Below are 71,395 nucleotides of genomic sequence, written 5' to 3'. Positions count from 1 at the left end.
CATCTTTCTCACCATACTGCTTTAGGTCTTAACCTGGCATTGACCTCCCCTCCCCCACTCCCACTGCTTTATTGAGTAATGATTGACATACAATAATGTGTATGTTTAAGGCATGCAGTGTGATAATTTGATATATGTGTGTGTTGTGCAGTGATTATTACAATAAAGTTGGTTAACATCTCCATCACCTCACATAATTTTAAAAATTAAAAAAAATTAAGTTTAAAATTTTAAATAAAAAATTTAAAAATTTTTAGTATTTAAAAAAATTTAAAAAGCTGTTATTTATTTATTTGAGAAAGAGATCATAAGGGGGACAAGAGCAGAGGGAGAGGGAGAAACAGATTCCCCACTGAGCAGGGAGTCCAATACAGGGCTCCATCCCAGGATCCCAATATCATGATCTGAACTGAAGGCAGAATCTTAACTGACTGAGCCACTCAGGAGCCCCTCACCTCACATAATTAGATTTTCTCTCATCAATTTCCAAATATATAATAGAGTATTGCTAACTATAATCACAATGCTGTACATTGGACCCCTATAACTTATTTATTGTATAATTGAAAGTTTGTACCCCTTGACCAACATCACCTCATGCTCTCTGAATCCTCCAGCCCTGGGCGACCTCCATTAAACCATTCATGTGAATGTTGGTTTGCAAGCTTGAGAGCTTCCTGGGTGTCATCTGCAACCTCCCATACAGGGAGAGACAGAAGAAAGAGGCAGAAGACAGCCACAAGATGTCTGTGCTCAACTTGCAGAATCTTAAAGCTTGTACAGAGGCCTTAACTAGGTTCAGTCATGTATACTGTCCAGATGGTTTCAGTAAGACTTTACTGTCTCAAAGCTACATCCTTGAAACAGTTTCCACTGTGGGAACAGTGCACAGTCTGTACATTCCAAGAATAGGGAGGGGGGGAAGGGGTGAGGAGCCACCGATCACGTGGGTCCAGCTTGAGGGTCAACTGGTGGCCATATCCTTTTGATTTCACCCTCCAACAAGGAGTTTGACTTTTCTAGATTCCATATATAAGTGAGATCATACTGTATTTGTCTTTCTCTGTCTGCCTTATTTCACTTTCCCAACCCTCAGGTCCATCCATGCTGTTGCAAATAGCAGGATTTCCTCCTTTTTATGACTAAATAGTAGTCCATTGTATACCATTTCTTTATCCACCCATTGATCTATGAACACTCAGGTTGTTTCCCTATCTTGGCTGTTGTGAGTAACTGGCATAATAGATTTTATACTTATAAATAAGAAAAAAAAACAGAGTTATGAAGTTTAAGATCTCTATTAAAGTGGAGTAGATTTGCTAGACAACCCCCCCTCCACACACATCTACAGAGGAAATCGTAAAGGAGTATAGTCATTTCACTTCCCTGTTTGTCTCCTTCTTGCTACCTCCTTTTTTCTCTTTTGTCTCTTTCACTTCTCCTTGTCCATCTTGCCACATTTCTATTAAATGTTTTGTCTTCTAGAAGTCTATAATGAAAACACACATAGTGAAATTGGTGTAATTATTTAAATTTTAAAAGTAGATGAAGTACTTATATAGTACTTAGGTAATTTTAACAAGAGGAGGTTATTTTAATAAGATGGGCGATCACTGTGTATTTCTGTAGTTCCTGTTTCTTTTTTTGTTTTTTAATATGGAGAAAAAAATGTTCCACTCCTCACCAGTGACAAAATATGTCAAATCACCAAGTACTCATTAATTTATTTGCTCTGTTGCATATTTCCACCGCTCCATCTCCAATCAGATTTCTGGTTCTCCATTTTTGCTCTGCTGTGTCCCATCATTTCTCCTCTTGTACTTCTTGGAGAGCAAATTGCTTTAATGTGCCCTGCCATAATGTGCTTTAAACACATTTAAAGGGAAGTATGGCATCAAATTATTATAAGAATTTTCCTCTTCTTTGGTGTTCAAATCCATTCAAATTGATAGCAAATGTTCTCCTGTAGCTCCTTGTGGAACTTTAAAACATCCTTGAGAAAATATAGCAGATATTTTAAATGCTTTTTATGTATAAGCCTTAGTGAGAACTGAAAAAACGATGAGGAATCAAGGATATCATTTCCAGATTCTCTAATTTGCATAGTTAATCTCAAGAGAACTGTGACTTTTTTTTTTTAACCAGCTTTCTTTTTCTTTGGTATCAGACATTCCTCTCCTGCTAGATGCCAAACACCCTCAAATAAATGAATCTTTTGCAACACTGTTTTCCCCTTTAACATGGACAGTTTCCAACTTTGGGTCACATAAAAAAAATCTCCCTTTCTTTTGTTGTAATGATGTTTCATAATAATCTAAAGAAGATGCCTGTAGGGGTACTTCTATGTGGGTTGTTTTTTTGGTTAACTGTTTGGATAGTGCATGATTTCTCTTGCCTTGTTTGGGAAATTCCTGACTTTGTGAACCTTAGCAGGATTCAGATCTTGCCTCTCATCATGGAATCTGGGAAGTACCTCTATTCAGTTTCCCAGCAGCCTTTGCCATAGGATATATGCGAGACCTAGCCTAGCAGGCAGCCCCACTTTGAACTAAGGGATGGAGCAGGGGGAGTGGAGAACACACTCAGTGTGAGCAGTGGTAATAGAAATGTCAGTTACCTGAGGCAGCGGTGGGCAGCAATTCCAGCAGCGGAGTCCTGTCTCTGGTGGTGTGTTGTGGTCAGTAGCTCAGCTAGCTTGCTGAGTGGTCCAGGGGAGTTGTAGTCTAGAACCACATGGCATGAATTTGGTTGTGGTTGGTAGCCTCCTATTATTCCTGACTGTTTTCCATAGCCCTTCTCTAGGCTTCTCAGTGTTGATGTGAGAATAGTCAACATTGACTCAGTTAATTTTACTTCTGCTTAAAGCAGCCAGTCTCAGTTTTGTTATTTGTATTTATTTGCAACTAAGAATGCTGATTGGTATGACATTTTACATCAGGAATGATTGTAGGAAATGGAGCCACAGAGAAATAAGGGAAGGGGACTGGATTGGTTGTCTAGCTTGGCTAGAACCAAGGGTAGTAAGAAATACAGCCATATAAGGGATGAGATTCTTGCATAACATAACATTCAGGGGCAAATCAGTGAATAAGTCACCTGTGAACTTCAAGAATATAGTGCCCATTAAAGGAAAGAGGCTTTTGGGAACCAAGTGGGAGTTTCCATCAATTAATGTGAAGGAATGAGGATTTGAAGGACTGGCATGGTGTGGTAGCTGCCTCTAACAGTGTTAGGCAGCTTAAAGGAAGAGAATGGGAGGTCAGATTCCTAAATTTTTTTCTCTAAGCATTAATGGGTTAAAAACTAGGGACTTTTCTGTGACTGCCCTAAAAAAAAACTCTTTGGTCATTCAGAGTTGAAAAGGTCAAAAGCCAAATGTGGGTTGCCAAAATTAGAGGGTCAGTTGAATTCACAACCACATCCCTTTATTGAAGTTTGGGCATTTAGAGAGAAAGGGTAGGACCCCAAGAACTAGAACAGCAGTATGGTAGGGTTTGGCAAACTTAGGGCACCCTGGATCTAGGGTCATCATCAATCCACGCTTGCCAGCTGAAGCAGTATCTCTACCCTCTCTGATGAGGCTTTTCCTGTCTTGATTGAATTTTCTATCTCTTGAAGGATTTGCATGACAGTGTCAGTCTTCCTTATGCTCTGATGCCCCCTTCCCAGATCTATAACTGAACTTGGATCCCAGCACACCTCAAAATGCTAATGACAAAGTCAGAGCTGGGATGAGGCTTATGGTGTTAAAAAAAAATCACAGGATTATGCTAATTAACACTGAAAAAAAATCGAGAAACATATCTGAGAATAGATTTCGAAGATACTATGTCCAAGCAAGAAAATTACAATTTCAGATGGGTTGAATTTATTCCTTTTTTTTGGGGGGGGGGTTTGAATTTATTCTTTTAGGAGCACTTAATCAGAGGTTGTGGATTCAGTGTACTAGCATGACTAAGTGACACCGATTCTACTTGTTTCCATGACTGGTTGACCAAAACTTGGACTTGAGCCCCACTGAGATGCTAGAAATTCCTTTACAGATTGTAGGAACAAGGAAACCAAACATTTGGGGAGATTAAATTGGAAGGGATATATCTTGGGTATTGAATCCTATATTTTAACTATGTCCCTTGAGAGGATCTTGATGAAACTCTCTTCAACAAAAGCTTGAGAGATACAGTGTTAAGGGGCCTACTAACATCTTTGGGGGAAAATGGCCACTGGTGCTAATGAAAGATGCTTGGGTTAAAGTGGGGCTCTCTGATATTACTAGGGATATTAGGATTCTGGATTGTTGGAGCTTATGTACCAGCACTTTACCAACAGAAGGCAAGTAGGCAGTGTGGCTACCATATTTGGCAGAAGGGATCTTTAGAAATAGCTATTGATAATGGGATCCCTTTAACTGAGTTAGATAGGCACTTAGTTATGCTACTTGATTTTAGAACCAGAAAGTCTATAGCAGGTACCCCTGATGTCCTGGTTTGTTTATTTGTTTATTTATTTATTTATTATGTTCAATTAGCCAGCATATAGTACCTCATTAGATGTCCTAGTTTAAAATACACCTGTGCTAGCAGGAAGTAGGCAGTCTAGATGGTCTCCTGGTATCCATGCATCAGTGAAGCTCCATTCTCTGTCCACCCCCCAACTCCTCCCTTCCACACAGTAATGTTCATCATGTTGTAGATATTTTATTTTGTCATGAGAAATAGTCCCGAAGGGTCGTATGCTAATGTGGTAATGAAAATGAATAAAGGGAAAAAGTAGCTTAAGAAGATCATGGTTCCTGGGTAAAGAGTGGAATTGTTGGGTAAATTAAAGTAGAAGGCTTGACATGGGGCTGGTTGATGAAATCTATAATATGCTCCATGCAGGGGTTGCCAAGTGAAATTCCTTCAGAGACCAGGAAGAGCACATAAGATGTATGAAATGCATGAGGGTAAGACAATAGAGAGAAGACTTGTTCTGGGTGATTGGAGAATGTACATATTTTTCTTAAAGGCATTTAAAAGGAATTTTAAAACATTAGACTGTCCAAAAGAAACATACTGGTTGGTGAAACCATTACGACACAAAAGCAAGAAAAAGTGATCCCATATGGTGCAAATCTTACTCATCAAGTGGGAGATAACACTGCACTAGAGAATAAAGAAGGATGCTTAAACCATGGCGTGAGAGACTCTCTGTGCAGTGTATACCTCCTCAGGAAAAGGTATTTCATTCATAAACCAAGTATTTGTCAAGTTCCTGCTATGTCAAAATGCTTTTCTAGGTTCTAGAGTAGTGAAATGATCCGTCACAATGTCTGCCCCATGGAGCTTGTGTCCTAGCAGGAGGAAATAAGCAACAAACAAATGAATGAGTTAGGGAGTATGTAAAAGGGGGCAGGCAAGTGCTGTCTGTGTAGGGAGAGAAATAAAGCAGGGAAGGGGCATTAGTCCCTCGTCCGGAGTGCTTGTCCAGATGGACGCTGCTGTACTTTCACAGAAGGTGGTTAAGGAAGGGCTCAGTGAGATGATGTTTGAACCAATGCTGGAAAGAGACGAGGGAAGGTGTCATAAAGACATCTGAGTGAGAGTGTTTCAGAAGATGGATGGTGAGGGCAAAGGCCCTAAGACAGGAGTATGCCTATCATCTTCAAGGGACAGCAAGGCAGTGGGAGTCGTGGGAGGGAGTGAATGACAAGGGAAGCAGGTGATAAGGACTGAAAGGTGGTAGGAGAACCAAACTCCTAAAGCAGCTTGGCTTTTACTCTGAAGGAGCTGGGGACCACCGGAGGGTTTAAAGCAGAAAAGCAGCCAATGATTTAACTTTCATTTTTAATAAGATCACCCTGAGTTGAGAAAACCCAGGAGGGCAGCAGAGGGAGGCAGAAAGAAGAGTTTGGAGGCCATGCAGCAAGATGGTGAACAATGAGAATGAATCAGGGCGGTAGCATGGCGGAAGTGGGAATGAATTCGATTCCGGATGTACTTTGAGGTAGAACAAAAAAGATTTCCAGATTTAGTGTATATATGGTATGAGAGAAAGAAAGGGACCAGGGATGACTCCAAGGTTTCTTACCTGAACAACTGGAAAGTTGGAGTTGTTATTAACTGAAATGAAGACTGTGGGAGGAGCAGGTTTAGGGTAAGGTTAATGTTTTGATTTTGGACATGTTAAATTTCAGGTGCATATTGCTTATGGAAGTGGACATTTTTTTTCAAAAGATTTTATTTATTTTATTTATTTGAGAGAGAGAGTGAGCACTATTGGGAGCTAGAGGCAGAGGGGGAGAGAGAAGCAGACTCCTTGCTCAGCAGGAAGCCTGATTTGGGGCTCCATCCCAGGACCCTGGGCTCATGACCTGAGCCAAAGGCAGAAGCTTAACCCACTGAACCACCCAGGTGCCCCCTAAGTGGGGCACCACTTAAATAGGAAGTGGGATATGAGTTTAAAGTTCAAGGAGTGATCCAAGCTGGAACCACACATTTGGGAGTCAGTACTCTATAGATGTGTGAAATCACCAGGGTAGCTTGAGTAAGTAGAAGACGAAATGGATTCAAGGACTGAGCTTTGGGGCATTCCACGAGGTCGAGAGGTTGGGGAAATGAGGAAAAACTGGCTGAGGCGACGGAGGAGGAACAGCCAGTGAGGAAGGCAGAAAATCAGGAGGCAGCAGCGATGTGGGAGCCCAGTGAGGAGTCATTGGCTATGTCTATGATAGGGCGCGGGGTGGGGTGGAGTGGGGTGGGGGCTGCGGGATGGGGACTGGAAACCAACCGCTGCTTCAGATCTGGTGAGGGCATTGGTTCTCTGGACAAGAGCAATTTCATTGTAGCTCAGTGACTAAGTCCTGTCTGGAGTGGGTTTAAGAGACAATAAGAGGGGACAGATCTGATAACAGAAAGACTATTTCAAGAAATTTTATTGGAAAGAAAATGAGAAAAATGGAGTGGTGGCTGGAGAGGGCGTGTGTGGCAATAAACTTGAGGGTTTCAGCCAATACGAAGGTAACATACATGGCCTCTGTCATTTTCATACCTAGCACTTAAATATGAAATGTATGGTGAGATAAATTAGAAGAAAAATATTCTATGGTTTCAGTTTCAAAACAATGTTAAAATCACTAATGAATCTTCCGTTTCATATATTTATTAGAGTTATTAACTGACTACATTTAAAGATTTTTATATATACTGGAATCCCAGTTATAAATTATTTGTTTTAATATGGTGAGTTAGCTATAACACAGTAATTATGCTATGGAATGACAGACTCATAGTAATTTATAAATGCACAATTAATTTTAACAAGTCAGTGATGAAAAAGTTCATTGGCTTGATTAACTAGTGAATTCAGTTAAATAATACATTTTAGTAATTATAAAAACCTCAATTGATTAAGTGTAATCAATTGTTTTTGCATTTTATGAGGAGAGCCTGTGTGGGGAAGATTTTGGATGTTAAAAAATGGTAATTATTGTAAGGGAATTTACATTCAGCAAATGGAAGTCCTTATCTGACCCCATTTCTCTCTGTGTTTCTATCTTTATGCATTTAGTATTTTTCAGCCTGTCAGCCTTACATTGTTATTAAGTGATTTAGGGAAAATTGTGTTTGTGTGTTCATTATTTTGTTTGATTCCAGAGACAGTCTTATATATATTATAAAATCAGAAAGTACAAAGATTTAAAGTTGTTACTGCTTTTTTCTCCCTAATTCTTCAGCCAAGCTGTTTTAGCATATTTAATTAGATCATGTTTCCAATGCCATTACACCAAACATGGATTGTACTTGTCAGTCTTGATAGCATCCACATTCCATTCTAAATAAGTGACTCAGCACCCCACCTGGTGCACAGGCCAGAGCTGCTCCTAGTCCATCACTGGAAATCAAAAGAGAGAATGTTAATGTGACATGGTCATGATTTCTGTGCCATAAAAGGTAGACACCTTATTTTGGCTTGCTTATTTGAAGTATTAGTAAATATACTAATAACATTTTGGGGTGCCTGGGTGGCTCAGTTGGTTAAGGGTCTGACTCTGTTTCAGCTCAGGTCATGATCTCAGGGTCGTGAGATTGAGCCCTGTGTCAGGCTCTGTGCTGGGCGTGGAGTCTGCTTAAGATTCTCTGTCTTCCTCTCCTTCTGCCCTACCTCCCACCCGACTTTCTCTAAAAAAAAATAAAAAAAAATCTATTTAAAGAACCTTTTGAGAAGACTCTTTCCCTATAAATACTTATGAAAAGAAATGTTTTTCTGCATGTTTGTGAAGCTTTCTATATAAGTGCATGAGTAGATTTCCATAATTAAACTAACCACAATCAAAGACTGATTATTATTTGTTCTATTTTCATAGCAGACCAAATTAGACCTCTATGTCAGACTTACAGTGAATATCACAGTGATAGGCCCAGATTATAGGCTTTTTATTGCACTTGGGGATTTTTGTGAATCTGAAGCATTTTTCCTTGGTCAATGGGTATGAAGTTGGTAGGGGTTGGAGGGGGCCAGTCTTTGTTAGCATCCTCTTTGCCCACAGGTCTGGGGAGTTGTTGCCTATAGGCAATATGGAGAGTACCAGAATTATCCCTTCCCTTCAACCAGTCTTTCAGGCTATCCTTGCTGGGATCTGAAATGTTAAAGAACTCTCAGGAGTTAAAATATTGTTATCTGGTCTGCCCAAATCATAAGTGAAGGTTCATTGATTGATTAAATGACTACCTTCCAAAGCTGTGGGGAGGGCAGGGCCCAGAGGGAACAGGACACATGGGAGAGAAGAGGGACTGGCCCATATTTTGGGACCACTGACTAATAAGAGGACAGATTAAGGGCACTGAGTTGATTTTATAGGAGCACGTTGCCACAGCAGAAGGTGAGGAGTGCCTAAAGAATGTTCCATGTAGCCAACAAAGATATGCTCATGCCCATCTTGTGCCATAGGCATGGGGACACAGAGGAAAGGAGGACCTGGTCCTAGCCTTGAGAAACTTTATAATCGCCAGGGAAGGCAGACACAGAGGATGATGTGCTGATGTAACTTGGCAGTCCAGGTTTGGGGGAGCACAGGGCAGCTCTGGAAAGGACCTCTTATTCTCACTTCTGCCTCATGGTTATGAGGTGAAAGTGGGTCAGTTGGGCTGCTCTTCTGGATGGCATATTTGGGGTGTAAAGTAAGGTGTGAGAGGGCATGTCACAGTACCTACAGTTCCGTGCTGTTCCCGGGGGGCTCCTCTGGAAGGTGGGACCTTGGTAGGCTCTTCTAGGTACCTGTGGGAAGACAGCAGTATGAAAAGCCATGGCTTTATATTCTGGTTTCATTTTTTATTGGTTCTGGGCCTTGGGTCAAGACATTTAAAAATTCTCTGAACCTTATTTTCTATATCTGTTAAATATAGAGAAGGATTTCCCAGTTCTTCCAATTGGGTAATTGGGAGAATGAAATGGAATAACATATGTCAGCATTCCTGGTATATGGTGGCTAGTCAAGGACTATAAACCCTGTCTACTCCATGGCCCAGCCCAGTGCAGCTGACCAACGACCAAAGCTGGTCTGGACACCTGCCTAATAGAGGGGCCGATAGCCCGCGGAGGAGTTGGAAAGTGTTATCCTTCCACTAGAGGGATATCCCTCTTGCTCTGTGGAAGGCAAAATGAAAGCCATCACTTAAGAGAGAATATGCATCAAACAATTTAGATCTTTCTGAGTTTGGCTTCTCTGTTGGATTTTTATAGAATTTAACTCGCACAGTTGGGGTCACAGCAAAACTTGGAAGTTACTGTTGACAGTCTCCGATCCTTATTCCCAGTGGTGGCATGACTTCACTTTCAGATCGGCAAATGTAAAAGGACAGTTCACTGAGCAGCAATATTAAGAGAGAGCTTCGTGTTTATGTAATGACGTTGGGCTTTGTGTGCTGTACAGAATGTACAGCGGTAATTAGATGCTTTGGATACATGTCTAGACAGGGTAAAGCTTCAGGAGCCCTTGCTCAGCCCTGGGAAAAGCTACAGGTCGCCTGCTTGTGACCAGAAAAAGCTCTCCTTGATTAACAAGTTAAATGCGGAGTTAACTCTCTGGTGCTAGGTTCACACCCAAGAGGAAAACGAGATCTGATGAGATCTGACAGGACCAATCATTTGTAGAACTCGACTGTGACCTGACGGGAGGCAGCTGAAAATGGCGTCTCCCAAACCCCTTTCCACCCTCCTGCAAGGGGCCGGATTCCCATTCTTAGAATCACCACTTCGATTGAGTCCTTCTCATTTGAAGAGGCTCCTGTAAATGCAAGCTTGTCCTTTGGGAGGGTTACGCAAAGGTTGGCATTGTATAGTCTTGGGGAGAAGAATGGGGAGGCACATCTTAGGGGCAGCTAAGTTTCTGTGTGATGGCAATAGGACACTTGAAAAGGTTTGCAACTGAGGATAAGGTTTGGGGAGGGTGGGCTCAGGTAGAGAGGGCTGAGGAGGCAGTATGAGGTCTTAGGATATTTTTGGAAAGGGAGCAGAAAAAAGTGGGGGTTGGAAGGGAAATGTTCTGTGTGTGCCTGTGTGTGTGTGTGTGTGTGTGTGTGCACGCACGCTCATGCAAAGCAAGGGATAAACCCAGTTTGCCTATGTCCCTGTGTTTAATAACTCACCTTGAGCCCTGACAATATTTTAAGCAAAGATAAATGTATCTGGAAACCAGCACCTTTCTGGGTACTTTCTGGTACAGAACTTTATGGTACTGAAGACTAAATAGTGACTGTCCTGAAGTGTCAACCTTCCTGCTTGGGATGACTGAGATTCACGTTCCATCTTGCCTTCCTGGATGCCCTCTCACGGCATGGGCTGGCCACTGTAGCCCCCACTAGTCCTCAGAGTACACGTGATGGTTTACCTATTGCACATCGTCAGCTGCCCCATCATTTGCGAAGCTCTGTTCCGATGTCCCAGAGAGACCCTCAAAGGTAGGGGCCAAAGGAACTTGGAATGCGCAGATTTCAGTCGCGAAATTCCGAGAGGCGCGTCTAGCTCCTCCCCGGAGCAGCTTCTCAAATCAAAGCGAGCATTACTACTAACGTGCTGGTGCGCGGGGCGGGGGTAGAGGGGTAGGGTGAGGGGGGGGGTGTGGATTTGGCTTCCCCTGCATTAGGCAGGGTGCAGGTGGCTTCCCCCATGTCTCTCAAGCTCACTGCAAGCTGTGAGCTGTTAGTATTCCTCTTCCCCACTAGTTAGGAGCCAACCAATTGTTCGAGTTTCTATTTTGCAGTTTAGAAATCTGAGGCGTTGAGAGGCGGAGTGATGTGTCTGATACAGAACAGTTGAGGCGGGGAGAGACCTGGGGTTTCAACTTAGAAACAGCAGCCTCCCTCCACTACCCCATGCTGTGGTTAGGGCTATTTCCTCTCCATCTGGAGGTTTCTACCCCCACCCCCCCCACCCCCAAGATAGCATGCAGCCTAGGGAATACTTAACTTGGGGAACTTTATTTACTGGAGCACTGTGGAAAAGCAACATGGAGAAAGGGCGCTGGAGGCGCGTCTAAGCGGTAGGGGCCTAGCCCTGCCTTTGGATCCCTCAGGGGCTGCTGACATGGTGGGGCCTACTCCTGCCTACCGCCCTTAGACCCCAGGCCTGGTAGGTACTCTGCCCACGTGGAAGGAAGGCAGGCCTCCCTTTTCTTTGTAGCAAATGTGCCTTAGTACTAAACACCGAACTGTCGCATCTTTTATACCCCGTGTTTGTCTTTGTTTTGTTTTTCTGTTTATTTTGACACTTGAACCTAAGCTGTGAACGTGGCTTTCTCTTCTTGGCTCCAATTTGTATTCTCCCTCCAGCTGTGCCGCCTCTGGCTGCCCCAGGTAAATGGCCTCTCAGGATTCAGAGGGATTTTCTCCATTGACCCTTAGGTGGTGCTTGGCCACTCTTGTCCCACAGTGCCAGGATGAGCCGGCTGTGCGGCCGTGAGCCCCAAGGCTCCGGAGGCCACTTTGCCTCCTGTGACCTTGACAGTGCTGGTCCTAGTTCCGTAGTCCCTGTCCTTGGTCTGTGCTGCCCCGTGAGTCTTTGACCAGTTTGCAGAGGCTGGGGTGGAGCTCTTGGCCCTGTGCTCCTGGGCCCACCCTGGACAGGACTGTGCAAGCTGCCATGTCCAGAGCCCTGCTGGGACTTGGGAGCTGCTGCTTCTGGTGGCCATCTCCGTCTGGAACAGAAAATTGGAGGCAAAAGCTTCTATGCTATCACTTAGCTCATGAAAGGAGCACCAGCGAAGAAGTGGGGAAAAGGAGTGAGATAGAGAAGGAGGAACAATAAATCTGAAAGGTGACTTATGGATCTGGCACTGTTTGCTAGCAAGTATAGTTGCTTGTCTCGTCTGATGGGATGTCTTCCGAGCAAATCCATGATGGTGACTACATTTTATAGCCATTCTTCCATAGGGAGGTGGAGACAGGGTTTTATGTGCCGGCTCTTCTCCCCTCTTGCTCAAAGTCTGCTCCAAGAGTCCATGTAGTTTGCGTAAGCCTAAGAGTGGTCAACAAAGTGTATCCCACCTTGCTGGCAAGTCGCACCTCAGCAGCAATAAAGTCTGGATGACAGGCCAGTGGGGCGTGATGTGCTCTTCGGGGACACGAGGGGCTGTGACACTGGCGTCATTAGTGCTGTCCAGATCCGCAGCTGTGGGGACAGCATAGGCTGTGTTAGGTCCATTCAGCCCAGCAGGTGCACCAGCAGGTGAAAGAATCTGAATCTGGTCATATTGGGCCATTTTACTGTCAGTGCAGTTTGGTTCCTGGGATTCTTTCTGCTGCTAGGAAACTTCTCATCTGTGCAAGGAAATATTCAGTTTCCCTTTCCAGGTCCTGGGGTTGAGCATGTCTCAGAGGGGATGGTGTATCTCTTCCGTGGGTGGGGTTTCGCTGACTGGGCAGGATGGGAGGCAGGAGCTAGATAACGTTAGAGAGAGGCTTCTTACAGCGAGGAAGAAGAGTTGTCCCAGAGCAGCTGATGAATGTGGCATTGATTATGTACTGAATGCCCATGCCTCTGGAAAGAAGTACTCATGGTCAGAGTCTGGAGATCTCATCTAATCCATTGATAGGTATTGTGAGGCCAGTTACTAACATACAGGCTGTGCCATATCTCCTCCTCGTTTCAGTTCCTGTAGATGGCTTCATCCTTGCCCTTCTGCTCTGGGTGATCATTAGTCTTCTGTAGCCCCTGTGGGATATGCTCCTCTGACCTGGCCTTAGTGAGCCCCTGTCGGGGCCCATAGTGACCCTAGCTAGCCCAGAACATACCAGCGACAGCGTTCTAAGGTCACCTTCTAGTCAATTGGACACTATGATGATGTCAATGGAAGTGCTTAAATTTCTAGTGAGGCAGCCTTGTGGCCATAGAGAAGTTCTTTAGGTTTTGATTATACTGGATTTCTCTAGCTTGACTCATCTTTCAGGTGACCTCCTACAAAATCAAGGTGAAGCTTGATCCAGACTCTGGCCCAGGTTAAAGCATTTGAGTAGCTAATGGCCTTCTTGACTTTGGATCCCATCATAGTCTCCCTTGACCCAGGTTATTGGTATGTGGTAAAAGCAGACTTTCAAACTGAGAGTAGGGAAGGCCATGCACATGATTTTCATAATGGTTACTCTACAATAAACCAGCAGACTTGCATCACAGGGGGAATTAGTTGCTCTGCAAGGGACATACAGGATATACTTCCCTGGAGAGTTAGGGGTGGGCAGGTGGTCCAGCCCACCAGAAAAAGTGCTCTGTATGCAAACTTGCTGTTTTCATTTTCAGCAGCCTCCTGGCAATGCTTAAGTTTTGATGGGGGTGTGTGGGGCAGGGGTGCCTGGCTTCTTCCCTCCAGCTGGACCCTGCGCCTTGTTTCTGGGAAGGATGTGGTAGATATGTGATCAAAGGGCCATTCCAGCAACTTGCTCAGATCAAGGGGAAGCTGATCCAAGCGGACTTGCTGTCTCTACTGCTGGAAAGCGGCAACTGCTGGCAGCCCTCAGATGAAAAATTCCCACAGAACAGAAACATTAGAGCCCCTTCTCAAGTCATCCTGTTAGAAATGAGAGGAGTGAAATTGGTCTGGCTTTCCTTTGAGCACATCTGCACCCTTCCCACTAGGTCACCAACGGAAGCTGAGCTCCTGGCCCTTTTTCAAGTTGCAGGAATTGAGAATCCTCTTTCCTGCTTCCAGCTCTTCCCATCCATGCTCACCCTTCCCGTTTATACTGGGATCTCACTGGTATCCCACCCCTCATCCTTGTAGGTAGAAACAGGAAGTCTGGATTTCTGATGCCCAGGGACACCTGCTCTGGCATCTGGGCTAAGAAGGACCATTACAGAATGTCTGGGGCACAAAGCCTTTCACCAGGCAAACCCAATGGGCAAAACCTTTCAGGCCCTGCCTCATCCAGCTCTTTGGGAGAAGATCACTGGCCTGAGCAATAGTGATGTCCTATTCTGCATGGTTTCTTTGATATGCCAGGCTTCACATAAAAGCAGCCTTCCAACACCACCACATCATTCACAAACTCATCTTAGAGCCACTTGCCTTGACCTATTTCACACTCAGCAGAGTCCTCTCAGCTTCTGACCTGGGGGCTGACTCACTTTCCTGTTTACAGCCTGGCCTCAACCCTCAATCCTGATGTTTTACATAGTTTCTATGGCAGCGACCTTTGCTTCCCTTTTGACCAGAGTTCAGATTTTCCTCTGGCCAGACAACCTCTGACTATTCTGGGTAAAAGAATGCCAGATCTTACCTGACCTCCAGCATCCTTGGTCCTGGCTACGGCCTCCTCAGAGCATTGTACTTGCCAGACTGGCCTTTATATAGTTGGGGTAGCCTCAGTGTGAGAGAGAAAGGCAGAAGAATAGCATAGGGAGGGAAGGACAAATAAGCCCCTCCCTTCTGAAAATGTAGCGCTATTGATGCAGACATTGAAAGAAGCACTGATCATTTTGCCCCCATGATTCTTAGGCTTGCTCCATCTCAAAGAGCAACAGCAAGTGATATGAACATTTTGAGCCTCTGTGAGCTTATGGGGAGCGTATAGATAGTGCTTGGTAGTGTTGTTCTGTATTCCAACGGGAAGTCCAACTTACCATTCTATTCACAAACTGGATATTTTCTACCAAGTAATTCTGCTTTTATTTCTCAATGAGCTATTCAGTGAGTGCTCAGATTAAATGAGATCGGTAAAGTGGGGAAACACCGTGATTGCTAATCAATGAAGCTGGCTATATAAAACATCATTGTCAGGTCCCTCTCTGATGCTATAGTTAGGGAAGGTTTATTTCGAGGCTCCTGCTCTGCTTTTCTGCCTTCTTCTTTGAGAAATCTCCCTTACCCGTAGCCCTACCAAAAATATCCCATCAGCTACGTTCATACCACATGACTCTCACCACCAGTGATTCGATTAGTGATGAACACTCAAAACTGATACTGTCAGTCCTTCATTGAGTCAGTGACCAACCAGCTCATCTTGCTTGAAAATGTGAGCTAATGTACATAGAGGTCATTGCTAGTCATTGGTGGGGGTTAGACCCTGAAAGTTATGTTGGATAGAACCAGAATCAGTTCATGCTCCATAGGCAGTCTGGGGTTGTGAGAGTGCAGAAAGCATTAGTAAGCAGAGAGAGTTTGTTTGCAGAGGGGAGATGTATTAGACAAGCAGGGAGTTAAGACATCACAGGGACTCATGAAGAGAAAGGAGAAACACATGACCTAGGTTCCTGTAGCTTCCCAGCTCCAGACCCCCAAACCTTTGTCCATCCTTTATTTCTGCTTGTTAGTATCCATGAGATGAGTTCTTAGACCCAAGATCAAATTGTCTCTATGGCCTGAGAGAGTTTTCCAGACAAGAGAAAGCTAAAGGATTAGATCATCGTCTGATTTTTTTTTTTTTTTTTTTTAGATAAGGACTTCTCTTCCTTATGGCTAAAAAACCTTGGCTAAAAAAACTACTACTCAGGTGTTGCCAGCAATGGCTGCAACAGAGTTGTAAACTTATCTTGGCAGTTAAGGAAGGGTAGACTGTTTTCTACTTATTTTGAAGTAGAACTTGATGTCATTGAAAGCTGTTGACATCTATATTCTTGTTGGTTGATCATTTAGGACATTCTGGCTTTTCACTCTTTTCTCACTTGTGATCATCATAGTAGCTTTATAGGGTGTGTCCTCAGGGATTCTGCATTTGTAGGGGGGAAAAACACAAAAAGCCCTGCATTAGACATAAGCTTACATCAAAGGGCAAGATTGCTTCTGCTTGTTTATAATAGTGGGCTATTGGATGATCTGCACCGGATACCTAATTTTGATTGCCTTGTCAACAAATTCAGTGCCCAAATAACTGGAGATTTTTATGACTGGAGAAACTCCAGGTACATAGCATCAGAGGAGAGGCAGGGAAGAAAGTGAGGTAATTCAGTCTGTGATCTATCTCCAGCAATTACGAGCTGCTCTCCTCATCAGATTCAGCTCCTATTCCAAATTAGTATTTACCTGGGTGGAGAAGTGTAAATAGTGGGCACCCTGGGAATGGAGTTGGGGTTGTCCTTTTTTTTTTGTTTCCCTGAAATGAGCTGAGAGAGCACTGTGTAAATGTGCACAAGATACTAAGCTAGTCTGGGTAATAAAATTCAAAGTTAGAATCATAAAATACTCTATAGGAAGACGTTTCATACCTGAGGGAAGGGACAGAAAAATGAATGTGAGTTGTGAAAAGGATACTTAGAGAATGGTAGAGGGAGAACTCATTTATAGTGAGAGCCTTTGTAGTCTAGTAGTGGGGCACATGGGCTCTGGACCTGGAGCACATGGGTTCAAATCCCAGGTTTCCCATGTAGTGCCTGTGTGACCATGGACAGGTTATTTAATATCTTGGTGCTTCACTTTCTTCATCTGTAAAACAGGAATAACAGAAGTATCTACCTCATAGTTTTGTTGTGAAGATGAAAGACATTGATTCATGTCATATGCATAGAGCAGTGTCTGGCCCAAGTAAGCACCAAATAAGTGCTAGCTGTTATTATTCCAAAAGACTTCATCAGGTTGTGTCAACAGGACCATCAAGATGCATGAAATCTAGCGCCACAAGTATTCTATCTCCTGGTTCTGTCGAGAAAATCCAATCTATTTACTCTTTGACTACGGAATGTGTGTGCTTTGGCTAACACAAGAAAGAAGGTGCATGAAAGAGCTCCTAAAATGAGGCTGGGAAGAGAGGGGCCTTCATAGAAGGAGATATAAATGGACTGGGTCCTGGTCTGGAAAAATGAAGACTGAGAGGCACTATGATGAATTTTGTGAAGACAGGAATAGCATGAATAATAACTTGTTTATGAAATACTGGAAAATTAGAACTGGCGTGAAAGATGAATCCTTTGAGGTGAATACTTGAACAGATGGTTACTTGACTGTGCTTGCTGGGAGTCGTTCAGTGATGAAGCTGGTTAGCTCAGGAGTTTCAAAGCAATCTGGATGAAGGGTATGGATTAGGGTCCTTTAACTCCCAAGGGTCATTAGAGGTGTTTGGGATAGAGCCCTAGGTTAGCCCGGCACAGCATGGGTAAATAACTTCTATTAGGGTAGTGGAGAGCTGTTGCAAACCACTCAGCAACCTTCATTCACTTGATTCCCACAACCACGAGTTCCTGAGTTTCTACCGTGGGCAAGTCTGTGCAGGGAATCAAAAGATGAGAAAGACTGCTCATGTGGAAGGTTCCGGATCTGCGTTGCCACCCAGAAAATAAAAAAAGGTTTTATTTTATTTTATTTTCAAATTAACTTAATTTGAAGATTTAATATAGTTGGTTCACTTTTACTTATATTGGCCTGAGACGAGGGAATTTTGGGTTATTTTTTTGATTTCAGGATTAGTATTGTGAGGAAGTTAAGGAAATAAAAGTTCTCTTTTAGTTCTTGTTTTGCTTTCCTAAATTCTATCAAGGTGATACTCTGATGTCAATAGAAAGTTTATTCTTCCTTGTATTTTTATTATTAGAGTGGTTATTCATAAAAATCAGTTTTAGGGCCAGAGGTCAATTTAGAGACATCTTCAGTTCCTTCTTTCACCACTGAAGAAGACGGGTCCCTGGGTGACATGCATAAGGTGGCCAAGCCTGGACCAAAACCCAAGTTCTAGTTTTCTGTGTTTTCTCTCCCATCAGTCTGCTTCCCATAGAGGATCAGGGTGATTAGAGTTGAGCTTATTCTGTGTACACACAGACTCAAATGTGTTATGTTTTATCTTGGAGCACCCAGAAACAGATTTACTGGGAATCCAGTGAAGCTTAAGCTTCAGGGCCCCTCACTTTTATGAGCCTTGAGTGGGGAGAGGAAGCTAGGTTGTAATCAGGAAACATTTCCCTATACACGTTGCTGGTAAATGACCTAAATAGATATTATAAGAGATGGGCCTGATTTTCCAAGGCTCCAGTAATTTATTGTAATCTTTCTCACATTCTAGGAAAAAGAAACTCACTTTTGTACCTATTTCCTACTTGCAGTTTTATATTCTTTTTCTTAAAGAAGTATCCTCTTCCTGCTGCAAGATTATAAATTGCAGGTTCCATGAAACCTCAGTTTGCTTCTGATGCCCAAAGATATAATTGGTTAGAAATTTCATTTTAATATTTCAGGTTTTGATTTTTGAATTAATTTTTATTTAAAAACTTGAATACACTTGTTATTTTTATTTTTTTAGTAAAGGAAAAATTTGTTTAAAAGGTTTTATTTTTTTCACTCTTTTTAAACATTTTTTTAATTTTATTTTTTCAGTGTTCCAAGATTCATTGTTTATGCACCTCACCCAGTGCTCCATGTAATACGTGCCCTCCTTAATACCCACCACCAGGCTCACCGATCCCCCCCACCCCCCTACCCTCCAAAACCCTCAGTTTGTTTCTCAAAGTCTATAGTCTCTCATGCTTCATCTCCCCCTCCAGTTTACCCCAATTCACTTTTCCTTTCCTTCTCCTAATGTCCTCCATGTTATTCCTTATGCTCCACAAGTAAGTGAAACTATATGATAATTGACTTATGTTAACAGGTTTTAAGGAAAAATGATAACTCCTTTCCCCATCTTTCCCCACCCCTTAGTTTTGCTCTCTAGAGTCAAGCACTTTTAATTTCTTTAGATATTTCCCCTACTGCTTATATTGTTTAATAACTTGCTATCTTAATTGATCAGTTTTATGTCAATTTACAATAATATAAAATTTTATATAATTTATAATAATATAAAATTTTATATCAATAATAGAATAGTATTTTATTATTATTCAGTTGTATGTTGGCTTCCTGTAATGGATTTAACTTTAATTCTAAACATCCCTTTTCTCTCTTAATTTCCCCAAATAGTCAAATTACAATGTTTGGTTACCTCCATCATCATTATTTGTATTATGATGACCATATAAATATTATTTACAAAAAAAAAATAAATATTATTTACAGCAAAAGCAAGTAGAATCCTATGGTGTCATTTTTTTTTTTTTTTTTTCCGAGAGGGGTAGAGATGCAGGGCTCAATCCTACAATCCTAATATCATAACCTGAGCCAAAATAAAGAGGCAGACGCTTAATTGACTGAGCCACCCAGACACCCTCTATGGTATCCTTTCTTGTACAACTTTTTATTTGTCCTAAAGTTAATAATTATCTTATTTTCTTTTGATTAATTTTCTATGTTGCCTATTTAAAACACTACTCGCCTTTCTTTTCATGTACCTTTTTGTTTTCCCCAGAGTTCATAATTGCTTAGTTTTTCCTTTTACTTAATTTTCTGTGCATCTAGACAAATAGATCATCAGAACTACCAAGCATCTATTTTACCAATATTATTTGTGGAAGTGGTCAAATATACTAGATAACTTGCCAATCTTCTACCTCCTCTTTTTCTCCACCCCTCCCTGCAGACCTTTTTGAATAATCCTTCATCCTCCTCCTCCAGTATGAAGTGATTTTTTTTTTCTAGTGTCTGGAAATTTCATATGATAAGTCTTTGGTGAGAATGTTTTATGAAGAGAACACGCAATGGACCCTTTCTAATTCTCAGGGAATTGTCTACTCACTATAAGCAATTTTATATTAACAGTTTTATATAAGCAGATTTTGAAAGTGTGCTTTAAATATCTACTACAATACAAAGATTGCCTTCATCTTCTGGCTGAGTAGGTTTTCGAAGGGAATTCTCCTAGATAAAGTACCACATCTGGATGTCTGAAATGTCTGTGATTAAAAGTAGGATTTGTTTGGGATGCCTAGGTGGCTCAGTTGGTTGGACGACTGCCTTCCGCTCAGGTCATGATCCCAGAGTCCCAAGATCGAGTCCCGCATCGGGCTCCCAGCTCTACGGGGAGTCTGCTTCTGTCTCTGCCTTTCTCCTCACTCATGCTCTCTCTCCCTGTCTCTCTCTCAAATAAATAAATAAAATCTTTAAAAAAAAAAAAGAAAAGAAAAGTAGGATTTGGTTATATGAAATTCCACTCCTATTTCTTTGACATGTATATTAACCTTAGGGTGAACTACTAAATTTTGAATCTTAGATAGTTATTAAGAATATATTCCTAATTTCTTGTTACTCTCAAACTCATAATGGCACTTGCCACTATGAAAACTAGTTTTTAATATGTGGAAGTTAAATACAATTTGAAAACAAAAGATATTTTAAAAATTTGTTTTACATACTATTTTTTTTAATTGCATTAGAAACATTACACAGTAATAAGGATTAACTATACTAGTTCCAATAACACCTTCCCTCACTGATACTTTATACATGCAGAATATTTGCTGAATTCGAACTGGGTCCTACTAAGTAGGGCGATAGCCTTGTTTTCCTTTACTGAAGTAGAAATTAAGGCCACTGCAATTCATGACTAGGTTTTCTTATGGGGACTTTTTGTTCCTAGATGATGCATTCCCCTGTAAAGGAGAATTAGTGTTTTCCTAAATAATCCACTATATAAATCAGGAATGATGCTGATTCTTTAGAGAAGGAGGAATTATTTTCAGTGTGTTTCAACATATTTTAATTCCATTCTTTTGAGATTGATGCAATTCAAGTGGCATGCTATTCATTTGAATTCTTGTGGAACATAGCTCTATACTTTCATTTGATTTATTTTATTTCCTGAGAACATCACTGGAAGAAACAACGCTTTTGAATCCTTAAGATCTTGGTTGAGATGCTCAGCCCCAAGCCTTTTACAAGCAGAGATTATATGTCTGGATCAAATCCTCCTCCCAGAATGCACTGTTACTGGAATGGCCTCTGTCTAGACCTATAGTTTTGAAGCAACTACACGCCACCCCTTCGCCCTTCTTTTTCTGTCTTCAGTGGTATTGCCCGCGTATTGACACACATAGGAGTGGTAATTGCCAGGGGCAGGTTTAGGTTGTCTCGTTTGCCTGAGGGTTCCCCCCCCCCCTATATTTTTAAGAATTTGGTGGTGGGGGGCGGTTCACATTGAGGAGTGGTGGAAAACAGAGAAACACCTACTGGAGATTATGGTAGGATTTCTAGCAGTTTATCAATGGGTTGTTCCCAACTTCCCTGTTTGGTGTCCCAAAACTTAGAAAATTGAAGATGCTTTTCTAATATCTCCATTTCAAGCGATGTCCATGTGTAGAAAGAGTGTTAGTGGCTAATTTGGTGCAGTAATTTATTTCCAGGGTAGTGAGGGAATTTCCCCTGGATTTTAGTAGGCACGATAGATTCTAAAGCCATCTCTAGGGCTGCTGTACATTTCTCCTGAAATTCTGGATCCTTGAAAATGAACAATTTTGCTATCTGGGTATCTTGTGTAAGGTATTTCCTGGCACTTGCATTTATATTGCATTACTGGAAGCTTATCAAAAATAAAATAAAATAAAATAAAATAAAATAAAATAAAATAAAATAAATGTGTGTACTCAATCAATTGACTATGAAAACATTTGGTTTGTTTCATCAGTTAGATTCAGCATCACTTCTCTCTGAGGAACAGTTAAGGTGTCTTCTGGATGAATGCTCCCTCAAACAAAAGTCCATGATTAGACTACCTTCAGAAAGAGAAAAGGAAGACATGGAGGATATAACACCAGAGGTCCCCCATCTTTCCAGATCTATCCTCTCTGAGCTCCTAAAGGGATTAAAAACAACGGTCACAAGCTCTGAGGTGAAAGACACAGATATGCCTGAGAATACGGAATGTGAAACACTTACAGGCTACTATCTCACCAAAGCCTTGACTGGGCGTTACACATCCCAGGCCCTTGTCATCGAAGCAGAGAATTTGAAATGCCTCCAGTTTTCCAAGGACGAGGTTATTAGTGACACAAAAGACTACTTTATGTCGAAGACTCTTGGCATTGGAAGACTGAAGAGGCCCTCCTTCTTGGATGATCCACTGTATGGCATGAATGCGAGCCTTTCTTCCGAAGACCAACATCTGAAAGTCCACGCTGCAGAGAAACCAGAAACGGGTAAGGCTTGGAGAATGTGTCTATCAGTGCATTATTACTTGGCATCTCAGCATAAAGATGTTATAGTTTCAGGTAGAGCAAGATAGGAATTACGTTTGTAAATCACAGATGGTGGCAATAGCATGAAATAGAACATTTATCAATGTTTGTGTGAAACCAAGGTTGAGATTCCTACTCTTATGACATACATTTTTTTCTAATGGTATTGAATACATATTCTTGGTGGTTATACAGGAAACAGTGATGATTTCAGAATAGAAGACAAATTGGTTAGAACAGATGCAAATAATTGAATAGATTTGCTTAGTCATTTAACTTCCAAATTTCAGTGATGGCAATTTATTCCAGGGAATGAATTTGTAAAATGTGAAATACATTTTATTAGTGGTTTTATTAGTTTCTGTACAAACTTCCTGTCCCAGCTATTTGTATATACTCAGGTGTTTTGTCTTGTTACAATGCTGCATTTTACAGTGGTACAATGGTACAGGTTGTAAATACTATGGACAGTTTTTGACAGACACAAATATTCAATTTTTTATCTATTTTAGAAGTCTTTAAATAGACTCAACTTTTCTTCTAATGTAGATGTCTCTATTGGTCAATCTATTGATTACAGTATATATTTTCTATTAAGTCTATATCAATCTCTATTATCTCCATACTACCTATTAAAAAAATTTTTTTTAATGATTTTATTTATTTACTTGAGAGAGAGAGAATGAGAGGAGAGAGGTCAGCGGGAGAAGCAGACTCCCTGCTAAGCAGGGAGTCTGATGTGGGACTCCATCCCAGGACTCCAGGATCATGACCTGAGCCGAAGGCAGTCGCTTAACCAACTGAGCCAGGCGTCCCCTCCATACTACCTATTAAATTTAGACTCTACTAATTCTGAACTAACTCCCCAGTGCTGTATTTCTCACTGCCTGCCAGAAAGCTCCATGTGGTTATGGCCTCAATCTGATTTCCTCATCTTTCCTTTTAACTCAGATTTTCCTCTTTCCTTTCTGTTTCCTCCATCACCCGGGCTCAAAATTTGAATCATCATCGAATCTCCTCACCCTTTTGCTCCCCACCTTCGACCTTCAGTATTGTTTGTTCTGCTTCTGCAGCGTCTCCCATGCCCATCCCTTCCTCGCTCTTCGTGCTGCCTCAGCCGGACCGCTGTGATGATCCCTGGAGCAGTCCTCCCCACCTCTGGTTTTTCCCCTCCTCCAGCCGTCGTTGACTGCCACCAAACGAATCCCTCCAAAGTCCAGCTTTGATAACCACATTCCGCAGCTTGGAAAAGTTCTGTAGCTCTCCACTGCCTACTGAATATAACCCAAATTCTTTCCCTTGCTTGTCCAGGCCTCCACAATCTGACTTCCATCTATTTCTAGTCAGTCTCTAACTAGTCTTCTACGTGTTATTCAGGTTATAGCTAATCTGGTCTTGGGATTTCCAGGACTTTCCTCTGCTCCTGGATAACCCCTATACCTTTTTTCCCCCTGAAGAATGTTCAGGTACCTCTTCATTGGTAGTGGGATCCCAATCCCATCCTCTCTGAAGGTAACCTTCCCTTCTGCCCTTTTTAAAAAGTTTGATTTCCCCTCTGAATGTCCAAGACCCTTGGTCCCCTATCAGGTCCTTTCATACACATTGTCTTGAAGTTCTTAGGCACACACACATCTTCTCTTCCTTAAAATGGTGTAATTTTTTTGAGGACAAACATCCTATCTTTGATTTATTGTTACATCTCCTTTGATGTCCAAAGTGCTGCCTTAAACTAAGTGCCTGTTTAAGAAATGAAACTTTAAATTGCTCAGTTTTAGAATAATATGCTGAAAATGTGGTTCACATTTACTCTTCACATTATGAATGGAAGCAGGTGGTATTGCTTAAGAATTATGCAAGCCTCCCATGCTATATAAAGATTTGCAACTTTTTTCTTTTTTTAATGAGATTTTACAAGCTATGAAGTCTGTATCCAGCTGAGAGTTCTTTTTTACAACATGCAATTCCATCAGATGGGTGCGTTCTGCCTTTCCCCACTAAGGATCTTCATTTAATAAACTGTGAAAACTTTGTTCTGCCCTAAGATCGTGGTGTCTTTTCTTTCTATTTGGATAAAGGGTTTTTATTAGGGAAAGCATCTGCATCTCCTCTTTGTCTGTTGTTGGCATACTTACCAAGTTAGAAGTGATGATTTGTTGCATATGCGATCTCATCCCCATGGAGTCTGTGTGGAAGGGTTTAGAACAGTACTTTACTAAAATATGACTTGACTTCTGTGTGAACTTGGGTCACACTGATGTATATCTGTCTCTGAGTAGAACTGATAAGACAGAATGAACTAGAACTTAATGTGACTTGATGGAAGGAAGCTGCGGTGGCTTACCTCTAACTTCACAGAACGTGCCTCGGAAGGCACCAGATAATCCTAATGTCTGATTATAACAACTCCTGAGAGTATGGAGGATGAAGATGGATGGCATCATGGTGAATCTGTGAACCATATTTAATTTTCCGCTTATTATATAACAGACTTTAAGGAATAGGTCCTGCATTATCATCTTGAATGCCTGTTAGCATATCTGAGGTTGGAGGTTTTAATTTTACTAACCTCAGTGTTTATGATTAAAATACTTTGCTAATCAATTTTTTTGCTAATCAATTTTATTCTAAATACTAAGTTGTAATTATGTGCTTTCTATGAAAGCGAACGCCAAAACTGAATGCCATGCCTGCTTTCTTGGCACAAAGCCTTTTACAGGTGTAACTTGAATGAGGAGTCTCAGTGTTTTCAGCTGATACGTTATATTCAGGTCTTTCTTAGGAAACAGTGACATGTGAATGTGATTCCAGATGGGTTTCTACGGACTGGACTGCACTAAGAAAAACCAGTTATCATTTTCTCTTTCAATAGCAGATATTATTGACATATTCTTTTCTTTTTCTTGAGGAACTGAGGTCTGTTCCAAGTATTAAAATTCTTCTAAAAGGCTGAGTCAGATAAAACTTCAAAAAGAGAACCCAGCTGAATGATACTGAGGGCCATTTTAAATTGTGATATTGAAAGATAAGGATCTACCTCACAGCTGTATTCAAAGTTCCATTTTTCTTGTTTGGGCTTTAGGCTTAGGGGTAAATACTGATACTTGACTTTCTGGATACAAGGTCCAGTAAATTCAGGGATGCCTGGGTGGTTCAGCTGGTTAAGCGTCTGCCTTCGGGATCGAGGGGGTCGTGGGATCGAGCCCTGAGGTGGGCTCCTTGCTTAGTGGGGAATCCGCTTCTCCCTCTGCCCACCCCTCATCCCACTTATGTGCTCTCTCTTAAATAAATAAATAAAATCTTTTTTAGGGGTTCCTGGGTGGCTTAGTGGGTTAGAGCCTCTGTCTTTAGCTCGGGTTGTGGTCCCCGGGTCCTGGGATAGAGCCCCGCATTAGACTCCTTGCTCAGCGGGGAGCCTGCTTCCTCTCTCTCTGCCTGCCTCTCTACCTACTTGTGATCTCTGTCTGTCAAATAAATAAATAAAATCTTAAAAAAATTTTTAAAAAGTTCCAGTAAATTCAGTGTTGTACTCACTCCCTGTTGGGGGTGTAGGGGATTGGTAGTGTCTTCTCTTCTCTACCGAGATCGGAACCCATTTAAAGACAGAGGGATTCTGAGGAAGGCACAGAGCAAGGAGTTTGACTTCCTTGCTGATGAAACATAGGGGGTTGCTGTGACCTGGGTGGGCAGCCCAACGGTCTTCCAATGCTGCGTCCTCTGAGTGAACTGAAGCACGTGAAAGCCTCAAGCCTCACTGTGGAGACCTGTCCAGGTGGAACCACTAGCTGGGCCGGGTGGCATGCTGACTGTGGAGGAAGGGGCGGGCCGAGCGTGCTATTTTTTTCCCCGGAACTCACTGATCAGGAGCTGGCTCTTCTCCCTGGCGCCCGTGGAACAAGGTGGTGCGAGGTGGGTTGCGTCCCCGCCCTAAGTCAAGTGCGAGGAGAGTGGGGAGTAAGCGTTCTTTGCCACCATGTCACCTCTGAGACACCCCCGAATACACTGGTGCTCACAGAGGAAGCTCTTCAGGTCTGTGGTTAGTCTGGTGTTTAATCGAGTTATCTTATGTCGAGTTGCTTTCCAGAGAATTCCAACAAAAAGTTCTCTCTGCCTGTACGGTATACTCCTTCCCACCAAGCATTTGATCTACTTATCAAGTTCATATAGTGAAGAAGAAAATATGAATAACGAAAGCAACAGTAGTAGCGTAGGGCAAAAAGGGACACCAAGTCAGTCATGTAGTAAAGAAAGGGGTCAGAAATGTATTAACTCTTCAAGGGAAACAAAGTGGAATTTTCCCATAGGACCCGTGTAATGAATGGTGTCTCAAAAATTTTTATAACGAGTGAGTCAGGTATGTTTGTTTTAAAAATAACAACCTTAAATAAAAACTTCGGGCTACTGACTGTCTTGGTTGGCTCAGGAGTGTCCTGGTTTCACCATCGAATGTTTCTTGTCCTTGGAAACCCTTCCTCTCTGGCAAACTGGGATGATTGGTCACTGTAAATTGAAACTGAGAACAAAAGCCCAGAGGGCAAATTAATTACTTAAAGCTTGCAGTAGTCTGGGTAAGTGGCAGGATCCCAGACTAGAAGCTAGAGGAGCAGAGGGAGGTTGGGCGTGCCCACCCACCAGCAGGATCTGGCCTAGTGGTTGGGAGTCTGGGCTCTGGGTGAGGCAGATCCAGCTTTGAATGCTTGCTCTCTTACTAGCAGTGATCTTAGGCAAATTACTTCATCTATCTCCTCTACACCTTGGTATCCTTATCTGTTAAGATCAGATGGTTTTAATAGTTCAATAAGGATCAAAGGAGAAAGTCCACATAAAATGATTATGTCAGTGACTGGACTTGGTTGGCTTATGTGGGATAGTAGTAGTCCCTCTTTTTTTTTTTTTTTTAAAGATTTTATTTATTGATTTATTTGACAGAGACAGGGAGAGAGGGAATATAAGCAGGGGGAGTGGGAAAGGGAGAAGCAGACTCCCCGCCAAGCAGGAGGCCCAATATGGGGCTCAATCCCAGGACCCCAGAATCATGACCTGAACCGAAGGCAGACACCTAACCGACTGAGCCACCCAGGTGCCCCAGTATTAGTCCCTCTTTATTTGAGGTTTCAGTCACTTGTGGTCAGTAGCCTTCCGGAAGCAGGTGATTCTCCTGGCCTGTTGTCAAGGTTAATGGTAGGCTAACACTGTGTCACAATGCCTATGTCATTCACTTTCATCCCATCGTGTGAGCCATTTATCGCCTCACATTATCACAATGAGAGGGGTGAGTATAGTACAAGGCATTTTGAGAGAGACTATATTCACATAACTTTTATTACAGTAAGTTATAATTGTTCTATTTTATTAGAATTGTTTTTAATCTTTTACTGGGCCTAATTTATAAGTTAAACTATCAGAGGTATGTATGTACGGGAAAAATCATAGTATATATGGGGTTTAGTATCATCCATGGTTTCAGGCCTCCACTGAGGGTCTTGGAACACATTCCTTGTGGATAAGAGGGACTTCTGTATTTAACATTTAATCAGGAGATTTCCCATAAAAGCCTGGACTTCTGACTTTTCTGACAAATCAGCAGTTCCTTCCACCAGTGAGGAGAGCTGAGGAGCAGATGTTCCCTTTGGAAGAGGCATGGGGGACAGGGTCCCCGTCTGCCCCTCTTGACTTCATGTGCCTGGTCCTTTGGAGCCATATGATTTCCATACCATGTTATAAGCCTCTGCTGCTTTGAGTGTGGCCCAGTTACTGGGGGCTTATTAGAAAACCTACTGACTCATAATTTGCACTTTAATAAGATCCCCCAGTGACACTGTGAGGTTTGAGAAGCACTGTTACAAAGCACAGAGCATCAGGATCTTTGGGCAGGGTTTTGCTTCTTGTTTTATACCTGTGTCCAAGGCCCTAGCCCGACTTCCAGAAGTCAGAGTCCCTGGTATGGGGCATTCAGTTTGTCAAATTAATGCAAGCTACAAGATTATATATTACATAGCTACTATACAAGACATAGTATAAGCTTATACATACAAGCTATATACAAGGTTATATATTCTATAACTACTATAAGAATTTGAGAAATATGGATTTCAGTATAGATTTCAGAAAGCTAATTATGTTATTCCATTAGGGTCCTCAGAACAAGTTGACCAACCTACCAACTGTGCAGTCTGATACTCCATGTTGAAAAATTGCCCATCAGAAGATTTGTTTGGTTGTAACTTCCTCCTTATTTACCATCAATTTTTATTTTAGTCCCAGTATAATTCACATGCAGTGTTAAATTAGTCTCAGGCATACAATATAGGGAGTCATCACTGATTGTAAGTTTGGAACAGAACTTGGGGTGGCTGTAGTTGGATTGGTTTTTGTGAAGGACATTGCAGTTGTGAAGGGTACATGTGTTAGTGTATGTCCTTACTCTGACCACCTGAACAGTTTCATAGGCACTAGATAGTTTTGAGAAAGTTTTTTTTTTGTTGTTGTAATATAGGCTTTCTGGTTTGTAGTGGAGTACTGAGATTCTAAAATAGTAACACTACTAGCTAACTTTTTTTTTTTTTCCCGTTGAAAAATATGTTGGCTTGCTCTTAGGGAAATTCTTAACTCATCGTTGCTTTTATGGAGTTCTGTTTCTCTCAAACTGTGTGTGCCCTCAGGCCTCCTAGTTATTATTTGTTAAATTCTTTTTTCAAGAGAACTCATTGCCTTTCAGATGCACTTAGTAATTTAACTCCCCCAAATTTATTGGATCAAAATATCAGAGTTGCTATGAGAGATTTCCACAGTTCATTACCTTTTGATGTAACACTTTAGTTATATTCAATGAATTTATCTTAAGTCACTTTCAACTAATTTTCTTTCATGCTTTTTTCATTCTTGATTTGAGGTAGGCTTTTCCTGCAAATATGTGCCACCAATTATTTTCTTCATCTCATAAAATATCATTTATCCTTTTGTTTAGTAGTCTTAACAATGGCATTTTGGAGAGGTTTGGTACTTAATTGTGATGTGTTATTCTTTTATCAGTTAATAAGAGCTTGTGATTCCAGTTCTTCATTCAAATTGGGTAAAATGAAAAAGTTAAGATCCTGTGGACTAGATCTGTGCACCAGCAGTCCTGGGAGCTTGTTAGAAATGCAGGGTCCCAGGGCCTGCTCCAGACCTACTGTCTCAGAGTCTGCATTGTAACAAGTTGTCCAGCAGGTGATCTGTGCACTTGTTAAAGTGGGAGAAGCTCTGGACTAGATTGTTGACTAGTCCTACTAGTGGTGAAAATAATGTCAGAAAGTACCTTCTTTTCCATCTGCTCAATCCCTCCTTTTTCTTCTTAAATTTCATTTTAATGAAGATCCTGCCTTCTCCAGATTGTCTTATTGCTCTAAGCATACCTCCCGTTTTGCTTTTGGGTAACCTTCCCTTGAATCACCAAAAGCAAGCATGTCCTAGCTTGAGTTCTCAACTCCTTCATGGTTAATAATTTATTTGGAGACACATATAACTGGAGTGGGATCATTTGTCCTCTGTATATTTGGCATCTGCCTCAGCTCTGTCTGGCATTTTAAGCTATACCAAGTCCATCCCTTCAGCAATGCCTCTTACATTGGCAACATATTAGAATCGCTTGATGAGATTTAAAGCAGACCGACGCCTTGGTTCCATCCCAGGTGAATTAAATCTATTTCTAGGGGTTGGATCTGGACATCAGTATTCATTCATTAAGGACATTGTTCTAGGATATATGGAATAGGACACAACCCCAACTCTGAATTATTTCATCATCTGTTGATGAAGGTAGCCACTTAGGCAGGAAATCACAGCAGGGGCAAGACAAGAGTAGTAAGAGCTTTGGGACAAAGTCCACGGGCACACTACAGAGGGAATGAACACTGGGGAGATGGGGAAGTGATGTTCAAGTTGAGCCTCCAAGGATGATGGTCATTTACTGGGTGGTCAAGAAGGACAACACTCCAGATAGAAGAAATAGTATCTGGGAAGGCCCGGGCCACTCTTACCATTCCTCCTCTCATGTGTGGGATATTGAGGTTTGCGTCTCCTCTATCCCACCTTTCTCCTTGCTTATTTTTCGTCTGTGTGTTGGCAACACCACTACATTTCTCATTTGAATCTCTGAAGAGAGAGTCATTTTGCCCTTAATGATTAGGCTGATTTTTAAAAATGACAGCATTGGGGCACCTGGGTGGCTCAGTGGATTAAGCCTCTGCCTTCAGCTCAGGTCATGATCTCAGGGTCCTGGGATCGAGCCCCACATCGGGCTCTCTGCTCAGCGGGGAGCCTGCTTCTTCCTCTCTCTCTCTCTCTGCCTGCCTCTCTGCTTACTTGTGATCTCTGTCTGTCAAATAAATAAAATCTTTAAAAAAATGACAGCATTATCGACCTATATTTTATATACCTGGATTCATTTCCTGTGGTTGTCACAACAAATGACCACAACAGAAACCTAGATCTCTTGAAGATCTAGAGGCCTGCGGTCTGAAATCAGAGTCAGCAAGGCCATACTCTGCCTGGAGGCTCTAGGGAAAAATGCCCCCTTGCTTTTCCAGGTTCTCAGGCTTTTAATGTTTTTTGGTTTTCTTGCTTTGTGGCCTCCTCCTGCCAATCTCCACTTCTTTTTCACATTGCCTTTCTCTCTGTGTGTCTCTCCAGTCTGCCTCTGCTTTTCTCTTGTAAGGATGTTTGTTACTGAACCTATGGACCACCTGGATGAATCCAGTTTCATCTCAAGATCCTTAACAGATCTGCGAAGACCCTTTTCCCAAGGAAGGAAATTTTCGCAGGTTTGAGTGATTAGAATGTGGACATAACATTTTTTGGCCACCATTCAATAGTACTTTTACTATGCAGTGGTTTTTATAGTCACAAAGTTTTGCATCCATCACCACTCTCAATCTGACATTTTCCTCACCCCTCAGACAAATGCTATCCCCATGAATAGTCACTCCCCATTTTCTCCCAATGCCCCCAGCCCTAGGCAACCACTAATCTGCTCTCTGTCTCTGTGAATTTGCCTAGTTTGGACATTTCATATAAACAAAATCATAAAAATATGTGGCCTTCTTGGTCTGGCTTCTTACACTTTGCAAATGTTTTTTTAAGTTTCATCCACGTTGTAGCAGGTATCCATCCTCCATTCTTTTTATGTTGAATGCTGATCTCTTGTATGACTATACTGAGTTTTTTTTAATCCATTCATCAGTGGGTGGACATTTGGGTTGCTTTTACTTCTTAGCTGTTGTATGTAATTCTGCTATGAAAACTAGCCTACAGGGCACCTTGGTGGCTCAGTCTGTTAAGCATCTGCCTTCAGCTCAGGTCACTATCTTGGAGTCCTGGTACTGAGTCCCGCATCAGGCTCCCTGCTGAGCCTCCCTCACTTCCTGTTCCCCCTGCTTGTGCACTCATACTCTCTATGACAAATAAATCTTTTTTTAAAAATTAGAATTAAAAAAGATTTTATTCATTTATTTAACACAGAAAGAGAGGGAGAGAGAGCGCACAAGAAGAGGGAACAGCACACAGGGAAAAGCAGGCTCCCCGCCGAGCAGGGGGTCCAATGCAGGACTCTATCCCAGGACCCTGAGACCATGACCTGAGCTGAAGGCAGAGGCTTAAGCAACTGAGGCATCCAGAAGTGCCAAATGAATAAAATCTTAAAAAAAAAAAAAAAAAAGCAACTGGCCTACCGATTTTGGCGTGGATGTATGTTTTCATTTCCCTTTGGCATATATGTAGGAGTAGAGTTACTGGGTCTGTGGTAACTTTTTGGGGATTTGCTGGACTTTTCCAAAGTGGGTGCACCATTTTACATTCCCACCAGTGGTGGATGAGGGCTTTGGTTTTTCTTGTTTCTGGATTCAATTTTATCGTCATCTTTTAGTTGATTCTCTTATCACTTCTGCCTTCTCTGGTAATCTTCTCACTAGGTTGGGAGAATATTTCCATACCATTTTTGTTAGTGTCACATGTCTTTTCCTCACAGTGAAGAAATGGCAGGTGGTCAATTCTTATCCACTCTGAATGTCACATTTTCTTTTGATTTCACCCTGCTTCCCAGAAATAATGCAAAGCAAGCAACGATGGAAGTTGATGCTATCTCCAGATCCATAACCATTTTAGTTCTTAAAACCTAGAAAGTTTTTCTCTTGGCTATAAGCTAAATGAAGGCAAGTACCTTCTCTTTTGTGTTTTCTTGTAAACTTTGTATGCAGCTTGTGATGAGTGTTCAATTAAGTATTAAATGAGAATGGCTATTGTCTCATGTGTAAAATGACTAACTGTTGTGTAGATTGAATAATTTTTCCTAATTATGCACAACTTCTGATAACCTAACCAGTTTGGTTATTGTTTTCAATGCACAGATGAACAGGAGACTGAAGATATGATAGAAGAATGTAAAGAATCTTAAGCAAAGACTTGCTGGGCGTGTTCTGAGAAAGTTGGGTAAATTCAATTACATAATTTTTTTCTGAATTCTTATATTCAATGACTGCATTTATAGGGACCATTCCTCAAATAATGATGTTAATATTTGGATTTTCTCTACCTGGATTATATTTCTTTGATATTTTTGAGACTTGAGGTACAATTGGTCAGTGGGGTTTTTTTTCATTGAAATTTCTTGTAAAATTGTATTTTATTGCCAATCTTGTAACATCAGGGATACATTATAGAAACCAACATTTTATGTATGTGTGAGTTACCTTAAAACTAGCTCAAGTGCTATGATGACTTTGTGTTTGATTTTATGTGTTACAACTTCATTGGGATTCAGACAGATTTAATCACTGTGAATTCTTACTTGGGCCCTGATTTTCCAGATTTCCTCCTCTCTGATGTCTGGTGGTAAGTATAACTTGCCAAAGGGGGAAAAATTTTTTTTTTCTCAACAAAGCAATGTTAGCATAGACTTTGCTTTCTTATTAACAGTGATACTTTGCTTAAATAGGAGTTTGACTGAATTACTTGATTTAAAAAAAAATTATTTGAAAGCAAGAGAGAGAGTGAGAGTGAGAGACTAAGTGAGCACAAGCAGGTAGAGAGGCAAGCAGCAGGAGAGGGAGAAGTAGGCTCCCTGCTGAATAAGGAATCTGATGCAGGACTTGATCCTAGGACTCGGGGATCTGAGCCAAAGGCTGTCACTTAACTGACTGAGCCACTCAGGAGTCCCTGAATTACTTGATTTTTATTATCAGTTATCATCTTTCAGAATGCAGCAACTATATCATCCTGTTGGAGAGTGTATTTATGTCAGAATTTTGAGCAGAGGTTCTATGCCTTTCTTTGATTGAACCGATTTAATCATCTTCTCATCTCTGAAGCAAATTCTGTGGCCAGGGGATGGGCTGTGATAATTGGTGTAGTCAGGGATTCATGCTTGCTTTTTCTAGATAGGAGCTGGGTTAATCTGCCTGGAGTAACATGTAGAAATTATGGACAGTAGTAAAAAGTAAGCAGTAGCAAGACATAGTCACATAAATCCACACTGTTTCCCAATGAGAATGCTATGGTAAATGCTCTAATTTTAAATAGATTGAAGATGGGGGGGGGTTAAATAATAAATAATTGTTAAAATATTAAATAATGTGTTGATGCTCTCCATGCTAAACTGACAGATGTCATAGAAAGAGACATCCACTTTCTAGATAGTAATTTGATACACACCTCTTATAAAAAGACCACATAAAGAGGTCTTCTAAATCTTCTTTTTGGTTAGTCTTATGTTATACTGGAAATGGATGGGTGATATTCTTGAAACATGGGTATTAATCAAAATGCTATAAATACCATATAGAGAGGGAAAAGGGAAGACACTCAGACTTTTTTTCTAGAGTGCACTAAAAGAAATTAGAAAGCAGCAAAGATCAGCTACTTAAGAAAAGTTGTGTGGCTCTATTTTAAGAGAGGTTTGTCTAGTTACAGGTTAGTCACTTGGATTCATGAGAGCAATTTATGTCCACACTTTTTGACAATGAATTGGCTCTACAAGTCCAGTTTATTTCTGATGAAAAAGAAATGAGCAGGTAATCGTGCTGCCTTTAATGAAGTTTGGAGGGATAAGTATGTCGCATGACTATTTTTTGCTTACCTGTTTCATCACCTGTTAGTGGATGATGTTAACGATGACTTTAAAAAATGAATTCTGTGCTACTATTTTCAGAGGAATCGATAGGCAATTTCTTTTTTGAGCTGCCTCTTTCAGTTGACATGAAAATAACAACGGTTCTTGTTGATGTCAATGTGTGACAGTGTAATTCATCTTGATGTGAAGGATTTTGTTGGGGGGTACCAGCAGAAGTGAAAGTCATGCTTTTAGACTCTCCTAGCAATGACGTGTGTTGTAAGGTTTAAGTCAGGGGAGAGGTGACATGGGTGGGAATTTGGAGTGGTGACAGAGAGGAGCCATTTTGGCCCAATACCCTTTTTGAGGAGCTCAGCTTTCTAAACCTGTGCTTCTGGTATTTGAGTGTGTGTGTGTGTAGGGGGGTTGAGAGCTTATGCCTTCCTAATGTGTTTCCGCAAATGGTATTTGGGGTATAATGAGCCTTTATGTTATAGAAGTTTAAGAGAAGAGAAGTAAGATGGAATGATCTTAAATAATGGATTTTGCCATTGAAAGAGCTGACACCATTCATTCCATAGCACATCAACTGAAGGGACCTCTAACAGGGACTGGTAAGCTGAATATAGACTATAATTCAGATGAGACCAGGTACAATCAAGGGTATAATGTAATGCAACATGAAGACTCCAGGTTTTGTTTTGTTCTAAATATTATCCTGTAAGGGAGAAAATGTTCTTATTAAAAATCAGTGCTTTCCCCAAGATACAGATGTAGTGAAAAGAAGGGCCATATGCACCCCAATATTCATAGCCACAATGTCCACAATTGCCAAACTGTAGGAAGAGCCTAGATGCCCTTCAACAGATGAATGGATAAAGAAGATGTGGTCCATATATACAAAGGAATATTACTCAGCCAACAGAAAGGTGAATACCCAACTTTTGCATCAACATGGTTGGGACTGGAGGAGATTATGCTGAGTGAAATAAGTCAAGCAGAGAAAGTCAATTATCATATGGTTTTACTTACTTGTGAAGCATAAGGAATAACATGGAGGACATTAGGAGAAGGAAAGGAAAAGTGAATTGAGAGAAATCAGAGGGGGAGAAGAACCATGAGAGACTGTGGACTCCTAGAAACATAAACTGAGGGTTTTAGAGGAGAGGGGGGTTGGGAGGATGGGTCAGCCTGGTGGTGAGTATTAAGGAGGTCACATATTGCATGGAGCACTGGTTTTTATAGGCAAACAATGAATCTTGGAGCACTATATCAAAAACTAATGATGTGTGATGATTAACATAACAATAAAAAAGTAAAGATAAAAAAATGTAATAATGACACAAAGTATAGGAATAACTTCATGCACACACACAAAAAATCAGTTTTTATTTTAAGGTTCCTTCTAGACCTCAGTCTTTGCCTTGCCCCAGAATAAGATAGAGAAGAAAAGCAGGAAAGAGAATCTTCAGGATCTTAAAATTTGAGCTTTTTCTGCTTATGACTTCTCAAGAAAACAACTGGCACCACCTTTATTGTAAATTCCTGAAGGACCCGAAGTTTATGGCCTGTCAACTCTCTCTGGAACACAGGACCATAAACTCTCGTAGCAGGAAAAAGGTATCACCCTGATGGCGTAATTTTAATTCTTACAAGCCCTTTGTTTCCATGTAACCTACTGATTCAAAGGTGAGTCTCAGAGTAAACATGGAACATGTCTGGGAAAAAGCTCCTGTTCCTATACACTTTTTCTGTCCTATCAGAATTTTTAAAAAAAATTATATTCAATTAGCCAACATAGAGTTCATCATTAGTTTTTGATGTAGTGTTCAGGGATTCATTAATTGTGTATAACACCCAGTTCTCATCACCACACATGCCCTCCTTAATACCCATCACCTGGTTACCTCCTCCCCTCACTCCCCTCCCCTCTGAAACCCTCAGTTTGTTTCCTGGAGTCCATAGTCTCTTGTGGTTTGTCTCCCTCTCTGATTTCTTCTCATTGTTTTCCCTTCATTCCCTATTGTCCTCTATACCATTGCTTATGTTCCACATATGAGTGAAACCATATGATACTTGTCTTTCTCTGTTTGACTTACTTCAGTTAGCACAGTCCCCTCCAGTTCCATCCATGTTGATGCAAATGGTGAATATTCAGCCTTCCTGATGGCTGAGTAATTCCATTGTATATATGGACCGCATCTTTATCTAGTCATCTGTTGAAGGACCTCTTTGGCTGTTGTGGGCATTGCAGCTATGAACATTGGGGGTACATGTGCCCCTTGTTTTCACTGTCCTATTAGGATATTTTCAGTGACTGTAGGCTTGCTACTTAAAAGTGAATTAGAATTCTCTTCCAAGACTTGCCATGTTTGTGCTCCTCTCAGAAGGAATGCTGTCCTTTTTGAAAGAATTATCTTTCAAATCAGTTTTCCAAACTCTGTGACCCTTTCCATACCTTCTAGTGATTGATTCTTTACCTGGGCACCATGAAATGATTTGGCAGTTTATGCTTCGATATGATTATGCTGCCTTCAAAGGAGAAGTGTTTTTAGAATGAGACAGAAGTCAATAAGAGTGTATCTCAGTCTGTCAGTCATTTCTAGAGTTCACTGGACTCCAAAGCCAGACCTTTAGCCTATTCCTAAGATTTTTGATTCGACCTGTTCTTATTAAAAATGGAAATTAATTGGCCGGTATTCTACATTCATTGTTAGCTCACCCGGAACTCAAGGTCTGCTTAATGTAATGCTTTGGCCTTCTCTTCAAAAACTAATCTTATGCTGAAAAAGCATTTGACAAAGTACAGCATCCCTTCCTGATCAAAACTCTTCAAAGTGTAGGGATAGAGGGCACATACCTCAATATCATCAAAGCCATCTATGAAAAACCCACCGCAAATATCATTCTCAATGGAGAAAAACTGAAAGCTTTTCCGCTAAGGTCAGGAACACGGCAGGATGTCCATTATCACCACTGCTATTCAACATAGTACTAGAAGTCCTAGCCTCAGCAATCAGACAACAAAAAGAAATTAAAGGCATCCAAATCGGCAAAGAAGAAGTCAAATTATCACTCTTCGCAGATGATATGATACTATATGTGGAAAACCCAAAAGACTCCACTCCAAAACTGCTAGAACTTGTACAGGAATTCAGTAAAGTGTCAGGATATAAAATCAATGCACAGAAATCAGTTGCATTTCTCTACACCAACAACAAGACAGAAGAAAGAGAAATTAAGGAGTCAATCCCATTTGCAATTATACCCCAAACCATAAGATACCTAGGAATAAACCTAACCAAAGAGGCACAGAATCTATACTCAGAAAACTATAAAGTACTCATGAAAGAAATTGAGGAAGACACAAAGAAATGGAAAAATGTTCCATGCTCCTGGATTGGAAGAATAAATATTGTGAAAATGTCTATGCTACCTAAAGCAATCTACACATTTAATGCAATTCTTATCAAAGTACCATCCATCTTTTTCAAAGAAATGGAACAAATAATTCTAAAATTTATATGGAACCAGAAAAAACCTCAAATAGCCAAAGGGATATTGAAAAAGAAAGCCAAAGTTGGTGGCATCACAATTCCGGACTTCAAGCTCTATTACAAAGCTGTCATCATCAAGACAGCATGGTACTGGCACAAAAACAGACACATAGATCAATGGAACAGAATAGATAGCCCAGAAATAGACCCTCAACTCTATGGTCAACTCATCTTCGACAAAGCAGGAAAGAATGTCCAATGGAAAAAAGACAGCCTCTTCAATAAATGGTGCTGGGAAAATTGGACAGCCACATGCAGAAAAATGAAATTGGACCATTTCCTTACACCACACACGAAAATAGACTCAAAATGGATGAAGGACCTCAATGTGTGAAAGGAATCCATCAAAATCCTTGAGGAGAACACAGGCAGCAACCTCTTCGACCTCAGCTGCAGCAACATCTTCCTAGGAACATCGCCAAAGGCAAGGGAAGCAAGGGCAAAAATGAACTATTGGGATTTCATCAAGATCAAAAGCTTTTGCACAGCAAAGGAAACAGTTAACAAAATCAAAAGACAACTGACAGAATGGGAGAAGATATTTGCAAACGACATATCAGATAAAGGACTAGTGTCCAAAATCTATAAAGAACTTAGCAAACTCAACACCCAAAGAACAAATAATCCAATCAAGAAATGGGCAGAGGACATGAACAGACATTTCTGCATAGAAGACATCCAGATGGCCAACAGACACATGAAAAAGTGCTCCATATCACTCGGCATCAGGGAAATACAAATCAAAACCACAATGAGATATCACCTCACACCAGTCAGAATGGCTAAAATCAACAAGTCAGGAAATGACAGATGCTGGCGAGGATGCGGAGAAAGGGGAACCCTCCTACACTGTTGGTGGGAATGCAAGCTGGTGCAACCACTCTGGAAAACAGCATGAGGTTCCTCAAAATGTTGAAAATAGAGCTACCTTACGACCCAGCAATTGCACTACTGGGTATTTACCCTAAAGATACAAACGTAGTGATCCAAAGGGGCACGTGCACCCGAATGTTTATAGCAGCAGTGTCCACAATAGCCAAACTATGGAAAGAACCTAGATGTCCATCAACAGAAGAGTGGGTAAAGAAGATGTGGTATATATACACAATGGAATACTATGCAGCCATCAAAAGAAATGAAATCTTGCCATTTGCGACAACATGGATGGAACTAGAGCATATCATGCTTAGCGAAATAAGTCAAGCAGAGAAAGACAACTATCATATGATCTCCCTGATACGAGGAAGTGGTGATGCAACTTGGGGGCTTAAGTGGGTAGGAGAAGAATCAATGAAACAAGATGGGATTGGGAGGGAGACAAACCATAAGTGACTCTTAATCTCACAAAACAAACTGAGGGTTGCTGGGGGGAGGGGGGTTAGGAGAAGGGGGATGGGGTTATGGACATTGGGGAGGGTATGTGCTTTGGTGAGTACTGTGAAGTGTGTAAACCTGGCGATTCACAGACCTGTACCCCTGAAGATAAAAATATATGTTTATAAAAAATAAAAAATTAAAAAAAAACCCCTAATCTTATACTTTGTATGTATATGTAGGATTTCTTCTAAGTTCTTTTTTAGTGCTGTTTTTGACCAAAGGTGAATTCATTCTCTAAAAGGTGACATCTGTAGAGTTTGGCCCAACTTTTTTTTTTTTTTAAAGATTTTATTTATTTATTGGACAGACAGAGATCACAAAGTAGGCAGAGAGGCAGGCAGAGAGAGAGGAGGAAGCAGGCTCCCTGCTGAGCAGAGAGCCCGATGCGGGGCACAATCCCAGGATCCTGGGATCATGACCCGAGCCAAAGGCAGAGGCTTTAACCCACTGAGCCACCCAGGCATCCCTGGCCCAACTTTGTAAGGATGGCTCTTCCTTCAGTAGTACTTACTACTACTACTACTACTACTACTTCTTCTTCTTTTTTTAATTGTGTTATGTTACTTACCATAAAATACATCATTAGTTTTTGATGCAGTGTTCCAAGATTCACTGTTTGCGTATAACACCCAGTGCTCCATGCAATACGTGCCTTCCTTAATACCCACCACTAGGCTCCACTATCCCCTCTACCCCCTTCCATATAAAATCCTCAGTTTTTCCTGGAGTTCACAGTCTCTCATGGTTTGTCTTCCCTTCCAATTCCCCCCCCCCCCACCCCTTCAGTTTTCCTTTTCTTCTCCTAACATCCATGTTATACCTTGTGTTCCACAAGTAAGTGACACCATGTGATAATTGACTTTCTCTGCTTGAGTTATTTCACTCAGCATAATCTCCAGTCCCATCCATATTGATGCAAAAGTTGGGTATTCACCTTTCTGTTGGCTGAGTAATATTCCATTGTATATATGGACCACATCTTCTTTATTCATTCATCTGTTGAAGGGCATCTCGGCTCTTTCCACAGTTTGGCTATTGTGGCCATTGCTGCTATGAACACTGGGGTACATAGGGCCCTTCCTTTCACTACATCTGTATCTTTGGGGTAAATACCCAGTAATGCAATTGCATGGTTATAGGGTAGCTCTATTTTTAATTTTTGAGGAACATCCACAGTTTTCCAAAGTGGCTGCACCAACTTGCATTCCCACCAACAGTGTAAGAGGGTTCCCATCTCCACGTCCTCTCCAACATTTGTTGTTTCTTGCCTTGTTAATTTTTGCTATTTTGACTGGTGTAAGGTGGTATCTCAATGTGGTTTTGATTTGAATCTCCCTGATGGCTAATGATGATGAACACTTTTTCATGTGTCTGTTTGCCATTTGTACGTCTTTATTGGAGAAGTGTCTGTTCATGTCTTCTGCCCATTTTTTGACATGATTGTTCTTTGGGTTTCGAGTTTGGGAAGTTCTTTATAGATCTTGGAGGTCAGCCTTTTGTAGCATTTACTAATGCTTCTAGTAGCTCATCTAATGCTTCTCCACAACATGCAGTTGCGTAGCCCACCTAATGCTGTCATTCATGGGCCCGAAAATGGAGCTGTGAGAATTGTGTGCCCTTCACTTGTTTTTCCCATTTTCATGGTTCTTCATAAAGACAGGACTGTACTTGCAGAAGGATTTAAAAGGGGATATTTATTACCTTAGTAAAATATAAAATTATGCCCTGTAGGGGGCCCTATCTTGAGTCCTTGCTTTCCAAGATTTTTTTGTAAGTAGGCACCACACCCAGTGTGGAGCCCAACATGGGGCTTTAACCCAGGACCCTGAGATCAAGACCAGAGTCAAGATCAAGTCGGATGCTTCGCCTACCGAGCCACTCCAGTGTCCCATCTTGCCTTTGTTTGCTATGGTAAGCTCATGTTTTGTTCTTATTCTACAAATCCAGCAAATGTGTTTCTTGAGCAAAATCTTTCTTCTTCAATTATACAGGAACTGGGAATGTTACTGATTAGTGTAATGTGTTCTTCTGTATGCTGTATTGCTTTAGGAATGGAATTTACCCCCACCTCCTAACAAAGCCAGCAGAGAACAAATAAACATGGATACAGTAAGTATAAATATAAATTTCTGTATGATTTATTGTTGTTCCTTGTACATAAGAAACAGTAATATACAACTTACACTGCTGTAGAATGTAAAATGGATAAAAATGTGTACAAAAAAAGCACATTCCTAGAAAAAGGTATTGGCAAATAGTCAAAACTGGGAGGCGGGGTAACAAGCAAAAAACAAATCAAAAACAAAACAAAAACCCCAACAATTCTTCAATTCAGTGTGCAAACGTTTTATAAAAATAGAAATACTAACTCTACAGGCAGTATTTCCTGATAAATTATTTAAATAGCATATCTACACAATCTGAGATCTATTCCAAGGGCAATGAGAAAATAATTTATAAAAATAAAGCAATGGTATATAAGATAGAAAAAAAAACCATAACTTTCAGAAATGTATTTAACATTTCCATGCTATTTCCTTATTGGGAATACTTTTCTGCAAAGAATTTTTATACTATGTACAACATTGACTTTTTTTTTTTTTTAAAAGGTACTACAGTAGCTTTAAGTTTGTAAGACACTTAAACTCTTTCTGCTTGATCCAAAAATTCTTTACTCAGTCACACAACAAATGAGGTAATATTTGTATAAAAGTTTCACCTTTGTTATTTTTTTTTCTCTTTTGGAAAAAAACGAAAAAGTGTAGATGCTTTTCTTCTCCCTGGAAATAGGCACAAGGGATGGGGTACAGACAGTTTGAAAGGCCTCCTGGCTTTTCTTTGAAATTTAAAGACACTAGCAAATGGACAACTAATTCCACTTGAAAAGACAAAAAAAGATCCCAAATCATTCACTCTGAGCACAAAGTGAAAAGCCGCTAGCTCTGATGTTCCTTGTGCCGTTCTTGAGAGATTTGCTGATAAGTCTCCACTACCTGCTGTCAGACACTTTCCATACGAAACCTAGATTCCAGGTAGAACAGAGTTAATAAATAATCTGTATTTACAATCTTACAGTCACGAAGACTCCTAACAAAGCTGATATGGATAGTCCTTACGCTTCTTCCTGTTCCATGAATAGTCTTTCAGACAGATCCTCCAGAGCAAGTAAAAAATAAATATCTTACATTGTAAAGTGTTTGTAAAAAAACAAAAACAAAAACCAAAAAACCAAAAACTACAGTCTAAAAGAGTTGGAAAACTCCATGAGATTTAGGAAAAAGAAAGACAAGGAATGTTTTAGTTGATAATTTTGTGCCTTTCTAACCATAAAAATACGAGCACGGCTGCCCATCCCTTTGGAGGCAGCCTGGTACTCACTGAGATGGTAGGTTTTCTGATTTTCCTGCTGCATCTGCACAAGCTACGTGTGGAATAAAACCAACATTTTCATGGTAAGCAGGCGGGGGCAGCTGGCAGAGCCTTCCACCGGCTTAATTCTCGCTCCCTATTATGGTGACTATGGGTGAGAGGTGAGGGGTGGGGATCCCAGGGGTGGGAGGGAAGTCCAGAGGCCAGTCTTTCCCACCCTTCCCTGCTTCTCTTAAGTGCCTGCATACGTGGGTTAATCAGCTAACGCTGGTCAACATCATGAAATCCAGCAAGAGTCTTCCAATCCCCTGAAGATGACTTAGTACCGAACATGTAACTGCTCCTCCATCTTGTCTTCATACAATCATCTCTCGGGGAATGCGCCCTCCCCTTAGGGCTTTGGCCCCTGATCCCCCTAGTTCCAAGAGAGTCTGTCAAACCTGGTGGTTGGCCAATTCTAGTGAGTCCTCCCTCCTCTCACATTGCCTGGAAGTGCTTTGGAGTCCACTGCTCCGAGCTGGTTTCCCGATAGTACTCTACTCTGACAGAAGATGAGGGGAGTGGCCACCTGCCAGCTGAAGCATGTGGGTGCGTTTGCTTTGTGAAAAGCAGACCAATAACTGTGTATGTTCTTGGACGATTCTCTTCGCATTCAGAGGCTGCATGCTGAGTCTGATTGGGAAAATGGCATCTTCTCGAGGCAGGTCCCATATTGTGGGAGTCCACAATGATAAGCAAGCAGAGAATAGGCAGGGAGGAGGGATCCTGGGGGTTTTTCTTAAGCCCGTGATTCCAGAAGGTGCAACACCAGCATTAGTTAGGATGAGTCTTTTGATCAACAGTTTGATGATTAAGAATCTGTTAAGTAAACAAATACATAACCCAATTAATTCATGAAGGTACTAGCTTTGTCAGTTAATAAATTAGCCTTAGTAGAGCTCTACTTTTATAGTAACCAAAGCATAATTTAGGATTGGCCACAGTTAAGGCCTTGGTCTTATCATGGTCTTCCACAGCAAAGTATCCATAGCCCTTCTCTAAAACTGTCTTCTAAAACGGATGCTTCCATAATTGGCACTCTCAATCTTAGTCTGAATTAACTATGTCAGTTGCATCTCTAATTCAATTACATTATTATTATTATTATTATTAATGAATGAATTACATTCACAGTAATGTTGCTCCTACCTCTGCATTCATATTTCAGGTCAGAGAAGAACACCATTTCTTGAGAGAAGACAAACAACCCTAGCCTACCACCAGCATATGTTTTGTCATAGATGGGTCCCGAGTCAGCCATGATTTTCTTCCCTTCATACATCACCACTCTGAAAGAAAAAGAAAAGCTCTTGAGTGACACCCCTACTTCTTGATTTCCTCCTCCTTCCCCATTGGTGTGACTGGATAGAATATCGTCAGTGCCATCTTTACCTAATGAAACCCGTCTTGGGCCGGTGGCTGAGACGCCATCTGTAGGCAGTGAAATCTTTCCAGCCTATGTGACGAGGGTCATGCCACAGAGTACGCACCTGAAGGAAAAGAAAAGGTTGAAACACGGCTCCACCGAGATACAGATTTTGTTCTAGAAGAAATATGTGAAAGGTACCAAGTGGACCTAAATTAGAGGGCTGCAATGTTGATTTTTCCAAGGGCTTTCATTTGATATGTGCCCTTGAATGTCTGTGTAAAGCAGAAAGAGAAGGAAAGTTTTGTTTGAAGGGGATGAAAAGGTGTTTGGATTTGAAGACAAATCCTAGTTAGAGTGAGCTCCCTTCTCAGATGCTATTAGGTTTTTACTAAGCAGAACTTAATGCGGTAGTTGGTGGTGCTGGGAACTTGCTATCCAAGAACCCCCCTAGTCCCCACATTGAGAGTGTTGGCCCAAGCACAGCATCCCGAGTGCTAGTCAAGCGCCCATCCACTCTCCCTTCTTCAGGGCCTTGTTCTTACCTGGCCCGGGGTGTTTCCCGTGTGCCACAGGGCGTTCCGCAGGTGCTCGCCCGGCCCGGTGGTAGAGTTAACAACTTTCACGGAAAGGCCTGAGTATCCCTGAGCCCTAGTGGGGTTGGTGTCCCAGTAGGACTGGGTGACTTGCTTCCACATCACGACATAAAAGCGACTGCTAGACTGATAGCCGAACACAAACCCAGCGTAGTCATCATCCCTTTCCGTGTTGATGAAGAAGGTGCCACTGAAGTCCACAGCATTAAACTCATCATAACCTAGGAAAAGGAGGCCAGACCCAGGTGAAAAGCTGCAGCCTTCAGAAGCTTCTGTTATATTCCCAAATATCCTCAGGGATACATGTAAGCACTATGTTTTAGATTTGCTTCTTTGCCGTATGCATGCTAGCTTTTTGTATGGAGAACTCACTACTCACCTACAGCAAGTCCAGGATCACAGTTGACGGTCTGGACCAGTTCTTTACCCTGATGGCGTACAACCCAGTTCGGGTCATTCTGGGATGTCCCTTTGGGATCTAGAGGAATCATCTGGAATCGGCGGAAATCAGTCTCACTGATGTCAATGTTTTCAGGACAGATGTCATCAATGTCTGGCACACTGTCATGGTCAAAATCATCTTTGCAAGCATCACCTCGACCATCACCTAAGGTAAAAAAGGCAAGAGTTCAGTGAAATTCTAAAATAGGACTAGTCTCAGAGATTCAGTATCTTATCTAAATTGGCATCTCATCTGTTCTTCCTCTCAAATGCACTTAATTTTGCTTTTATGTTCTCAATCCAGAGAGCCATGGTGTTAGTCTCTTAAAAAGGGGCTCTGCTGTCTCACCGTCTGAATCCTTCTGGTCAGGATTAGGCACGAGTCTGCAGTTGTCCCTATCATCAGGAATGCCATCATTGTCATCGTCATGGTCACAGGCATCTCCCTTGCCATCTTTGTCGTGGTCAGCCTGGTTGGCATTGGGCACATAGGGACAGTTGTCCAGGTTGTTCTGGTGGCCATCTTCATCAATATCCTGATTGTTGTCACAGGTATCTCCAATGCGGTCTGAGTCAGAGTCGAGCTGAAAGAGACAGAAAGGGAAGGGAAGTTGAAGTGTTGGTCATTAACGTTAAAGAGCACTTAATGGAAGATTCTCCCATGTTTGATATGGCCAGTGGGTTTTCAAGTCTATAAGCTATTGCCAAAACATAATAGTAGTAAAATTTTCTTGATCCTTGGGGTGCCTGGGGGGCTTAGTGGGCCATGACCAGCATCTGGTCATGATCTCTGGGTCCTGGGACTGAGCCTGTGTTGGGCTCCACGCTCAGTGTGGAGTCTGTGTGGGATTCTTTCCCTTTTCCTCTCCTTCTTCCTTCTGCCCCTCTGCCACCTCACTCAGAATAAATAAAATCTTAATTTTCTTGATCCTTGTTTTCATATGAATTTTAAGAGCTATTCAGAGTTTTTAAATATAAAGCTTTCTAAGTAAAATTACTAAGGTACCTCACTTTATTGGACTAAAACATTAAGATTTCAGTCTGTTAACTGCTTATTTCTCAACATTAGATGAAATTCTTTGGGTCACTCTTATTTTCCATTGAAGATTTCAATTAAAGTTGTTGACATGCTTCTACTCAGGTCATTAAATCATGGGAACAGGGCACAGCTTTTTGTGTGTACTGGGTAATGTGCCTGGTAGGGATTAAGACTTTATTTAAAATTTTTTTTTTTTTTTTGTATTTGGTTTTATAGATCTATAAAGTTTATTTGTTGATTCAGGTAAAGATAAACTTGTAAGTTTCTCTGAAACTATATTTCTCAGTACGTTTTTATATTCTTCAGGATATATAGGATGCTAAGGGACACAGAGACTGGAATTTTTCTTGTGAGTAAGATTTCCATAATGCCCGAATGTTTATAAATATTACAATCTGAGGAACAAAAAACTCTTCCAGGGAGATTAAATGATATGAAAGGAGTTTATGGTAAGATTCAAACTCAAAACAGAGGCCATTAGCTCAGCTGGTTTCCAAATTTCTATAGCGAAGCATTAAAAAAAAAAAAAAAGAAAAAAAAGACTGGCCTTAACTTACATTGCTAGAATATGATGGCCAGTTACACGTAAAAAGAAATACTTGCAGACATGGAACCTGCTCTGGCTAAGATCTACCTGTAGCACTCCTTCACACAAGTAGAGAATAATCTGTTTGCAATGCCAATTTAGAAACAGGAATTTCTCTAGCTTCTGGAAGTGTTTTTAGCTTGAGGTTTTCTTACAGTCAGATTATATCATTATAGTGTTAGAAATGATTAATATAAGTAGAGTTACTAGATTTCTTCCTTTTATAATTTGTTAGACATGCAGAGTAGGTAAGGCCTGATAGAGAAGAGTGAAATTATCAGATGGTCACACTAAGGATCTACAGGTGCTGTCGTGCAAATGTGCCAGTTGGCTTTGAGACCTCTGAGAGCCATGGTCATGGAAAGGTTTGAACTCTAACTTTTTTTTTTTTTTTTTTTTTTAAAGTAAGGGCCTAGCTAAAGCTATTCCAGTACTCTACTGGAGGGTCCCCCACGGAGCCCACCTACCTGATCTGGATTGTGTTCCAGAGGGCAGTTGTCACACTGATCTCCGACCCCATCCATATCGGTGTCCCTCTGGTCCACGTTGTAGACGTATTGGCAGTTGTCTCGTTCATTGAGGATACCTGCAGAGCACAGGGAATCGGTCAGGGCTGGAGTGTCCAGCTGCCGGGGTTCAACCAACTGCCCACCCAGAGCCAAGGCTGGAGAGAACTCAGGTGAGAGTGGTCCCCACTGCCTACAGACCTGCTGCCATCAGGGAGTGCCTTACCGTCCCCATCAATGTCTGCAGCACAGGCGTCTCCCTCCCCGTTGTTGTCTGTGTCGGCCTGGTCTGGGTTGTGGTTGTAGGGGCAGTTGTCACAGCGGTCTCCCACATCATCTCGGTCATAGTCATACTGGGCCGGGTTGTAGTGGAATGGGCAATTGTCCTGCAAAAGAATGGAGCATTTTACGACACTGTCCACGCAACAAGGCCAATCCCGCGGTGGTCTGTTACATCAAACTGCAACCACGTGGGACATTTTCTATTTACTCCTTCCCTAGGAGGTTAAAAGGCAGGGCCTGATGAATGGAAAATGGATCGCTGTGGGTTACAAGTCAGTAAAATGTAAATCTAAGGACACCACCCCGGTTCCCAGTACATCAGATAGAAATCTTAATGTTATTTAGGTAAGAATGTGAAACAGATCTGGGCAACTGACTGTCATTTATAATCTCAGTCCAGAGAGCCATGGTCTTAGTGTCTGTCTTGCTCAAACTGGAGGTGGGGCAGGGGGAAGGTGATGATGAAAAACCAAACCCCTCATTTTAAATCTTCTCTTGGCAACATCTAGGTGTTCGGAGTGCCCCCGAGTGACTCTGCATGGGAGTCCCAGAGGCTGCTACTATGTGGAGAAGGGGGATGGAGGAGGCCTGGGCCACATCCTTACCCTGTCATCTGGGATTTTATCATTATCATCATCGTCATCACAGGCGTCACCGATTCCATCCTTGTCATAGTCCTCCTGCCCGGAGTTGGGCAGGTTGGGGCAGTTATCCTGGAAAGAGAAGACTCACATGAGGGCTTGGTCCATGTGTCCTTCACTCAGCCTGAGCCCGGGGCAGGGCCCCCAGAACCCTCACACGGACCAGATCTGCTGTGCTCCCTGATGCCATCTTGTTGTCTCTAATGGGAAGATCATCTAAGCATTTTCTTGGGGGTATGTCATTTGTCTAAGTGCCCCGTGCTTAATCCATGCTGGGAGCACCAGCCCTGCCCTGCTGGTGTTTGGGAGAGTCGTGAACATTTTTCTGGAGAAAAGAATCCACTCTGGACTGCACCAGCCAAAAGGGCCCACCCTCTTCATGTTCATGGCACCAGGGGATTTAATGTGAACACTTTATGCCATTCTGCCTTTGTGTGATTTCATCTTTCACTTTCATGTTCAAACTTTAAGCATTAAAGATTGTTCAGCCTCCTCCCTGGGTCAGGATGACATGCTTGCTTTTGTGAGCACGCGGGAAAGTGGGTGCTACCTTTTTGCAGTGGTAGGTGGCATTGGCCACGCACACCAGGTCTTCGTTGGGCCATCCGTCCAGGTCCGTGTCTTCCCCGCAGATGATGCCGTTGCCCGCGTAGCCGGGCTTGCACTCACAGCGGTACATGGGGTCGCTGTAGTGGCCCAGGTAGCTGCACTTGGCGTTCTTGTTGCAGTCATGCGTCCCGTCTGTGCAGGGGTTGCGCGGCTTGCACACCTGTGGGCACAGTGTCCCCAAGTGAATGCAGAGCCTTCGTGAGACCCCGCATCCTTCTGGTCTCCCCAGAGATAGAGGCTCCATGAGGAGAAGGAGTGTGGGGTACTCCTCCTCCACCCCCGCCCCCCCGGAGATGTACGTGCCCATTGGCTCACCACGGAGTCCAGAGCAGCATTTTCTATTGTGAGAGGCTGTTTTTCCCCTGCTGGGTTTTCAGTGGACTGTCTTGCCCCAAGGCTGTATGTTCAACCCTCTCCCAGTTTTTGGGGAAGGCTGTGAAAGGACAGCCTCCCTTTGCTGGCTCCCCCTGCCTGCCCACTCCAATTGGGGAGTCCAGTCCCATCTACCTGTTTGTTGGCGGTGGCGTGCTCCACACCCCGGCCGAAGGGCTGCGGGCCTGTGAAGCGCGGCGGGCAGGGCAGGCAGTTGTAGCCGGGGTCCGTGTTCTCACACCGGTGCTCACCGTTGTGGTGGAAGCAGGCGTCAGGTACTTCTTTGCACTGTGGGAGAAACAACAGTGTGCCTCCTGGGTCAGGAGTGCCACCCTGGGAAGGGGCTGGGACAAGTTGAACCGTTACCCTGGGACCCAGTAACACCACCAGCACGGCCCTTACCTCATCGACATCTTGGCACTGGACGCCATTTCCACCATAGCCCGGGGGGCAGGCACCGCATTTCCAGCTGCCATCGGGGTAACTCGTACACTTGACCCCAGCAAAGCAGGGATTGGACAGGCATCCGTCTGAGATCAGGGAGACAGGCCAATGGTCAGTCTGAGCAGCTGTCATTGGCATGCTCCTCACAAGATCAGAGGGTCATAAATATCATGGGGTATACATAACCATTCACGTGGAAATGCCTGATGGACAGTACGGTCCGAACACGCAGGACCATTCAAAGCCAAACCACCCGCCAACCCAAATGCTGACCATGGATTTCAGTGAAACAACAACAAAGAAACCCAAACTCCCAAGGGTGCTCTCATCCTGGGCTGCATGACTCACCAATTGGACAGTCCTGCTTGTTGCAGATCTGCTTTTCCGTTGCATCCCCAACACAGTCCTTGCCTCCAAACTGGGGTGTGGGGCTGTTGCAGAGCCGGCTACGTTTCTGTACCCCTCCTCCACAGGTGACAGAACAGATGTCCCACAGTGACCAGGGACCCCAGCCTCCATTGACTGCAAAGAAGGGAAGGGAACCACAGGCCCAAGTTAAGGTCAATTTCCAAATACCTCACCTATCATTTGTTCAAGTGAACTTCTGCTCCTCTGATACATGGACAGAATGTTCGGGAAGAGAGTTTGAAATGGTTTTCTGTTTCTTATTAAAAGAAGCTGCTGAGCATGCAGGACTTTGCTTCTACTTGTTCCCTAGGGAGTAACCTTTACCCCCCCGCCCCCCGTGACCCACAGAACTGGAGGCCACAGATGCCAGGCATCCCGCCGCACTGAGCCAGCGCTCAGCCCTCAGCTGCACAGCACACACGCACTTACTGGGGCAGGCATCTTTTTTGCAGGCTTTGGTCTCCCGGGCTTCGCCTTCACATGGTTTCCCGTTCATCTGGGGGCTCGGAGAATTGCAGAGTCGAATTCTTGTGATCACACCATCACCACAGGTCACGGAACAAGATGACCACGGAGACCAGTGGCTCCAGCCACCATCCTGTTTAACTAAAATACACAGCAGATGGTTATAGGGTGCCCATCGGTGTCAAGCTCCACGCTAACTGCTTTGAATTCATTACCTAAATGAAATCCTTTCAATAACTCCACAATAACCCATCAAGAGCTATGATTCCCCCCCCAGTTTGCATTTGGGGAAAGAGCCTCAGAGAGGGAAGTTGTGCTCAAGGGTGCAAAGGTGAGCAGAATTGGGGTTGGGATGCAGACAGTTGAGGAACTGTACCCTTAACCTTTATGCCAACCCTGTGCTCTTCACTGTCAAGTGGCCAAGATGCTCACATCTCTTATCGCACTCCTGAATGTGACAGGTCCGCGTCTGGACGGAGGAACCCTCGCACCGGTTGTTGAGACTGTCACAAGAGCGACCGCGCTGCTGGATTCCATTGCCACAGGTCGCCGAGCAGGAGGTCCACTCAGACCACGGGGACCAGCCGTCATCCGCAGAGTCGCTGGCTGCAGAGGAAGCAGGGTCATTTGGTACGTGATCACCAAGGACGTGCTAGTCTGTAGCTCACACTCTTTGGGACCTTTTTCCTTTGCCAGAAGGCAAAAAGCCAATATTTCTTAGGCCAACAGCCAGAGGGTCTATCCCCTGTCATTACATGTATAGCACTGGGGTAAGGGAAGGCTCAGCACTGCCCCACCTTCTCCCAGCACATGTTAGTCTACCCATGGGACCTCCTTTCTCAGCATTCTTAAGTGCATTTCCCTTTCCTGATGTGGATATCTTGATTTGCATTTCCAAGAGTACTAGATGTGTAGGCTCACAGGAGTCCATTTGGATTGTCAGGGGAGCCACAGACCATGTGTTTGGCAGATGAACTTGAAGGCAGCTTTTCCGCTGTTGGCTCTGCCTCCTACTCAGTCATGAAGTTAAATAAATCACTGCACAGCTCCTCTTACCCTAGCATGTGGGGCCTTCTTTGCATGTATTTTCACCAGAGAATGGGCTTGTAGACCATCCACCCAGGCCCCAGGATACAGTCACATGTCGCTGTATCAGACACAAGGCAGAGAACTTGTTGCTCTTGCCGGCAGCTAGAAGTTTTCCTAGCAATCCCGGATTCAAGGTCAGGACTCTACTGCTCTCCAGCTGTCTTTGCTCCCCCCAGCCCACACCTAAAGGGGATAGCTGAACAGAAGCAGCTGTGCCCGTGATCATCACAGCCAGTCGCACGAACATGGTTGCTGGATGAGACTGCTTATTCTGAGCTGTGACCAGCTGTGGGCAGGGGTGGGGCTATGTGGAGGTGTATGGGGAGTACTATGTTCCTGCTTCAGGTCTTGTCTTTATTGTGCTGAATCACTTTATGACTTGTCCGTACTATACTCAATATTGTCTGAGCAGAGTGATTACTTTACACTGGCAACACCAACCAGGGGATAGGGTGCTACGGAACAATCTAGGGCCTTATTTATGCCCGTGGCCGGAAACTAGAACTGCTATTATTCTTAGGCCTCCTACTCCAGCAGATAAAATGGGTAAAACTTCAGGCCCCAATTAAGTTCAGTGTTTGCACCACAGACCGGCCATTTTATCTGGTGAGCACATTTTTCTTCACTGTGGGCCACAGTGTCAGATTCTAGAAGCAGTCTGTTTAGAGCTAGTGCCGCTACACATTCGTCTCCCCTTTCCTCCACGCATCAGGTTGAAATTAGTAAGCTGGGCCGAGATCATTACTTCCTAGAGAGCAGCCAGGCCATCAGTTAACCAGACGCCGCAGCAGGAAACAGGGAGTTGAAACACACAGTGGAAATGGGGGCGGGGTTCCAGGGCCCCGTGGATACGGAGAATAGGCCTTGTCACTCAAGAACGGTTATGTGGTTTTACAAACTTACGCCAGCACCGTGGGCAGCATTCTCCATCAGGGACTGTGGCATTGGAGCAAGGCATGATGGGGCAGGACACTTTCTTGCAGATGGTAACGGAGTTCTGCAGGGCAAGAGGGAGACATGGGTTATGGGGCATATTGGAAGCAGAAGTTCATGTTCTGTAACATTATAATTATAAGACAAAACGTGGTCAGGGCTGTAAATGCTCCAGTGGAAGGAGTTTAATAGATCTGTCTTATTTGCAGTCACTGTATTTTGAAGACAGTTTTAGTACCTCAGAGAGTTCTTTTTTAATTGATACTAAGTGGGGGAAGGGACAGCATGTAGAACTTTTCCAAACAGAACCACCAAAGAGCTTGACTCTAACCTTTTAATGGGTGTCTGACAATGAACTCCAAACCCAGCCAGGACTTTTAAACTTGAAAATTTTCTCTTTATAGAGTCAATCAAGATCAGTGAGCATTTTCTACCTTCATGTGTAGATCTGATTTTATATTGAGAAGAATGAAAATCAAGGGAGCTCCTAAATCTAGCAACCCAGGTTTTTTTTTTTTAATTGAAGCAGACTTTGCTCAGCACATCAGGCGAATTGTCCCACATTGCCCGGCACTGGTTTTGGGGAGAGTCACCGATATGCACACTGCCCGCAGTGCCATTTGAGCTAAGTAGACAGTTACGTCTTCACAGTGTCGGCCTGAGCGACTTGAACAATCAGTACTGTATTAAGGGAATCTCAGTGTCATTGCTGAATACAAAGTCAGGGTTGGGAAAATAAAAGGAATGTTCCGACCAGGTTTTATTTACCAGACATTCAACACTTAGCCTTTGAACAAAAGCAGGGAAATTACTCAAATGTCCTAGCAGATTTGTTCTTTTAGATACTGAGCCTGGGGTATAAAGACTTTGAAAAACTTTCTGGGAGTTTCAAGATTTTAGGGAGGTCACAACTGCATCTTGGGGGGAAAAAAAACAAACCCACTTCAGTCTCAGACAATGGAGTGTAGAAAGAGCTTGTGTGGCCACCTGGGTATTTCCCTAGAGACTGGCTTCAAACACACCACCCTTTATTTCATTCTGGAATGATCCCTCACCTGACAGCGACATTCCGTACAGCTATCCACGGTCCATTCCTCGTTATTCCTGTATTGAACTCCATTGTGGTAGCAGAGGGGAGGCCGCCTCAGCTCAATGGCCAACTCTTTGTTCTCTTCAGTCTAGAAGGGGGAGAAAAGTCATTAGTGTCATTTTAAGCAGAAGGGGGTGTCATCCGTGCTACACTTTCAGGAGCTTGTGCTTAGGGGCTGTGAGTGGAGGCCACTGACCACTTTGCGGATGCTGTCCTGGAGTGTGGTGACGATGGTGCGCAGTCCCCTCAACTCCAGGACCATGCTGGACAGCTCATCACAGGAGATGCCGCAGATGGCTTGCAGATCCTTCGTCTTGTGGCCAATGTAGTTAGTGCGGATGGCAGGGCTGGAGCCGTTAACCACATTGTTGTCGAGGGTCAGAAGGACATTGGTGGCTGCCAAGAAAGAACAGAATGCCATGAGAAAAGTAATGGAAGATCTTCACATAGCTGCTCTCACCGGCCAGCCACTGGAGATCCTATTTGGAAAGACCTTAAACCTGGGGTGAAGGACATGGGGCGGGGGCGGGGGTTCCATATATGTGGATCCCCCTTTGAAGTCACTTTTATACACCTCTTAACTAAGTTACCCGGGGCAATTTATGCACGGCCACCATTCCCTAAGTTTCTCAGCTTGTTTTGGGTGGAACCCCCTGAATGTCCTCAAATGCCCCCCAGAATATAGAAGGGTGTACTCACAGCTGGAACAGCCTTTGTTCCTGAGGATGGCTTCTGGTGTGGTTCCGAAGACAAACCTCACATTCTGCAGCACCCCCTGGGGGCAGAGGACACACATTACTTGTAGGGTGGTGGGGGGTGGGGATGCTGGGGGGAAATGGGTGGGGGAGATGGTTTATGCCAGGAAAAGCACACAATAGAGGTTCTAGAAGTTTGAAAGAGCTCCCTTTAAAGATCACCATGTCAAAATAACACACCAACGTAAACTGCCAAACAACTTCACAATCTTAATTGGGTCTCCTGCCAAGTCTTCAGTACTTTACAAAGAAATCTGTTATCAGCCTACTTGGGTATACAGGAAATGGAATCGGATACTAAGAACAGAGGATATAATGACACTCTCCAGTGTCTAAGAGTTAGATGTGGGAGTTTCAAAGCCACAGTTGCAAAAACCTAGATGTTTAAGCAAGGAAGAGGCTGCAGCAGCAAAACCCCCCACTATTTTCATCTACGGAGACCTGCTCCATCCCCATGGAGAATCAGATAGCCAAATGGTATTTATTCTGCTCACAGGATCCATTTCAAGCTACATTATAATCGGTAGAACGCTTGGAAACAAGTTACTTAAGGAGAGCATACAGAGTCTCTAAAGCTTGAACAGGTGGTTATGGGAAAACCATTTCTTGTCTCCTTTAGCGGGTTTTCAGAGTTCCATCCCCAGAACACCAGCACCAGCAGGAGCTTCAGCTGGAATTTGTTAGAAATGCAAATCATCGGGCCCCATCCCAGACACCCTGACTCTGAAACTCTGTGTGTTTTCTCAAGCCCTGCAGGGGAGTCTGATGCTCCCTGAAGTTGGAGAACCACTGCTTTAAGCCACAGGCAAGCAAGCTCTTCTGTACTGGAAACCCTGCGTCTCCTGGCAAGTCAGCTGCTACACAGCCGAGCCCATGGACCAGGAACTGGAGAAGATGCCTCACCTGGAAGTTGTCATTGACCCCTCCTTTCGCGATGCGGAGTCTAGCCACGCTGGCCAGGTCCCTGGTGAAGATGCTCTGGATGGGGACATCTAGCTCTGCATTCTCCATCTTCTCACAGTCAATGTACAGCTGGGCCCGGTCCTCCTGCACGAACAGGGTGATGCTCTTCCACTGGCCAGTCGCCAGGAGCGCCTCCTCCACCGACACCACATGCTGCATGCCCTGCACGGTCAGGCTCAGGTCCAGGGTGCCTGCTTTGCCATTGGAGACCACACTGAAGACGTGGCCGGAGCGATCTTTCCGTTCTATGGCCAGCAGTGTGCCTCGGGTCTTCTTCATCTGCCTCAGGGAGGCCAAGAGAAGGAAGCCTTTCTCTGCCCGCACGGCATCCACTAGGTCTTGGAATTTGTCATCGGGCACGGCGGGGATCAGGTTGGCATCCTCAATGCGGAAAGCTGGGCTGGAAGGGTCGGGACCCTTCACCAATCGGCGCCCAGAGCCCTTACGGGCAGCTCCAGTGAGTTCAAAGATGTCGAATACGCTGTTGTCTCCCCCGGACTCTGTTCAACAGGAGCAGGACACACAGTGAGCTTTGTAGGCTGAGGCCAGGGATGGGGACTACAGGACAGGGCGAAAACTCTAAGCAACCCCGGAAAGAACTGAATAAACCCCAGGGTTAGAGGGAACCTGCCTGTTGATGTTCCATCAGGGCTCTGGGGAGAAACAGCTGGCAGAGGAGAGCATGGGAGGGAGGCACACTAGGCGTAAGCAGCTCCCCCTCATCTTACCTCCCGCTCTCAAAAGGTAGTACACAGACTCACCTGGAATGCGGCTGGAGCCACATAAATGCAACAGGAATAGGACACTGAGTCCCCAGGCTAGCCCCATGGTGGAGCTGTTGGTGCCCAGCAGGGAGCCTGTAACAGGAAACACAGAGCCCAGGGTCAGAGGCAGCCAAGCAGGGAGGGTGGGCACGAAGACCTGGGGCATCCCCCTTCGGCCCCACATTTGCAGGACTGGAGAACGACAGTATTTACTTTGGACAGGGCATCAGGAAGAAAAAGAGCGGGGGGGGGGGGGGGGGGAGGAGACTGTGGTTTTAAAGTTGCAGGGGTGGCCTTGGGGCAAAGACCAACCACCTGGGGACTTTTCCTTGGGAAGCTGAAGGTAAACAGCAGGAGATACAGTTTGGGGGCACAGGGAGGCACGGGGAAGTGGAGCCTTTCCTCTAGACCCCCGAGAGAAAGGTGTGGGGGAGGCCTGGGAGAATAAAAAAAATCCTGGGGAGTTCTGGCGAGTTGGCCTTGTGAACCCCAAGGCCGGAGAGAATAGCTCTGGAGCCCTTCGACGAGAGGGACAGCGGAGGAAAGCGAAGACTAGGAGGTCCGAAGTCCCCGCGGGGCTGAAGCCTCGGAGTTCAAGGGGGCTGACCAGGGCAGCATCGGTCCTCAGCGGCCGCCCGGAGAGCCCTTACCTGAGTGCAGCTGCCCGGAGTGGTGGCGAGGACGCAGCGCCGGGTCCGAGTCCGGGAGAGGCGCGGGGCGGGCAAAGCGCCCGAGGAGGCGGCGGCCGGAGTCGGAGGCTGCGCGGGGAGGCTTGCGGTACCCGGGACTACCCAGCCGGCTCGGAAGCAGTGGCTGGCCAGGCCGCCGCGCGGCGCGCTTTTAAAGGCACTCTCACATTCCTGGGGATCCCTCTGGCCAATGGGAGGCGGCCCGGCCGGCGCCGGGGGGCGGTCTGGGTTCCTCTCTCCGCCCCCCCCGCTGCCTGGCGCATAACTTTCCCGCTAGAGAGCGGAGGGGTGGGGGTCGGGGCGAGGAGTGGTGGAAAGTCTCTGAAAAATAGGTGCCCGCCTACGCAGACTTGGCGCGCTCAGGTGCTCCGGGAGTCCCGTGTGAGCAACCCGAGCGGCGACAAGGCTTTAGTCACCCTCCCCCATCCCCCCGCCCCCAGACCCTTCTTGGGGGGTGGGGTTTCAGGCAAACCCATCTCCTTGAATACCTGGGCGAGGGCTGACACTTGGGGACCGAGCCCGTTTGTAAAACCAAAGAAGCCCGACGGGGTAAATGGGGCCGAGGGAGAACCAATCGTTAAAGAAGTTCCCGCTGGGGTGTTTGGGGACCTTCCTCCATCCATCCAACGGGGTGCGGGACCACGCGCCCGCCCTCCGCCCGAGCCCTAAAGGAGCTGAGTGCGGGGCCGCATCGGCCATCCGGGCGGTGAACGGAGCCCGCGTTCCCGCTGCCCGTCGGGGCACACTTTCTGCATCTGCCTGGCGCCCAAGTCCACGCGAAAGTCGCCGGTGGGCCGGCTACCGCGCTTCCACGGCTGGCCGCTTGGGGGCGGTATATGTATTGTGATGAAGGGGACCCGCGAAGACCGCTTCTTTCTAGCCGGGAATGTTAAGGAAACAAACGTACTCCCTATCTACTTCCCTTGAGCCCAAACCGAACTTGTGTCTTGAAAAACAGTTTTTATGCCCACTCGTGCTTCTTAACGTGACTCCTGGTTGGAGGATTTGCGGAGCCATCTGGCTCTAGGGTCTTAAGCTATTTACAGAACAGACCCATAAAGTAATAAATTATCCTCCACCTAACATTTTATTTCCTTTTTTTCCTCCCTCAACGTTCTTTTCATTTTTTAGCTCCTGAAACCGAGGTGTGGGTTACATTTCTGTGGGTGCACCAATTACCATGAGCGCGGCGGCTTAATGCTTCTGTCATTGGAAGTCTGGTCTCCAAACCAGTGTCTCAAGCCAGCGTGACTCCAGCTGCCTGGAATTCCATTCATCTCTTAGGGCTGGGATGTCAGCAGCCACACTTCCCCTGCTGTGGTCCTGCGCTATCAGGCTGGCCGTGAGACGCAGAAGGCTAGGTAGTAGCTTTACCAAATAAGGATCTCAGCCACAGCCTGGGGAAAGCCCTCCGGTTCCTTTACCTTCCTTCTTAGGACTCACACCTGGCAGGACTCCTAACCGCTGGAAACACCCACCAGTGTGCGTTCATCAAAGGGCAGTTTCACTTTTCCTGTGTGGGAGTGTTGTGTGACAAGGTGCACGTGTGTGTGGATTACAGCATGAATGTTTGCTAGTTACTCAATATACATCGAGTACTTCTGGAAGATGACAAGTATGTTTCTAAGACACATGTCGGTTTGTTGCTTAAGTAGTAACTAAACCTGACGGCCAGATAGATTTCACATGTTGGGAGACAGAAATAAAAGTTTCTTTCGGATGATTAGTCAAATCAGATTCCTATTGCAGAAGTCATTGGTGGTGACTCATCCAAACAGATCTGAAGATTCCAGAGTCAGCAGCCATGTATGTCCCTCTCCTTTTTCCTTAGCACTCTGTGTGCTCCTTGAAAGGCAATTTTTTCTTTTCACTTGCTGTTAATTCTTCATCATATCAAATACTTAGGCACAGTGTTTGGAGCCTTGGCCAGCTGATGGCCCCCTGCTTACTTGCCCACTTGCTAATTTTATACAGATCAGCGGGGGGCATAAGGGCCACAAGAGGCCCACAAAAAGGATACATCTTTCCTTTTGTAAAAAGCTCATCTCCCCTGGGGAGATAGATAGGCAAGGATAGACGTTCACTGGAATGTCCCTTCAGGCTAGCTGCTTCCGTGACTAAGGGACTGTGAGAATCCCTCTGGATTTTCTCGGAACTTGGCTTCTTTTAACAAAACAAGGAGAAGAACTTTATCCTTGGGCATGCTCTACAGATGGGAAGGTGACCTGTATAGTACCAGGGAAGAGCTCTCTTGTCAAAGAAAGCTGACAGAGGTAAGGAGTTATTTAGCTCAAACACAAATACCCTTTCCCAAATCACAGCACTCTTGTTTTTCTGGTGGAAAGGACAGGTCCCAGTGGAGGGGGTGTTTGGGCCCTGTTAGAAACTCACCCACATTCCTGCTGGTCAATGTGTGATGAAAATATTCCCGAGAAACCTAAATACCTCCAGGAAGCTTTGAGAGAAGCTGCAATGGAAAAAAAGGGGAAAGAAAACCTACACCTTTAATTGGAAGGATGTCGTCCCTCTTGGGTATGTATTTACAAATGCTGGAATTTCAGGCCAATAAACTGACATGGACCCGAGTGATGGGTCTTCCAGAAAAGGGTTCAGTTCTCTCTTTGCCAAGTTGCTATCCTTGAGGATTATGTCTTTAAAATTAAATTGGAAGGCATATGGCATTTTTGCTGTAGGATTTCCTTATGTCAAGTTTCCTTAATCGGATGTGGAATTGATCTAAAAACACCGCCAGCAAATAGGAGGAAAGGACTGTCAGTAACAGCTAGTTTAAAAATTACATGTGATTAAGGAGAGCAGGATAATTGAGAAAAAAAATTTTGTTTATCTAGCAAAGAACAGCAAGGTGGGCTGTGTTTTTGTGTAGGGATTAAAAAAAAAAAAAACCCAACATATTGGAAATGTTCCCCAGTGAAAAATTTCTTCAGTGAGCAGCACCCAAAAATTATTGAATTCTAGAATAGACTAAAATCATAGCATCTCTACAGTGAAGACATCACAAATTCATTCCCTCTGAATATTTTTCGGTAGCTCATGGCTCAGAGTTATTTCAGGTTAGCTACCTGGATGAGCTAAGCCAGAGGGAAGTCACTAGGCGATTTTTCTTATCCTTCAATGGAACACCAATCTGCCTCCTTCGTGAGATACATTCCAATGGCTTTATGTTGCACTGTTTCTTCTTTCTGTGAAACTTTGAAATGTGGCTGATCTCTGCCACATAACGCATCACCTTACATTCTTTATTATTTAGTTTTTCAAAGTAAATTTTATTTTCTTGTATATAAGGACTATATTGTAAGGACCCAAAGGCTGGGGTTTGGAAAGGGCCCTAATAGTTGAATTTCCAAGACCCTTTGTGCCCAAGTGAATTTATGGTGCCAAGGGATTGGACGACTCACCATTTCCCCAACCAGCTATATACCATTTCATGTTGCTATGCCTTTGCCCTTGGGCTGCACGAGGTGCCTGACTCCCAGACATTGCGCCCCTCCCCACAGGATTGAAGCAGTACCCTCTGGGAATTGATTTCAGTAAGGAGGGGTAGAGCGATTGGCTTCAGGGTAACTCCTTTCTCCACTACCATTATCCCCTTCCCAGACAGTGATTGATTTGGGCATTGCCTTGTGACCCAGTTCTGGCCAATGAGAATTTTGCTGAAGGCTTCTGGGAAAAGATCTTTCTTACTTTTAAGAAAAAGCCCAGTGAAATCAGGCTCTCTCTTGGCTCCATTTGGACGTGAACAAGAACGCTGAGAAGCGCTGTTGGCCACTAGGGGAGCCAAACTTAGCAAGAGACCAACTTTGAGGAAGGAAAAGCAGAGATCTGGAGAGAACCGGAAAGTTAGACTACATTTTCAGGAGTTGCTAAATCTACCCAACCTGAAGGCAGTCTTGCCTCCAGATTTCTCTGGATATGTGTTGATTACTTAGGCCAATTTGTTGCTGTTTCCTATTATGCAGGGCCACAAAATCACAACTCCTACAGCTCTTTTTCATCTGCCCTGGATTGCCTTTTCACTCATTCTTTCCTGGAACCTCTTCTGACTTCTTTAGGATAAGAGAAAGAAGACGAGGTCATAGGATAAAATATACTAAAGACTCTTCATATATATTATTCAAGCACTTTCTGGAGAAGTTGTGCCATTCTTTCTCTCCTTTTGCCTTTGTCAGCAGCAAACACTACCTACTGCTGAGATGTAGCCCAGGGTACTCACAGAGGAAAGGCTAGACAGGAGTAGTGGACTGTGAGTGAAGGAGTTGGGAAATGGACTGGCTCGGAAATTGAGGACATGGGGCAAGAAGAAGGAAAAAGGAGGTGATGAGGTCTCAGCTTGGGTCCAGAGATGGAAGCAGAAAGATTTAGCAAGAAGGGAAAGTGAGGGAATTCCTCTTACCAGAGATTAATGACAGACCCCTCCCTGCCATGCTGTCTTTGAGAAAAGACCCATTGGTCCTCTGGATGGGGGTGCAGGACTCCTTGAGTCGATGGTGAAAAGCTGGAGCAGCCTCTTCAACTTCCCTTTCACGGTCTTCTCTATGAGTTTTTTTTTTTTTTTTTTTTCAGCTTTATTGAGGTAAATTGACAAAATGATCAGATACAGAAAATATATGCTCAATGTGCTGATTTGATATACACATCCATTGGGAAAGGGTTCATTCCATCAAGTTAATCAACACATCCATCAGTTCACATAATTATTTTCTTGTGTATGTGAGAACTTTCACGTTCTACTCTCTTAAAAGATGCCTATTAGAAAATATGTAGTCCCCATGTTATGCTAGACCCTCTGACTTATTCTCTTTTCAACTTTTATGCTCTATCATCTCGGTGTCCTTCTGGAGCATTCATAGGTATGGTTGATTTGGGTTTCAGTGTGTCAACTTTTTCTTTTCTACATTTGCCACCTCACAAGAAGGGCATACATCTGAAGGCAGTCTTAGGGATAAGGGGAGGAGGCTGAGAGTCACTGACTGGTCTTAGTGTAATGCGTCCAAAGAAAGCCTCCTGCCTTCCATTTGCTTCTTTCTCTCCCAGTGCTTGAAATTCCTCCAAAAATAAAATCCTGGAACTTTTTTTTTTTTTAAAGATTTTATTCATTCATTTGACAGAGAGAGAGAGAGAGAGAGAGATCACAAGTAGGCAGAGAGGCAGGCAGAGAGAGGGGGAAGCAGGCTCACCGCTGAGCAGAGAGCCCGAAGCGGGGCTGGATCCCAGGACCCTGAGATCATGACCTGAGCCGAAAGCAGAGGCTTAACCCACTGAGCCACCCAGGTGCCCCAAATCCTGGAACTTTTTAAGCCAGAAATAATCATCTAGTCCAACCACTCAGTTAATAGAGGAAATTGATTCAAGGAAGGGAAATGACTTGAATGAGGTCCAAGAGCCTATCGGTGGTGGAAGTCGGAGAAAACAGCCCAGGTGCCGCGACCTCTAGTTCAATCTTTCCCTTGGTGGCATTCTGCTGTTTGAGATTCATCGCATATGGTTGCAAAGATGTCTCAGTATTAAAATCGGCAGAAGAACTTTCCAATTCTATCTGTTAAGAAAAGGTATGAGGGGTGCCTGGGTGGCTCAGTCCATTGGCTGTCTGCCTTCAGCTCAGGTCATGATCCTGGGGTCCTGGGATGGAGCCCTGTATCCATTGGGCTCTCTGCTCAGTGGGAAGCCTGCTTCTCCCTTTCCCTTTGCCCTTCCACCAGCTTGTGTTCTCTCTCTTGCTCTCTATCTTAAATAAATAAATAAATAAATATGGGGCGCCTGGGTGGCTCAGTGGTTTGGGCTGCTGCCTTCGGCTCGGGTCATGATCTCGGGGTCCTGGGATCGAGCCCCGCATCGGGCTCCCTGCTCCGCGGGAAGCCTGCTTCCCTCTCTCTCTCTCTCTCTCTCTGCCTGCCTCTCTGCCTACTTGTGATCTCTGTCTGTCAAATAAATAAATAAAATTTTTAAAAGAAAATAAATAAATAAAAATAAATTAAAAAAAAAAAAAAACAACAACAACAAAGTATGAGAGGTGGGAGACCCAGGAGGTGAAGGGAAGAGGAAGGAAGGGAAGACAGAGAAGACTCTGAACACAGCTTATTAACCAAACCTGTTTCTATTTTTCTCTCTGCTCCTCTCAGAGTCCCTGATTCTGGTGGTTTCCTGATCCTCTTGACTTTTCTGTAACACTTCGCTGCTCCTGGGAGACGTGCTACATCTTGGGTTGAGGTTGGGATTGCCAAAGGCTTTAGAAATGCACCATTACTTCAGATTTTCCCAGCCAAGTATGCAATGGAGAATCCCTTTGATTCTTGAGCAGGGTATGGAACTAGAGGAAATCTGACCTCAGGCTTTCGGGAAGTATGAAAGAATCCTTCAGCCCATCACTAACCAAATCTTTTGTAGAGTGAGATGTTTAGTTGTTCTGTCTGCAACTGAAGGGCTCAGGGAGCACCTGGGTAAGGTATGTAAGCCTCACAGGTGGTTCAAGGGCTGGAAAATGTACACACAAGTTAGCTTGCAAAGGGATAGGATGTGCTTTAATTCTGTACCTCGCTTTTTTTATTGAGATTGTAAAGGTGTCGATCTATTTATTTTCACAAAGTATGTGGAGTAATGCTGCTATTTTTGGGAATAATGATTTCCTCAAAGTGGAGATTGTGATATGTTGGAATGTTACAGAGATGGGTTGAGAAATGTCTCCTGGATGTTTTCACTAATGGCGTGGATGGTAGTTAATCTGGAATTTAGTGACCTTCAGGGGTCCCTGTCATGAAGGAAGTCTATGACACTGCAAAGCTATGAGACAATGGAGTTTCCAGGATTTCTTTGAGGGACTTTGTCTCTGATGTTGATTAAACACATTCCTCCTACAGAATTTAACTTTTCTGAGGTTCAATATGCTACTTCAAGCCACCCATTTATAAATAATAATTTTTCAAATTTTCTCAACAGTCTTCACATGTGCAGTCCAGATTAAGTGATCTTTCCAAGTCTTCTGTTGTTATCCTTTTTTTTTTTTTTTTCCTGGAAGAAAATTACAGGGGCCAGTTAAAAGAGTAAGGCAAGCAAACATAAAGAAAACGCCAACTATTGCCTGAAGAGTTTTGAAGATTGACGATGACATGGAAATTAGCATCCAATTTAGGTCTGGACGAAAAACTCACATGCCACTGGGGAACGTGGACAGTGACCAAATGGCCGGGCCACTGGGCATTTGTTTTCAGTGATATTGATCTCTTGGGAGGTGGTTTTTTCCCTCCCTTTTCCCTTTTGTAATAGTGAGATCATGGCAACTGGCATTTCGCAGAATGGAGCCAAGAGAACTGTCACTCTTTCTAATTTAAGAGGATGAGTGTATAGTCTGAAGAAAGCTTGTAAATGTTACTACAAAGATAAACAAGACTGCTTCCCAGGGAAGAGGTGTACACAGGAAACTTCTTGTTTTTCTCTTCTTTTCCTCCCATACTTCTTTGTTTCTTTACTGTTCCTCTCTCCTCTCTCATTTTCTCCTCTTTCACCTCTCTCTTGTGAATCCCTTCTCCTCTTTATGATCCAAATGCTCATTATTCAATGACCTTGAGTCCACTTGTTTGAGTTTGAAGCCCTAACTTTCATCAGAATCCTAATCCCTGCCCTCATCACACTTTGTCCCAAGACTTGAAGTCAGAGGGCATCTGTATGGCTTCTTTTTGCTGTTTCCCTGGTCAGTGTGTCCATCCTTCCCTAAGGCACAGTGCTTGGCACATTGAGCCTCATGGGTCTTCTCAAATCTGGTAGGTAGGGGCTGGACTCCTTGGGAGGAGTGAGAGGAGGGTAGAGAGCGATTTACCAACAAGCTGGGGGAATTTCAGTTTCACGGACTCCTCTGTGCTGGGCCCCTTCCAAGGCCCTAGAGAGGCGCTAGTGAGGTGGTCACATGATCAAATGTTCGGTAACGTGTACAAAAGATATTTTAACCACAACTCCATGGATTTTTTCATTCTAACTTGCATCTGTCACATTTCTCATGTTGGAGAGTTAAAGTGACCACAGGCAATTTTTGGCTAAAGGGACACAGTAGAAAGACACATATGTTTGCAGTCACTTGTACCTGTTGTGAAGTAATCACTAGCCATCATAGCATGGGAATGGCTTCCATGAGTTTTCCTGTCACTTGCTGGTGTCCTAACAGGAAGGTGTAGGGCTAGAGGCAGCATTGCTGTACGTGTGCTACCATGTCTGACCCTGCACACATGTGTATAGTGGAGCAGAAACAGTTTTTTTTTTTTAAAAGATTTTATTTATTTATTTGACAGACAGAGATAACAAGCAGGCAGAGAGGCAGGCAGAGAGAGAGGGGGAAGCAGGCTCCCTGCTGAGCAGAGAGCCCGACGTGGGGCTGGATCCTAGGACTTTGAGCTCATGACCTAAGCTGAAGGCAGAGGCTTAATCCACTGAGCCACCCAGGCACCCCAGAAATAGAGGTTTTTTTTTTTAGTATATGTGCTGCCGAAGTGAGCACCAGAAGCAGAGTTTTAAATGTGTGGAGCCAGAAGGGAGTCTGTGGAAAAATGTTACAGAAGTTTTATGATGCAAATAGTTTGTTAATTTTTCTGGATTTTTTGATGTCCCTGGTGTTTCTTACTTAAAGTAGTTTTTAGTTTGCTGTGACAGTTCTCATTTCCAATAAAGATCCATTTTTACCTCATTTTGAACTCATAATTTTGTAATCTTTTTCTTAAACAAGACTCATTAAACTACATAATTTTAGGCCCACCCAACTGGACTCTTCCATCTCCTGGAGGAGATGCTTAGGAGGGAGACTTAAGAGGGAGAGAGCGTGGGGAGCACCCCACAGGATGACCACAGAGGCGACCATGTGAAAGACCACCAGAGCAAGGGGCATATGGTTTTCCTCTTGTGGTACCTGGGCTTACATAAGCTTACATAAGCCAGGTGTGGTAGGCATTGTTAAAGGCATGGATTCAGGAACACAGTAGACATGGACACATCTATGGACATTGGAGAAGAAAAAATGAAGCCAGAAGGGGGAAAGGAAAGTGAGACTTAGCTGTGGTAATTATTATAATAATCTACATGAATTGATTACCAAGGATAAGTCGTTACAGCCTAGCAGAACAAGAGCTATGTATACCAAGTCATGTTCCAGATAAACTAGCCTACGTTTTGATTATATCCTCACATATTTTTTCCTTTCATGAAGATAGAGACATTTTATGTTTGCTTATTTATTTATTTAAATTCAATTAGCCAACATTTGGTGCATCATTAGTTTCAGATGTAGAGTTCTAGAATTCAAAAGTTGTGTATAACACCCAGTGCTCTCCGTGTGACAGTGTTGCAAAGTTTGAAGGGTGAGCTCCAACAATTAAAGCTTTAATTGATCCAAGATATCAGTGTCTCAAATCATGATGCCTTCAGTATTCATGTGAGCACGTGTGTCAACATCTTGCTCCAAAATTCTTCCCACCAGTGGAGCGCCTGGATGGCTCAGTCGGTTAAGTGTCTGCCTTCAGCCAAGATTGTGATCCCAGGGACCTGGGCTCAAGTCCTGCATCGGGCTCCCTGCTCAGTGGGATTCTGCTTCTCCCTCTCTCTGCCTGGTGCTCCCCCTGCTTGTGCTCTCTCATGCGCTGACAAATAAATCTTAACAAAATGAAATGCTCCCCACTATTAAAAATAAGCAGACTCCACACTTTTAGTGGTTAGAGCTGAGAGTTACCTTTAGGCTAATTACCTCTTGGAAGCTGTGGTGGGTTCCATGTACCCTATGAGATAGGTCATTGTTTTTTTGCTGTTTGCCAGATTTTTTCTGTTTATAGATGTAAACCACCTTTAATGTAGTGTTTATTATTTAAATGTGCATGAGTATTTTTTAATGTTTCCCTCAGATACATTCTCTGAAAATTTCATAGCTTATGTATTATAATACATCTTTTGAGTGCCTAGTACATGCTAAAGACCCATCATATATCTACCAGACCTGTGAGGGAGAGGGACCCAGAAAAATGCTGATGGTGAGGGATGAGTAGTGAAGACAAGAAGGGTGTGTGGGAGTGCTGAGTAGGGGCCAAGGCCGGCTTGGTTTTGTGTGGGGGCTTGAGTGTGCAGAGGTCACAGAGGATATAAGCTGAGTCTTGAAGGACTCTGTTCAGAAAGTCTTGGAACTTTCCATACAGAAAAAAGACTGATTAATGTGTTAACATTCACAGCTAACATTATTGCTTTGGCTAAGTCCTTTTAGGGTCTGGGTAGGAGAATCTGATCAGTCACAAGGGTCCTAGAGAGGAACATCTGTGTTTTTGATTCTCCCCAGTGTATTGTAGAAGGATTGTTCTTTCAACTCCTTTTTGCCTCCTCTTGCCTTCTGTGTTAAGATAATACCACAGAGCCAGGAGAACAATTAACCAAAGCCATAATTAACTTTCTCCTTGGATGGGTATAAAGAATTGAAGTTTCTTGGCTGATGAAATTTGCTGCAGATTGTTCTGTCTGATAACTCCTTTGCTGGCACTTTTGCCAACACCAATGTTATCACTTTTCCTGAGCTTTAATTAGTCAAAAATCTAAGAAGCTCAAATCATTAAAAACTTCCATTTGTATGTCTATCAATATCCTGCTCTTAAATGTTCCAGGCTTCTTCCTGTACATTTCTCTCAGCACAGCACCTTGAACTTGGTAGGTCCACAGTCAACTTTTGTGAATGAAAGAGTGGATGAATGAATAAATGAATATCCAGTATAAGCTTTACTATGAATATAAGTATGTCTCTAAGTATGGGTGGTATGGGAAATAGTTAAATTATTTTCTTTCTTTTCTTGATTTGCTTAATTATGCTACTCCCTCTGCACTCCCCCAAAGGAAAACCAATACCCACTCACAAAAACACTTTACATTCCAAAGAGAGAGGAAACATTTGGTTCTTGGTCTATTTTTAAGCTCACAGGGATTTAAAGACTAATTCTCTGTGAAAATGCATCTAATTCAGAAAACATGCTACATAGAGGTCCAGGAACAACACATATTTTCTTTGAACAGTTTAGGTTTAAAACACACACACAAAACTCGAAGAAAAAAAAAAATCCTCCCACCACAGTTATGGCTGAATGGCAAAGACAGAAGAATGAATTACCCCGGATGACATTCGTAAAAAAACAACAGCGATCCTCCCAGCTAGCCCGGCCTGGTGGAAGAAGACACGTGGGCCAGGTTCAGGCATGACGATCTTGCTCCCCTCCTGGACCCCCAACCAGGGAAGTTTCCACCATCACCTATTAGGACACTGATCTAAAGACTAGCTGAGTTATTGTCTGAAACAGAGATGGACATAGTAAGACATGTCCAGATGACCCTGTAATGAATCACTGCTCAGGCTGGGGGATCCCTGCCAAAGTCAAAGGTTGCACAGGTACACCTTGGCTCTGGTGGGTCTCTAGGGAAGAACTAGCTGTGTTTTCTTTTCTTTCTTTCTTTCTCTTATTTTTTTAAAAGATTTTGCTTATTTGAGAGAGAGATTGCACGTGTGAGAGAGTGAGTGGGGGGAGGGGCAGATGGGGAAAGAGAGAATCTCAAGCAGACTCCATGCTGAGGGCAAAGCCTGATGCAGGGCTTGATCTCATAACCCTGAGAGCATGACCTGAGTTGAAACCAAGAGTTGGATGCTTAATTTTTTTTGGATGCTTTTATTTTTATGTTTTAAAGGTTTTATTTATTTATTTGACAGAGAGAGAGAGAGATAGAGAGAGAGTGAACAAGTACAAACAGGGGGAGCAGCAGAGGGAGAGGGAGAAGCAGGCTCCCCACTGAGCAATGAGTCTGATGTGGGGCTGGATCCCAGGATTCTGGGATCATGACCTGAGCTGGATTATGACCTGAGCTTCATAACCAACTGAGCCGCCCAGGCGTCCCATCATCTGCTAATTTCAAATGAGGTTGTCTTTTCAACTAAGCAATTATTTATGTTTTTCTTTCTTTTAGAGTAGGGATTCCTAAAATATGTGCCACCAAGCATTTTTCAAAAGTTGGTTTTTGTAATTAAATAAATTCAGGAAACAGCTAAACGTGTATTTAAGACTGCACTGGAGATTCAGAAGGGCCATTAACCTCATGTTAAAGATACAGAGAAGTCTACATGAAGAACATTGTTTGAATTTATTTAATCCCACTGGACCACAGATCTTTTTTCCCCTTTGCAATGCTTGATAATATCCCAAGGATCTGCTGTCCCAGGGAACCCACTATCTTAAGTGCGGTTCTAGAAAGGTATTTATGCCTGCGATTAGATTTGCTCCTTTTTTTCTTCACACAACAGAAAGAGTTCTGTCTTCTGCTATTCACACACGCAGGCACATTAAGGAAGGACACCGTTTTACATCTAAGGTGAGACAAATAATTACATATCATTCTATATTAATTATATATCCTCAGATTTGGTGGTTTATTTTGAGGGAACATGAACTTGCTTGGGAGTAGCAAAAAATAGAACAGATGTATTGGAACCCAGGCAGACATCCCTGCAGAGCGCAGTGGAAAGGCTTTTCTGGGCCCTTTTGGTCATGACTCTCAAATGGTCATCCCATGCTCTGCTCATTTCCACCCTTTCTTTGTTTGATTTTAAATGCTTATTCTTTTAAATACCCATTATTTCCTAAAATTTAAATGAAATGAAACAAAAGGTATAAAATTAAATGGTATGAACCAGACCATTTCTGGACCCAGGTCAAAAACATCAATGAAGGAATACAATGAAGGGGGGAAAAACCAATAAAAGACACGCTATGACATTAGGAGCATCCACTCAGAATTGTCATCCCAAATGGGCCACTTGAATCGCTTCTTGGCCTTTTGGCTAAGATCAAGTGCAAAATGGGCCACTTGTTGAGGATTAATCGAATTCTGGGCTGGCATAGGGGAGTTGGGCTGCGAGTGAGAAATGCATTCCAAGGGAGACCAGGCAAAGAATAGCCATTTTAAAACAATACTAACTTACCTAATTGCTAAGGCTAGTATAAACCAGAGGAGGGGGCGGGGCCATTTGACGGTGGTTGGTGCTAGATTTTCCCTCAGCAGTGTGTGCCTTACTTTTTTTTTAAAACATTTTTTAAAAGATTTTATTTATCTATTTGACAGACAGAGATCACAGTGGGCAGAGAGGCAGGCAGAGAGAGAGAGAGAGGGAAGCAGGCTCCCTGCTGAGCAGAGAGCCCAATGCGGAGCTCGATCCCAGGACCCTGGGAACATGACCGGAGCCGAAGGCAGAGGCCTTAACCCACTGAGCCACCCAGGTGCCCCAGTGTGTGCCTTACTTTAACGGAACAGAACATTAACCACACCCCAAACAAACAAACTTCAAAATCCTGACTGAGGGTCTCCTGTAATAGGACAATAGGAAGAAGAGCAAGTGAAAGAACATGGTCTTCCAGGGTCATGTTTAAAAAATGTATATATGCATGCATGAGTGTACTATATGTGTTACTATATATTATATATATAGAGAGAGAGTGTACTATATGTGTTACTATATGTGTGTGTACTATATGTGTTATTAATATATATCATGATTACAAAGCTTTTTGGGAGGGGATGGGGGAACACATATTTCTGCCCCAACCTTCCATCTTGTAAGTAAATGCATTATCATAGTACTCCAACCAGAATCCTCACAGCCCATACCAGCGAGAACTCCCACTGGGGATTTTAATGTCAATAGACAAATCTCTTAAGGAGTGCATGCTATAAAAACACTCAGTTTTTCTGTGTCACTAATCAATGATTTAATACCATAATTGTATATTTTCAGGCTCTTGGTTCACCGACATGTTTTGGGGATTCAGAAGAGAATTTCTATGTAATTTCATGTCTTAGGCAAGCCAACCGAATGGGTGTGATGGAGGCTATGGAAATGGAAGATCCTGCTTGGTTTGGGATGGTGAGGTTTGAATGACTCCACTTTCTTCATGGCAACCAGTTGCTTTGTATAAGGAATGCAATTAACCTCAGATGAGGAAAGATTTGGTGATACCTTTGACTTTAGACACAATTAGGAATGATTTACCAGGCCAAATTATTTAGTAATTGCTTGACATTTATGAATATGTGGCCATCACTTTATTGATCAGTGTTATAATTTAAGGACTTTCTTAGGGTATGAAATCAGTAAGATCTGAAAGTAAACTGTGACCTCTTAGGGATTACTTGCATTTATAATTAAATTACTAGCTGTGCTGTATATGATTATGAACCTAAATCTGGAAATCAGCCACCAGCAAATCATAGTAAACATTAATTAATTTAGACTAAAAGGAAGGGAAGAAGTAAGTCAAACCCCTAACAATTCATAAGTTTAAAAAATTCATTTGGAATTGGAAGGTTAGCATTACTGGATTAGAGAGTCTATTAAAAATCATCTAGTTAGGGAACATGTGGGTGGCTCAGTTGGTTGAG

The 71,395-nt window shown here is 43.2% G+C and overlaps 2 protein-coding genes and 1 long non-coding RNA gene across 3 annotated transcripts; 2 read left to right on the top strand and 1 right to left on the bottom strand.

The window, feature by feature from the left end:
• Positions 1–21,949: 21,949 nt before the first annotated feature.
• LOC131836097 (fibrous sheath-interacting protein 1-like) lies at positions 21,950–37,924 on the top strand. Its single transcript, XM_059181130.1, has 2 exons — positions 21,950–22,455; positions 32,874–37,924. The coding sequence occupies exons 1-2, from the start codon at positions 22,020–22,022 to the stop codon at positions 32,918–32,920; spliced, it is 483 nt and encodes a 160-aa protein (XP_059037113.1). The 5' UTR covers positions 21,950–22,019; the 3' UTR covers positions 32,921–37,924.
• Positions 37,925–43,590: 5,666 nt separating this feature from the next.
• Positions 43,591–57,093, bottom strand: THBS1 (thrombospondin 1). The gene is made up of 22 exons (XM_059181129.1): positions 56,915–57,093; positions 56,262–56,357; positions 55,441–56,000; positions 54,482–54,557; positions 53,979–54,178; positions 53,748–53,870; positions 52,663–52,756; positions 51,103–51,276; positions 50,635–50,811; positions 50,146–50,319; positions 49,756–49,883; positions 49,489–49,641; positions 48,923–49,141; positions 48,337–48,444; positions 47,676–47,835; positions 47,411–47,529; positions 45,668–45,902; positions 45,257–45,484; positions 44,827–45,098; positions 44,308–44,405; positions 44,065–44,204; positions 43,591–43,734 (listed from the first exon to the last, which is right to left on the bottom strand). Exons 2-22 carry the CDS (start codon positions 56,326–56,328, stop codon positions 43,727–43,729), a joined length of 3,513 nt encoding a protein of 1,170 aa, XP_059037112.1. The 5' UTR covers positions 56,329–56,357; positions 56,915–57,093; the 3' UTR covers positions 43,591–43,726.
• Positions 47,486–48,865, top strand: LOC131836096 (uncharacterized). The gene is made up of 2 exons (XR_009355510.1): positions 47,486–47,622; positions 48,241–48,865. It is a non-coding gene; the product is annotated as an uncharacterized LOC131836096 (long non-coding RNA).
• Positions 57,094–71,395: the final 14,302 nt, after the last annotated feature.

This window comes from Mustela lutreola, chromosome 7 (assembly GCF_030435805.1).
Source record: "Mustela lutreola isolate mMusLut2 chromosome 7, mMusLut2.pri, whole genome shotgun sequence".
NCBI lineage: Eukaryota > Metazoa > Chordata > Mammalia > Carnivora > Mustelidae > Mustela > Mustela lutreola.
This window is presented reverse-complemented; position numbering and strand designations above follow the sequence as displayed.

Excerpts from the sequence above, each read along its gene's own strand:
- LOC131836097 (XM_059181130.1), top strand. The coding sequence starts at position 22,020 with ATGATTAGACTACCTTCAGAAAGAGAAAAGGAAGACATGGAGGATATA. Across the intron at positions 22,456-32,873 it reads TGCAGAGAAACCAGAAACGG|ATGAACAGGAGACTGAAGAT; the intron begins GTAAGGCTTGGA and ends TTCAATGCACAG.
- THBS1 (XM_059181129.1), bottom strand. The coding sequence starts at position 56,328 with ATGGGGCTAGCCTGGGGACTCAGTGTCCTATTCCTGTTGCATTTATGT. Across the intron at positions 49,884-50,145 it reads CAAGCAGGACTGTCCAATTG|ACGGATGCCTGTCCAATCCC; the intron begins GTGAGTCATGCA and ends CCCTGATCTCAG. Across the intron at positions 45,903-47,410 it reads TGGAACACAATCCAGATCAG|CTCGACTCTGACTCAGACCG; the intron begins GTAGGTGGGCTC and ends TGTCTCTTTCAG.